Source organism: Diorhabda sublineata, chromosome 6 (assembly GCF_026230105.1).
Source record: "Diorhabda sublineata isolate icDioSubl1.1 chromosome 6, icDioSubl1.1, whole genome shotgun sequence".
Taxonomy (NCBI): domain Eukaryota; kingdom Metazoa; phylum Arthropoda; class Insecta; order Coleoptera; family Chrysomelidae; genus Diorhabda; species Diorhabda sublineata.
In genome coordinates, this window is record NC_079479.1 from 20,220,108 (window position 1) to 20,292,196 (window position 72,089).

A 72,089-nucleotide genomic window follows, 5' to 3' on the forward strand; every position below is an offset into this window, starting at 1 on the left:
AACATTTATACGATATTGTGGAAGCCAATATCCACTAGACCATACGCAGTAAGTAGATTCTTCAAACATATCTCCCCAATTTGTTTTACTTAATATAGTGTTTCTTAAATATAACGGTATTTCTTTATTATAGTCAATATATTCTATTCCAATGGATGAAGAATTTGGATTACTCTCAGCCTCTTTTATCATCGCATTCCATTTGTAAACAGGAAATTTTTTCACAATTTTTTCGGTCAATTTCCGAGGAAGAGGGGATTGCTCTGCGAAATCGGCTGCTGACTTTATCGTTTCACAAATTTTTATGATGCATAATCCCATTAATGTTGAGGAGTTCATTATCTACAAGAGAGTAAGTGTGGAATACTATAATGACCCCACGGCAGCGTATCATAACTATTGGTAATCAAATATCTTTTATCGTCATGAGGACTTAGCGCAATTTTTGTCTGTTCTATGCTATATACGTTATGAGCATATGACCTAATACAGCGTTGAGTAATATTTTTTTCTTTGAAATCATTTAAACAGTTTACATAATCTTCAAAATTTATTTTGTTCTTTACTACATTATATCGAACTCCTTTTGCCTTTTTTACTATTGCACCTGATTGAACTTTAAAGAATACATTTTAGACCTCAAGCCTGCAAAATGAGTCATAATTTGGCCTTTGTTTTCATCTTTCATAACACCCAGAACTTTTTTATTTACCTGTGGAATATTATAGTTATTATTGATGGGGTAATCTGAAGTATCGAATTTTGTTAAATCAGCTTTTAGCACCTCCTCATATGCATCATCACAGATGAGCTCATACACAAAACTGTCTGTGTCCATGTACATTAATTTACATCTGTCAATACCCAATTTCGGAATCATGTAATCATAATGGAATTGATACATACACAGCTTCGACAAATCCAAAACTGCCATACCAACATAAAGAGGCTTATTGAAAACCAATTCTGATTTAGTGAGTTCTACTGCAATTAAAAACTGTTCGACTATGAAACCTAACACTAGATATCAAATTTTTGGCGCCGTATCGACCATTCCAGGTTTTAACAAGTTTTACAATTCGGTGCTTCCGTATATTTTCCATCGTCTTTCCAAACACAGCATTATTTGCCAATTTATATAAATTTTTCTCAAAGTCATTGGTAGCTGCAGCCCTCAAACGAGTATTTAGTTCGATATAGGGCCGCAGCCATGCAGATTGATTGAATTTCAGAATCTTATGTATCTTTTTAATTTTCAAACCGTTGGCTAACATTTGTTTTAAATTACGATAGTGAACTGTGTATAATTCATATGGATACTCCAAGTCTACTTGTAATATCCTACGGAAGAATTATCTGCCACAGACATAACATCAAAATTTTCATTATCCAACCATTCAAATCCTCCGTATGGTAATGGTTCACACATAGCCCACCCGTATAAATTATTGACGTCCAGGTAGAGTAAGTACTTTGAGGGTTTTGTAGAATCATATTCAGGCATGTACTTATTGTTAGCATTCGATAATCTACTGCTACAAACCGAAATTCCTCCTCGAATTGCTTTCTCGATAAACATGATCATGTCTACGTCATGCAATAACTCTAATTTACATCCTACATATTTCAACATACAGTCCCAAGTACATATATCCAGGCATTGCATAGTACCATGCAGGGTCTAAACCATAAGTAATTGAACATTTTCTTCGAAATTGTTCGAAAACATCTGATAAAAGTAAAACATCGGTCTTTAACTACAGATCAGAATACTGACCCAAATTTTCAATATCAAATGATTTCCACACTGCATGAGCATGAGAATACTTCTCAATACTGATGTTTTTATCCTCCAATTTATTATAAAATGCCTCTATTGGTGGTAGTTCACAAGTATTTAATTTTTCCCAACTATCTATAAAATCGTAACAGAAAACCCCTTTTTTGGCTATTAATTTAAATTGTTCGACACTTAAATTACTAAATTCTCTTTTGGAAATTTTTAAATCATTATCATTCAATGTAGCAGCCAATTCTTCCAAGGAAGCACCCAAAAACCTCAGTGAATCTATGAATCGAAATTTTATATTTGTATCTGAATCGTTAAGTGTAAATGAAATGTATTTTTCTTTATTTATGGGGAGTAAACTGATGTTTCCTCTTTTACTTAATTCCGAAATGATGAAATGGCTATCGTAGTTACTTAAGTTATGGAAAACTGTAGGTACAACAAACAGTTTTTTGAAATTTAAATTGCATGCTTGATGTGCAAAATTTCTAAACTTCCCCGTAAAATGATCGTGATCTCTAACAATGATATCTGTAGAGGAAAAACCCTTTTCACATATGTGACACATTGTTGTCACACGTAAATCTGGTTTTTCTTCCATAGGTGTAATAGTTTTAATTTCTGATTTAATACTTTCGATAATTCATTTGCAAACCAATCCATGCAATCTCTACCTCTGTAGCTCTAGAAAAAACTCAAGTCTTCGTTGTAGCTACATTTTACATAGTAACCAGCACTATATGCTATATGTTTTTGATATTTATTTGTCTTATTTTGAAGCTGTGTTTTATCTGTAAATTGTTCTAGCATGCACTCAAAGTCGGCATAAACGGCATATATAATTTCTAAAACTAACAGATTCATATTTTGGAAAAGAAATTTTATAATTATTTAATTCAGAGCATAATTTCAAGTGGACATTCAATTTACTTTCACTACTGAAATAATTTATGCAGCGATTGCAAATAAATTTTTTATATGTAGTTTTACTTAACTGACTATTAATTAAACGTGACAAATCTTTGATCCAGCAGTAGTGATATGTGATTTCTGAATTGTCATTATCTATAGGAGGTGCTTCATAATCGTTTAGCTTTGGAAAATATGTATTTTGAATTAATAAAAGATTTACATGTTTCTCGTGTATTGATTTAGCAAGTCTTACTGGATATACTTTGTAAAATGGTTTTTTATTATTTATTTCAATTAAATCCAAGGCATAGACATTGACGGAAATGTTATTAGATTTTTCAAACTTTGAAATTTGATGCAGGGGCATCGGAGCTTCCAAGTCTTGTGTATTCAAGACTGTACTATAATATGGATATGAGGAAGTGAGTTCTTTATTATTTTTGGCTGGGTACAAAGCACTAACAATTGACCAATAAAAACATGCTTGGTCAGAATTTTTAATGTTTATGCATCCTTGCTTTTTTTGAGTAGGTTCTGGAAGTTTAATATGAGATGAGCCGTTTCCAATTTCAAATTTATTGATATTTACTTCTAAAGAAATAATTTTACTTAATGCAAAACCAGAGTCCCTCTCTTGAAATTCTGATAATTTAAAATTAATTTTATCTTTGACGTTCTCGAAAAACCATCGCTCTATATCGGTCGATACATCGATAATAGAATTTTTAGTCATAAAATAATGGAAACTAGAAATTTCATTTTCACCAGATTTTTTAATGAACTCTCTACAAAAACAAACATAAACTTTAACAACAGAATATTTTTTCCTAAAAATTCCCCTTATTTTATTTTTAAAAATTATTTGACAATCATTTGAAAATTGCGTCCTTATTCATTCAAATTCAAGTCCTTATGATATAAATTTACTATAAGTCCGGTTTTAATTCTTCTTGTAAATGCAGAAACTACATTTTCCCATTTAACCCTATTTTTCAGTTTATTATTCAGCCCCATACCTATATTTCTATTTGAAATAAGTTGTTTAAAATGTTTGAAATGTCCTATGTATGTTTGTAATTTCCTAATTGTACCTACATGCAGTCCACCTTTTTTAATTGTCAAATTACATACTTTAATTTGTTTTTTCAATCGATTCAACCAAATTTCCACATCTCTATCCGTTATCTTATCAAACAATATTTTTCTGACATTTTTAATGACTTGCAGTAAATTTTCAGATTTTTTTACAATATTCATGGTACTCACCTCTCTCTCTCTCTCTCTGTGTCTTAGGCACGTCTATAGTTCCTCAATTTCAAATGACGCTAGCCGTTGATTTTTTCCAACATCCACTAATCCCTTGAATATAATTCCGTATTTTTCCTTTTCAAATTCTTCAATGACTGCTTTGTAGACACTTATGACTCTTTGCGGTAAAAACACTACTCCGAATTTGGAATTGACTATTTTTGCCTTCTTTATAGCCCTCAGAGTATTCAAAGGTAGATCTTGTATTTTTGTTATTGGTTTTCTCTCTGTAATTAGAGACGTTGCGTTAATTTTTTTTAAATCCATCTGAAAAGAGAGAGAGCGCGTAACCCACAAGAAAAAAAAATACTTACATTTTTTTATAAAGGCACAATTTTAACAGATACTAGTATTTGTTCTTCAAAGCTGGTTTCTCTTGCTGGCAGTGGAAGAGACCGACTCCAACACAATGCAACATCTTATTTATACTCATGTCACTATCTCCATACGATTGTGATAGAATGTTCTAGAAAAAATATTTTATTTGCGACAATTTTGTAATTTTGTAATTTCCTGTAAATGTGGTCCATATGGTTTCCGAATATTCTAATAAATTTTCACGATTTCCTGTACATGTGGTCCATTTAGTTTAGAAATATTCTTATCAATTTCCTGCGTTATCAAAAAATTTCTTATTAATAGGTAAAAGTTATCTTAAGATTGGCGTTCGGGAATTTCCAAAAAAAAAAAAAAATTTTAATAAGAGTTTATTTAAAATATACAACATCATTGATAAAAAGAAATTATTTTTGTTAATAAAATTTTGAGATGATTTAAAAGGTCTCCATTTGGACATGGAATATCGAACACGTTTCAATTAAAGGGTCCGGCTGCAACAAGTTTTTTGGTAAACTCATTATATTTGTAGTATGTGGTGTTTTTGAAAAAGTACATGTGTCCGTCAATGTACTGGAATGCTCCTGTAACATCTGTGGGTTGTCCAGGGAAAATATAAATAATATAATTACTGTTATTATAAAATACATATATTTTCCCATGATTGCTTTGAAACATTGTGTTTATTTGAGAATTCTTAGGTATAATTAAATTATTTTCCTCAAGTATTTCTAGAGCGGGAAAATCTGCTACATAGTATTTACGGTCATTGACTGCTATTAAATTATCTGAAGAACTTTGAAAAATCTGAATTATGGGACCCACTTCTTCAGGTAAATAATCATCGAGTATGTCTGGTTGCGAGGGAATAAGTTTCGAGTTCAAATCAATTTTCCATAGGGAATTTTCATTAATAATATATAGATGGTAATTTTCAAATTCACCAGTCATGGCAATGAACATATACTCCGGTGTTTTGTCGCATAAATTTTTATCCGGTTCATTTGGTTGATGTGCAAGTGTCTTTGTAGTCGGTGGCAGCGCTGATGTGGGTTTGAAAGGATTATTTACATATGTATTGATTGGTCCATAAAGAGCTTCAGGGGCCATTTTATCATCCTCATCCAATTTAGGAGCAATGTTGAATTGATACCATGGATACATTATTGCTGTCTCAATATCACTGTGAGCAATTCCTAAAATATGCCCAATTTCATGAATTAATACCATAAGTAGGCTAGTCTGATCTTCTGAACTTGATCCATCCAAACTTAAATCCCACTTCTCATCAGCATCAATATGAAGCTCTATACAACTGTTGCCTTTTGGAAAATAAGCATGTGCCAACACCTTTCCGGGACCATCAAATGTACTGGAGCACTCACCTCTACCTTGGCAATTTGCTCGAAAATAGTGCTTTCCCTGTACAACTGTAATAGATATATCGAGAGCATAAGGCCGTATTTTGTGTATTAATTCAAATTTAAACTTTGAACTGTTACTCCACACTTCAAAAGCCTTTTTGGTTACTTTAAGATATTCTGGAGTTGCCTGAGGGAAATACCATTTCAAATCAAATTTTGACCATTTTGATTTAACTCTAAAAGAATGATCATCGTCGGAAGCTGCTTCACTCACATTACATCTTGGTCTATTTAGAAGTTGAATTGTATTTTCATCTAATTCTCCCGTTGCAGGGATATTATATCTTTCTTGAAAACTCAACAAATAATCCTCAAGTTTAGTCAAATCATTTTCATTTGCGTACCCGAACCGGTGTAAATACTTCATAGCATACTGTTGGTCGACAACGCATATTACTGGACATAGTACTGCAGCTAATATAATGATTAACATGATCTTCACTCTTCTGCTATCCTCAAAAAACTAATTTCCAATCACATTAATAACGGAATATATAATTTTTAAAAAACCCAAAGACTTTTAACCGACCTGGTATATCATCGCAACGAATCTGTCTCGATTACGTGCGTGATACCTTACATTGACAAAAATCTCTTTTTATTTATACATTATACTTTTATGTTACAAGATTAGCGAATAATAATGGTATATATAATTTTTTTAAACCCAAAGACTTTTAACCGACCTGGTATATCAGCGCTCCCGCTCATCGCAACGAAACTTTACGCATGCGCAAAAACGAAGTCTCTCTCTCTTACACATTGTCTCGCTGCTCTCTCTCTAACACACGGTTTTCCCTATTTCTATAGTCGTGCATAAGTTGTTCATCTACTACTATAACAGTATGCTGCTGAAATTGGTAAAATACCATTATCAAATGACACTGTGTCCAAAAGAATTTCAGACATTAGCAATGATCAATTTCAACAGCTTCTTATGAGGCTTAAAGACAGCTCAAAGTTTGCAATACAACTGGACGAGTCGACAGACATTTCAAAAATGGAACAGTTGTTACTTTTTGTAAGATATATTTATGAGGGAAGCATTCATGAAGATATATTGTTTTGTCGTCCTCTGGAAGGTGATACTCGTGGAAAAGATATACAGTGCGGTCGTAAAGTATGGAATAAATTCAATAATTTCTAATCCAAGAGATATTTTCAAAAACCATCGGACACGTCAATTTTGTTTTTTGACGGGGATTTTTTTGAAGAAAAAATTAATATACAGGGTGTTCTCAAAAAAGCTAGGCAGGTAGCAACTTTGGTTTTTTAAATAGACACCCCCAATTTTTTTTACATTTTCGGATTCTTTGTAAAATTCTAAGCATTTTTCATGTAACACTCCCTATACTTAAATTTAACCGTTTTGAAATTAGAGGAATGAACAATTTACTATTAAATTATAAGTAGGCTATGACGTTTTGACACAAAACAGTACTTTATTTTATTTTGCTTTTAATTCCATATTGCCTAAGTGTTTTTCGATTTCTAAATATCTATCAAAGTATCTTTTTGCATGGTCGCAATAGTTTTTTCTTTTTGAAAACACAGTATGCGAGTTATTTAACCAAAAATATCCTGATTGGACTCCAATTTCGCAATCAACAGTAAGTAAGATTGAAAAAAAATTTCGAGAAATTGGTCATGTAAGAGATGCTCCAAAGTCTGTCTCAGAAGAAACACAATTGGATGTTTTATTAAGTGTCCAAGAACGGCCGCATGTTACAACTAGAGAACTGGCCTCAGAATTAAATGTTAGTAAAACAGCAGTGATCAAAACATTACATAAAAGCAAATACCACCCTTACAAAATGCAAGTCCTTCAAGAACTTTATGAAGACGATTATGACAGACGTCTCGAGTTCTGCGAACGTATACAAGCTATGTGCCTTGAGAATGAAAACTTTGTGAAAAATATTGTGTTTTCGGACGAGCCTACGTTTAATTTAAATGGAGAAGCAAAACTACCGTTATTGGTCGGACGTAAATCCGCATTGGATGCGCGAAGGCCATACTCAGTATAGGGAAAAAATTAACGTAGCCCCGCCACATTACCATGCACAAGTTCGCGGATATTTAGATCAAATTTTGCCGAATAGGTGGATTGGAAGAAGGGGGCGATCGAATGGGCTCCAAGGTCCCCGGAATTAACCCCTTTAGACTTTTTTCTGTGGGGTTATATAAAAGGAAAAGTTTTTAAAACAAAACCTGCAGATATGGAAGAATTAAAAAATAGTATTACTCAAGAAATGCGACGTATCACACCACAAGTCATTAATAGTGTCCAGAATGAATTTATTAATCGGTTAGGTTATTGCCAGTTAACAAATGGAAGACATTTTCAACATTTCATTCTCGCATTCACTTCATCTGTTTATATTCATTGCAAATATAAACTGTGTTTAATAAAACATGAACAAATTATTTTTTTCAGAAAAATAAACAAAAAATTCCTTTCAAATATAATCAAAAAAAACTTCTTTTGCTCTTTGATTCGAACTAAAAAATATCCATCGTGATGGGAAAATAATTTCTCGCAAAAAAACTTCTTTTGCTCTTTGATTCGAACTAAAAAATATCCATCGTGATGAGAAAATAATTTCTCGCATTCACTTTACCTGTTTATATTTATTGCAAATATAAACTTTAATAACTGGCCATGGTTTATTATGGAACAGGTTTGGGTGTTGATTAGTCCATAACTTCGCCTTTTCTGGGAGGACGTTTTAATTTTATATGTTGCTTGAAGAAAGTTTCCGCCACTGTCTTTTGTTCAGTCGTCCAAACTACAAGTTTTCGTTTGGATCTATTTTCAAATTGTTGTGGAACAGGAGTAGTCTCTTGGACAGAACTTGAAGCGATAACAGGGGAAATTTCTTCTTCCCCCGCATTTATATCTCTTGGATGTTCCTCATTCTTTTCAACTATATAATCATCAATATCTATTTGATCGAGCCTCAAGCCTTTGTACCTCTCAAAGATGTTAGGTTGCTTTGAGAGCATCAATAATTTGCTGACCTTAGCAGTCTGGTAAATATCATCAGGCAATCGATACCACTCGGCATGTGTCTTTTCTGTATGTCCCATAAATGCAGCAAGTTGTTCTAAATCATTTTTTTTCCATTCGGAATATTTGAGCTACTGTGCCTAAATGTTTTCGCAATTTGGTTGAGGTCAAAAGAGAAGCCTTTTTGACATCTCCGAGAGCTAACCTGGCATGCTTTCTCATCACAGTATACGCTGATATGGTATTTTGAGATCTGGGAAGACCAAACAAATAAACATTGTTGCCTAGTTCAAAATTATTTCTCAGTTCAATCAAAGTATCAATCGCTAAGACTGTCATTTTATCAATCAGGACAGGAACTCCCCTTCCCCGTTTGCCTCGAATAACTATTCTTTTTAAACTAGAATATAAAATCCTCTCCGTATCGCTGAGAACATTTTCAAATTCTGAACAAGGAAGTAAGTCACTATTTTTTTTTGTATACTTCCAATGTCATACGTTGCAATTCCCCAACTCTTCGTTTGTTGAATAGTATGATACTACAATAAACACAATCCATAAGATTCCTATATGCGGTCTCATTGTAGGAATTTTCTTTTAGACTTGCCATGTCTTCTTTTATGTTCATTTGAAGGTAGTTTTCAAATGTCTGTAATCAAATAATATATCAGTTTCATAGCTACAACATGAAAAGATAGAGATTTGACACCAAACCTAGTTTCGTAATTAACAAGAATATTGAATATAATGAATTAAGATGAAGGTAATCAAAGGTACACGATAGCTACTTTTCATAATTTACTGGAAAATTTTATATTTAAAGACAAACATATTATTGTAATCGATTATTAAAAGTTCCCCTGTATATCCAACTGAGACGTGTCGGAATGCTGGTATAATGCAGGGTCAGATAAGATACGGGTAGGAGGTTGAATAAGGACGATAGGAAAAGGTTCAACCCGACACGGTCGAGGGACATATGGATTTTGGGGTATGTGCTGGGAGGTAATAAAAATCCAATAGCTTAGATGTTAATATTTTTAAGTAATATATAATCAGTTTATTGTATATAAATTTTATCGACTTTATTATAATAGGTATTCTGTAAACTTTCGCTAGTATTTGAAATAAGGAATAAATGTTATCGACTTTTAAATGAAACGAAGAATTTCTTAAATTCACCACTTTTATTACTAACATGCAACATTGTTTGATTTTTGAATGATTCTTATATTCCTTCTTTTCCAAATAGAACCTTCATATCTACCCTCTTCGTAACACAGAAATAATCGATAAGACTGTTTATCATTTTTCGGCGCCTGATTGGCGAGAAAGGTATTTTTTCCACATACAACATTTCTCTATTTCAACGTATTCGAAATAATATTTTCATTCTAATATAAATTGGATAAGTTTGAAGTGTGACAATAGTCGATAACGTTATCATAAAAATTTGCTGAATAAATTATGCACAGAATAAAATATGGACAGATTTAAACTGCACATTTCAAAATTGTTCTACTTCACAAAATGTTAGGTTTTTGTGATGTAAGAAATAAATCGAAAGTTTCACCTGCGAAACCGAAACGGACTCTATAGATGCCCGGGTGTTATCGTTTTTGGAGAATTTGAGAATTTTATTATCTTTGAAGGATACTTGAACACAGTTCAAAGTAAGCTTTAAACTGTGACTTGAGTTTCAGGCACAGAAATATTAAAACAGTTGTCCCTAGAAGTTCATGTTAGTATAATTATGATATGGGAATAGTTTGTAGATACTTGTATTCTAATAATTATGATAAATAGAAGGTATAACGCTTACATTTTACTAGACGATATTATTTCAAATTTAAATTAAGCTTATCCCTCCCAAGCTATCGATATGACGTTTAGTTAATATATAAGCAGATAACTATTTCTTAATTAACTGGAAAATCAATCTCTATCATGAGTTTAAATGAAGTTTTTATGAATAACCAAACTTACCTTAATATCTTGTATTGCCGGTATTAAAGAAGGTTTGTTGAATGTGTTAATCATTAAATTCTGTCCAGCTTCACTTGATATTTAGAAGTCTAGCTAAACGTCTCATTTGCCTTTTTGCAACCACTCGCAAATGTTTTTCTTTGTGACTTTTTAAATATCTCCTACCAACTTCACAGATTATGGGATCTTTCTTTGCTATAAATGATATATCATCTGCTCTAAACATATTCAATAATCCACTAACTCTTAGTGGATCATTGGGTCCGAATTGACCTACCATTATCGCTTGACCTTCAATTTGAGATTGCAATTTTTGTGATGGATTAGGATTGAAGAAACATTTCTTTGTATGTCTTCTCAAACTTTTTGGAGCATAGTACCCGCGGCAAAACTTACAACCGATGTAATTATTGGTATTATTTTGTACTCTCATAACTGGTACAACTTTCGAAGATATGAAGTCGCCTTCTCTACGTACCTTATCAATTAATTTTTTCCTTTTCTTTGATTTCTTATCCAAAGACATTATTTCTTGTACCTGTATTTCATCAAAATGACATCTTTCTATATGTCGAACAAAATTGCTAGTTTTTATGCCGCAGATTAAACAGTTATGTTTCCTTCTGATCCTCTAAGTAGTAGTTGAAACTTGGCTAGATGTATTGCAAAGTGTGTTATTTATTTCATTCAAATAACTAATATCTATTACGGAACCATCAGGGAGGTTTTCTAAATGTTGTTCTACATAACTGCCCAAAATTGCATTCAAAGATTGTTCAGACATTAATTTAGTACTTTCCGCAAGAGAATCACCAGCGATTTCATCACTTGAAACATCAATTTTCATATTATTTGAAATATTCATCTCAAGAGTTCCTAATATATTGTTTGCATCCTGTGGTTCATATTTTGTTTCAACTGGTGCTGCTTGTAGCAGCGAGGACTCAAACGTTGACATATCTGATACGGTGGACGAAGGAACATATTCGGATTCTGAAGTAAGAGATAGATCCGATATTGAAACTAAAACCAAATGTTATTTCAACAAGATTGGTAATGATAGAAATAATAATAATATTGTTGATGTACTGAGCCAATTTCTCAAAATTTTTTAGAAATACAGTCAATTCTCCAGTCCGAAACTGTTGATTGAATATTGATGCTAATTTTCAGAATGATTTGAATTTGTTTTATTAAAGTACTCATCAAGTGTGTGTAGGCAACTATTTTTTATTATTTCCAACAGCAAGGTATCTTTTTGAAAAGTGAAATTCTACATGCATCATTCGTGCTAAGTTAGTGTCGAAGTATATTTTTTACAAATGCTAAAAATTCAGCGAAAATATGTTTTCAGTCACAAGAGACGGAAACGTCAACTATCGTCTCCAGTACTTATCCCTCTTATAATATATAGTATTGACGACTTGAAATTATCAATGGAAAAGAAGGAATCGTTTTTATATTGAAAATGCATTTCTGAACTTTTATTTATTAAAAAGGAGATTACAAGTGTGGAAATACCGTGAGATTTAAAAACAATGTATTATTAGTTTGACATTACTCGTTAATCATTTAGATTTGTCTGTAAGTCATTTTGCACTTTCCTGGCTAATACCACGCCGAACATTGAATTACATCCACAACGAAGAGCGTGATGCCGATCGACCGACAATCGAGACAGACCTCTCAATGTTTCGCAATTGCAAGGAGAGAGGTATAGCCACCGACTAGTTTCGACCTTGTTATGATCTCATCAGGATGGCATAATACTCTCTCGTCTGGTACCCCTAAACCAGACTGAAAATTACGATGTTACCCTTTGCTTGGATAAAATTCCGCACGAATGTGTCGGTTTATAAACCTCTCTCCTTGCAATTGCGAAACATTGAGATGTCTGTCTCGACGGTCGGTCGCTCTTCTTTGTGGATGTAATTCAATGTTCGTGTGGTATTAGCCAGGAAAGTAGTGTAGTTGTTTTCCACTTCGAGGAACGGCCAGAGCGTTATTCCGAAAATATTTTTTCAGAATACATTGAGGTGTCACCACCAAAAACTCCCTGACATCTACATGACACCTCTGAGGAAATTTTGAAATGTTTTTCATAATAAAATAATATTTTTTTTATTTTGTACAATATAATGACGTATGTATTGTATTCACAAGATGTCACCACCAATTAGCTGGAAACTGTTTTCTTACCCTTACGCTTAATTTAACCGGTTGTAACATTTTCAGCAAATATCGCACGAAAATTTGCACAAAAGAATATATTTTACACGCATTCTCTGTGTTCTTATTAAATATATATTAAATAGAATCTAATAGACATATCAAACATATACACAAAATAAAATCCCAAATTCATGTCCATAATTAACTAGATAGAAAAATGTCCGAAGAAATATATCTATTATTGTAAAAGTCATAGTTATTTGATATCTTTATCATGATAAATAATCTACATAATATTAGGAAATTTTTGAGTACACATACCGTCTTTCTCCTGAGCTAATGCTAGGTTCATAATTAGTTCGTTTCGTTTACGTCTTGACATTTTGACTGCTTGCAACACTATTAAAAACTACGAAAAGATTTTCTGCTTGTCTCCGTGAATGATGTTACGACGCCATGCCAACCCTTTACGAAGCTTATCGAAAAAAGGGCGCCAATTATTATTAACGTAGAGATACTCTAGAGAAGTCGTCCATCCCGTTAAATGTATAAGTATGTAAATATAAATACAGTGAGTATTGGATACACGGGGCGCGAAAAGTTATTAGAAGTTTTATTAAGGTTTTTAGATCTGAGTAATTTTTCATAAATGACTAATTGATAATAAAGAACTGTCACCATATTTATTATACAGAATGGTTGGGTCAGACGTTAAAAGCAAAAAACCTGAGTTGAAGAGCAGCATTATAAAACTACAAGCATAAATTACTAACCCTTGACAGAGCAACAAAAATGATCAGAATAATTTGTAAGAGTATCAATAAAAGTAGAAGAAACAAATGTCAATGAGATATTGTTTACTGGTTTTTCGATCCTAGGTTCAGTTTATGCCAAATTTATCATCAGTTCGTAATCAGTCAATATTAAATTCTGCTTTATTTCCCAATTCTAACCATATGAACTTGATAATGGTTTACACCGGGTATTTCAAAACATATGATCAGTTTTCCGTAAAAATTTCAACGCCATTTATTTTTTGGAATACATAGTTCAAAATTATCTTTCCACAATAATGCTAGGATAAAAGTATGTGAAAAAAGAGAAAAGTTTCAATACATCAGTAACATTATAAGAGGTAGGTATATGAGACTAATGTTTGTTAATATAGGAACTGAATACTATACAGAGGAAGTTACATTTCATGTTGTACTAGCAAATAGTGAGGATACCAATATGAGAGTCCCAAAGAATCAGTTACAGCTTATTGCAATTACAAAGACACGATAAAATTATTCTGAGGAGAGAACTTCTTGCAAAAAATAGCAGCTGTGTTACTCGGTAACGAGTGGACAATTCATGAAAGTATATATGCGAACAGTCACAAATTTACATTATTTGTTCTACAAAAAATTTTCATTTCGCAGTCAGACTAGGTGGTCTGTAAACGTAGATGGGAGCGTTCCAAGTGGATTCGTAATGGGATCCTATTTTATTGAAAAATCGGCAAATGGATAGAGTTTCAAGTCGTTTACCGCTACTTCTTAAGGCTTATCAATTTCAAAGAAGGAGTTATCCTTTTTCGAAAGTGAAACTCCATTTTTCTTCCTTAAATGGCGTCGAATAGCTTGATGCATTTATATCAGCCTATTATGAAAATCAGCTAGACACAGCAAGTATCATTTAGGGCCCTAATCAAATGGTTCATAGGTGGAAGTTTCATAAACAACATTTAAATAGTACAAAAACTATACAGTTCAGAGTTTTTAGGTTTCGGTATAAGTTATGGGCCAATTCAATCTAAAAGAAGAGCCACACTCTTCAAATTTGGCAGAATGAAATACAGGATGACTCAAAAATGTGAAACTGTTGTAGAGAGTTTGTTGTTCTTCTGTACATGTATATACTTTTCAAAACGAGGTTCGAGTTTTATCAAATCTTTAAGTTGGAGTGGGCCTAAAAACCTTTATCTACGACAGAATATTTGGGTTGTGCGTTTCAAAGTACAGAAGGTGGTGACCTGCATACGACTTTCACGAGGAACTAGTGGAATACCGTATATGGAATATGAAAAAATATTTCTTGTTACGATGGCAAATTGCAACAAATTGAAATCTAAGATACAAAATGTCTCATGTGAAAAATTCAACTTTGTTCTAATAAGACGTTATTGAACAATTGTAATCAATTTCAAAACATGCTGAATTTGTATTCAAATACATTCAAAAAAATTGAAAATGAACAGCTGTTCAAAAGTTGAAGATATTGTGTGAAGAATGTGTCCTTTAGGGTAAAAAGGGGGACATGATCTAGCTATTCGCTAGAATAATGGAAGTTCAAAAATCTCTCACACGTATATTGATAACGTTACATGTCTGTACTGGACAACGATCATAGTTATAATAATAATAAGCCGTCGACCCGGATGGATCGAACCAACCAAAAATGCTTACATATTAACTTACATTTCCTATCAATATGCTGACATCTGAAGTAAGGTACCATGCACATTGAAACAGGAAATTATCTTGCAATTATAACAGGCAGTTCAATGTCCTTTGCAATTGATAGAGTTAAGAATATTTATTTAATCAGATTTTAAAAGCCGAAACAAAATTTTATGGTACAAGAGAATATATTTGCTAACTGTTGAATACCAAAAATCATAAAATCGTTTCTCATCTCTTTGAATAATGAAAATTAGATAAAGTGCTGAAATAAAAGAATAAAACAAAGGAATTCTTCAAGGGATTTAATGAAAAGGAATGTTTCAACAACAGCTAATATTCAGGTCGAGGATCATGCTCGCCAATGGTATTTTATCAAAATAAAAAAATAAAAATAAGCAATTCTGGATGCAGGTTGCTTATCATAGATCACAAAAATGGAATAGAGAAATTTCCAAAAAACAGCACCAAAATAAAACTAACGTTTATTCTGAGACATCGACAACAGAAGGGTTTCTGTGATCTACCATATTGGTGACTCTGAAATAATGTCCAGTTTTTTAGTTTTTTAATCAGCTCTTAAATGTTCGGAGAGTTTTGAATGTTGCTTCGAATAGTCAGTAAAAAATTAGATTTGAATTGGCACCTTTTGCTCATAAGCTTCAATACGGATCTCTGAATATGATCACAATTTTAAACTAAAATGGTTAATTTTTTGGTTCGTCCCAAACATACTTGCGACATGTAGCGATACGTTCGAATAAATAATAATCAAATTATGCTCAAACAACTCATAGAAATGGACATATGTAAATTAAGACCAAGAAAGCAAAATGCATTTAAATCACCATACACTTTGGCGTAACCAATACGTTGATTCTAAATATATTTTTTAAGATGCCACTTCCTCCGTTGCAAGTATAACATTCATATACGGCCATCAAATCTGCAGAATGAAAGTTATTTAATAAACTCAAATATATCTATTTCAACGTTGCCAAATTATCAATTGTAACATTGTAATGTGGGGGTCGTTTAAAATTTCCTAAGCTTGAAGGGGGTCGCTATATAAAAAAGTTTAAGAAGCCCTGGTCCAGAGAGTTAAAATTGATGGTTTCGTTGGAATCGATTCTTTGAATTTCAAGAGTGTTATTTTCACGGCTGCTCACACCTGGACCTTTTAAGAGCTATTGTCTATATAAATAAAATATTTAAATTTAAAAAGGTGTATTATTTTAATATTACTTTAGATTATAACAATGGAATATATCAATTTTTTACCATTATAATTCGTCTTTAACAATTTCGTTCGATTTTATATCTCATATATAATAATAATTTACCATTACATTTCGTTCTGATTTTTACACACACACTCTGTATAATGCCATTACGTTCTTAACCTTTGCCTCTGTTTGTACCTGTTATTATACGGATGAACAATATCACAAAAAGGAATCTGCGAAGAACGGGGCTATAAGTAAAACATACAGCTCGCCAAAAAGGCCTCATTTTTTTTTCATATTTGTCGTTGTAAAGGTACCTAACGGGGGGTGACGAACGCCATCTTCACCACCTCATTTTACCGATACCATAGAAGGTGCCAATAGCGCCCCACCGGTAGCGCCAAAACTTACTCATTTTACAGATATCTACTTCACCGGTAGCGCCCCACCGGTAACGCCATCTTACCATATCTTACCAAAACTTCATTTTACAGATACCTAGCGAGAAGGTGTGTCTGGTCACAGATACCAAATACCATATCACCAGCCAATCATATGCCAGAGAGCGTTGTCTCAAGTGTCCCAAACGTAACAAAAATTAATACAATTATTCCGGAAACACTACAAACTAACAAAGAAGATGCTCTAAAAATATTAAAAAAACTCTTGAAATAAATACCTCAAATTTATATTATATGGTTAGTTTGTCTCATCCACTCCTTGATTCGCCATTTTTACACTAATCACATGTAACAACTGTTGTCATATGTTGTTTGCAAACTGACCTATTGCACATGATCGTCGTAACTCAATTTTTCTTTCTGCCGCAAATGAAACACCTCGCGCGTATTTTTGCATGTGGCTCTTCAATGGTGTCTTCTGCTGGGGTTTTGTATTTTATCAGAAAACATTTTATGTCACTTGGCAATGACTGCTGGCTGGCACGTCATCAAACCTAAGAAAAGTACCTTCAAAAATTCTCTTCTGTGCTTGTGAGCTTTATTGACATGAATTGTATTATAGAGCAGTTGTCCATTTATTCCTGCGATGTTCATTTTTTGGAAGATTATAACCAAAGGCCATCTTCTTGTTCTTCTGCATACTGAGTATGTGCTACACATTTTATCAACAGTATCAATTCCACCTTTGGTGGTGTTATATTGTAAGATGATATCAGGCTTACTCGACACTGAATCTATATCTCCCTGCTCATCCATTGTTGAGATCAATAACGACTGCTTTATTTATTTTCGGTATTTATGTTTTTCTGGAATCCAAATAGCGATGATTTCACAGGTCTACTTTTATGAGGCAAAAATTCTTGCGGAATTTCCCTTTTTTTTTCATTATTCCAATCATAGTAATTTTATCTTCCAATAATTCTTTAGCAAGCGGATAACTGGAGTACCAGTTATCACACGTCAGATTCCGATTACTACCTTTCACTTCCTTCAACAAGCGGTGAACAACGGCAGTAGGTGTATTTGGCATGCTGTAGGGGCCTTCGGTTTGTTTACCACAATAAACTTCGAAATTCGACAAATAAAATGTTTTTGCATCACACAATACAAAAACTTTCAGCCCATACTTCGCCGGTTTGTTCGAGATATACTGAAGAAAACTACAACGTCTTCGGAAGGGTATCAACGTTTTATCGATTGTTAAAAATGCGCTCAATGAGCAGTTGTTCTTGCAATTCTCTAGGAATTTATCTATGACCCATCTTATTGCAGCCAACTTACCTATCTTTTTTCTTTCATTTCTTGAATTCTTATCTTCGAATCGAATAACAGAAAGTAAAAATAGGAATCTGTTTTTACTCATACATGCTCGAAAAATTTCAGAGCCGGTACTATCTGTTGTACAGAGCTCTAGAAAGTGGGTGTGATTTTGATTTTTTTATCCAGAAAATAGGAGCAAACCAATGAATGCTTGCATTTCTGTTTTTGATTCGTCTTTGGCATCACGTTCTCTCATAAATTGCGGCCGAACATTTGAAATGTACAGATACAGAAGGATTTTCACTAGGTTTTTAACGCCCACTATACTGAATTTGCTTTTTAGCGAATTTTTGTTCCATCGAGTCAGTTTATCTTTGGCAATAAAGTAACTACTATTTTCAACATTTTATAAATTATCGGAGTCATTACCTTCGATTTAGGATTCGGAATCATGTTCAGTACCCTCTATTTTCTCTTCAGACAAAGTATCAGCATCGTCGTCGAGTAATTATTCTTCTGAATCGGAGTCGCAAATCATTTGAGCCAGCTCCTCTAATTCCATGTGTGTTAATTTGTCAGGGTTTTTTATTTTTATCTTGTCCCTAAAATGATAAACATGTTAAAAAATTCATAGTAGTGCAACAAAGAAATTGTCAATAAAGTAACGAACGCTCCAGCTACCAAAGCACAATTGTCGGTACACGTAGTAAACATATCGGTCGAGGGTTACATGAAGGGGCAAGAGTGGGGGATGCCACATTCAGTTTTGACCGCTTTTTTAAGAGAAATGGTGTATTTTATACACCGGCGAGGGTAGTTAAAGGTTAAAATAAATATTTTTAAGTTCAGCTACAAAACTATGTGGACGAATTTGATTGGGCTCGATTGTAACTTGGCTGATAATTTCATCCAGACGTGAATGTTCAAAATCTTTGATTAACGGTGCAAAATATTTATAGAGGACAATATCGATACGATTGGATTTAAATCTCAGGAATTTCTTACATAAAGCATTGTAGGTTACATGTACTTCTTTCATTAAGTGTAACATGAAGAAACCATCAAAATAGCCGAATTAAAAGAGGAAGTTGGCTTATCGACGTTATCACCGATTTTCTTCTTAATCAATTTAAGTAAATGAGATTTGTCAGTTTTACAAATACTTCCATCTGCGTGGCACATTGATGTAGGCACTGGTGTCAGTGGAAATGTTAAAACTTTTTCAATATCAACTTTATGAGTTAACGTTATGCCTAACATTCTCGATAACTTTATTTCCGAGAGTTAATTTTTTTTGGAGCCTCAGCGAAGTTAAGTATTTTATTTTTTCTATGGGTTTGTAAAATCTACTTCCATCTATAGCTCATTCAGTAATGAACTGTTTCCTTAATTCATCACCATTTTCTTCGACGTTCAATAGGAACTCAGCTGAATGTTGAGAGACAGGCTTTCCAGTAGCCATATTGTAAAGATTATCTTCGTTTAAATTTGGATCGAACAGATTACAGTTTTTTTCAAAAATTTCGATAAAATCAGCAAGACATCATCAAATTTTGAGGTTTCTGTTGCATGAATTTTGAAAGCTATTTTAGCAATGGCCAAATCATATGTTTACTTGGACGTATTTTGGTCACATTCCACACCAACTTGTTGAGCCTGTGTCATTGTCAACTTCACTACTGATGTCTCTGTTGGTGACAAATTGATTGGAGTAAGGTAAGATACTTTTTGTTTTGGAGTATTATATTTTATAATTCTTCTATTAAATTCCGTCCGCATTGGAGTGTTTGGCACATGGGAAAAGAGTGTAATGTAATAAATCAATAGTTTGTACTAAAGACAAAGTACTCGGAATCGATTGCTCTATATTCTCAATAGGTGTTAATCGTTCTAATATTTGTAATCACGCAGAAATCAGAACAAGTTCAGGAACAATGGCTTCAAAGGTTCGTCTTCTTTTTGCTGGTGGTGGTAATATGTCGGACTGATTACTTCTAGAATCGATATCGATTTCATTAGGAGCATCATTATCAATATTTTAATATATTATACCAACGGTGTCGTGCAAATTTTCCTTTCCATTGAAGCTACCATTATACTAGGATGCTAGTATCCCACTTTGAGTGGGATTGTGTTGGGATTCTAGCATTCCGGACTGCTATTTTATTTTAATTTTTTGCCAGTCGTCAATATGGCCCCAACGAATGAAGAGATATTATTAATTAAGAAAAGAAGGCGTCGTGCAAAAAGGAAATTTGACAATGTGGGCGGGCGTAATTGCTGGTGGCGCGGGGGCGTGAAGAAATTTTATAAGAGAATAAGCGAAAAACAATTCAAATGAAATCGAGAAATATGAAAATCTTATTTTAACCTAAAGTAACCGATTATAGAAAAGAAAAAATACATTATCATATTTACGGAACAACTAAAAATACGATGGAAGTGAGATATGATCTCATTGTGGTACAAGTTACGCTTAGAAATTCCCATGAATAATTGGTGATTTACTATTAATTAATCTAAACAATAGGTGTGTTCTGATTGAGAAAAAATTAAAAAAAATTTTCTATAACTTATGTTCTTGAATGTATTAGATGCCTTAGTTCAGTTATGCCTTCAGTAGAGTATAGACGCAGACTTGAAGAATTTATTGCGAAATTCAGCAAATTAAATTTTTATGAAGACAAACGTACAGTTATAAAACATCTTGAAAACCTATGTCTTGGCAATTTACCTAAAAACCGAAACGACACAAATAAACGATAACAAAGAGAGCATGTTTGTTGCCCAAATACCTTGTAGAGACTACTGGAAAGTCCGACAATTAATGTATGATATCCTGATATTTTTGGAGGTGAGCAAGTATGAATGTTGTTGTTCGCCAGATTCTACATGTTAATCAATACCTTATTTCACATCGTCTCACCTATTTGACGTCACTCTATTTTTTAGCGTACCATAAAAATCCAATAGAAGTAATCAAAAAATATGTTGATGATAGTTATTTGTCTGCATTGGAATTACTGTTTGCAATATATGAAAGTAGTGATTGTACATTAAATTATGCTCTTAAAGAATATATTTATTATCATAAGCAAGATGTTGTTGAAGATTTAGATTATGTAATAAATGGATAAAAAAAAATGTTTTTTTGCTGGATGCAAAGTGGACATATTCTGCTGGTATAATTTTGGGCTAGCCATCAAGTGCTAGCGCTAGATGAATGTGGAGCAATGGCTTATTTTAAAACATATGGTCATATCAACTCTATTGATATAAGTGTCAGTGACTTTAAAACTACGCTGGTGTTTTTTCAAGAATAAGAACAATAAGACTATACATTTACTATTTAGACATCGTTGTATTCAAGCAGAAAACAATTACAAAGTTTCTACCAAATGGAACAAAAAACACCTTTATTGGTATTTACCCAAAGCTAATTCTACGTTGAAATAATAGATGACAAAAGCTTTCAGTATGTGGGAGAAGGTTTCCAGTTTACAATTTACACAAATTATGTCTCCAGCACAACACAAGCCTGACATTACCATTTCATTTGAACAAAAAGTACATCAAAATCGTGCTGATTATAAAGGAAGGTATGCATGTCATTTTCCATTCGATGTACCTGGACTTATACTTATACGCCTTTTTTCCAAACGATGATAAATGTATTGAGCTTCATATTGATGATGAGGAAAATTGGGATTTCAGTGAATTGAACCCTCCTCTTTATGGAAAAATCAACTTTGTTATGACAATGGTTCATGAAATTGGACATAATGAAAACATGTCGACATTACAACAGGATGATATTAGGGGTAAAGTTGTTCTGTACGGATCTAGAAAGGAAAACCTTCGGAGACAACAACAGAATTAACTACAGTAATATCCACGGTTATATATAAGGAACGCTCATTACACAAACACTCATGTAATATCGTAGTACCTAGCCTAATATTCTTGGCAACGGATTCAACGTTTCCTAACTTTCTTCTCTACGTTGGGCAACAGAATCTTTTATGGAAATTTGATTTGAACGATATGCATATACCTTCAAATCCCGATAACTTATGTGATTACCTTCCTACACAAATAAAGTCAACTCCAATTTCGCATATTTTCCAAAATTCTGATGGGAACACTATTTGACAAAAAAAATAGGGAATTTTTCACAGCATTTACATATGTTAAGAACTGTTGATTTACAGTTTCCAAACATATGCGGATCAATGCAATATTTCAAACAAATTCTGGTAGAAACTTCATTTTTTATAACACTTATAGTTATGTGGAAGTCACCCTTAACCCAACTGCTATAAGGTCAGGTGGCCGAATTGCTGACCAGTTTCCTGGACTACCACTTGATATAACATATGCTTTTAAGTTTATTGATGGACACATTTACTTCTTAAAAGGAGACACATATTATCAATATAGTGAATATACTAAAAAAGTAGTGAGGCACGAAAATTAAATTAGAATCCTTTTGGTCCCAATGCAGGATTGAAACAGCAATTGAAGAATTCACTTGAGAAAATTATATCTTTTGATGAATAATGTGAGCATTAAAAAAAGGTTCAGTTTTTCAAAATATTTATTGAATAAAAGATTTCATAATCATAATATATTGTTAATGATAAAATTGAAAATACATTGTTGTTAGTAATAAATTACAATATTGTTAGTAATTTGTTAGTAATAAAATATCTCATATAATAAAACAAGAGTAATTTATCATAAAATTATCTAATTGAAAAGAGTTAACATTTGAACAAATGTTAACTCTCGATATTTTTTTGAAATGTTAACTCTAGACATTATTTAAAATGCTAACTCATTCGACTGAGTTAGCAGGGTAGACTCCATGTGAATTATCTCTACCATTCGTAAGTTTAGTGAAGGATGCATTAGACAAATCTGTCTTACACACACTTCAATCAATTCCGTCTATGAAGAGAATCACCCACACTTCTGTCGCCCAAAAAAAACTACATTAACAAAATAATTCTACTCATTCCTCACAAACAGTTTTACAATCATAATCTGATTCTTCAGGCTCTTTAGTTAAATTATATTTGTGAATAAATGCGTTTAAAATTTTTATTGGAACATTGAGATAAACTAATGAGATAACTATACTAGGTTTTACACTTTTTAAGAATGCTTCGCAGATCCCAAAACAGTTTTCGCTTTCTTTTTACATATTGAATATATCTAATGTCTGTAGCATGTTGTTCAGTTTCTGTGGTTGAAAACATTTTTGTATTAATCTAAACTGGGAAAAAAGAAAAAAATTATGAAGGTGGTAGAGATTTGCAGCATTTTAAATCAACTGATTTTTCTTCAAATTTGATTTTATGAATTTCAAGTGAACAACTACTAAAAATAATATTTTTCATTTGTTCCAATTTGTTTGACATATCTGTAACAAATATTTTACTCAGTAATACTATAGTGCCCCCAGGGGAGCGTATCAAATGAGTTCGGAAGCAGTTTTTGCTTATCGTCGTATGGACTAAGTGCTACTTTTAATTGCTCAATACTAAAAACCTCATAGGCGTAGGACCGGATCATTCCTTGAATTGTAGTTTTTCCTTAAATTCTGTAAGGCAATTTTTATAATCATCAAACGTTAATTTATTTTTTATTACGTTATACCTGATACCCTTTGACTTTTTAACAACTTTCCCTCCCTGCACTTTATATGTATACATTTTTGATCGTAAACCTACAAAATGTGTTATTATTTTACCGTTTGCCTCATCTTTCATCAAACCCAAATTATATTTTCGATGGCTGAAAATATGTTTTTAAAAAGTTTATTAAACTCAAAATTACAATAATTTTATAGAGTTGAATGAACAAAATTAATTTCACAAGCGAATTAACTATATTTATTAAAAAATTATTTACAATATTCGTATTTATAATAAAATAAATGCTGACAAGGTGTTTATGATATTTGATCCTATCGCGTTTTATTTAAAGAATCTTCTGGAATTTTCTCCATGTAACTCCTCCATCCCTAAGAATGAAAAATGAGGGAGGTATTTTTCATATCTTGTTTTCTTCCTTCTTCTAATTTAAATTATTCTTTCTTCTTTTCTTCAAATTTCTGTTTTCTTCAAATTTTCTTTTATATTTTCGAATCAACCATAATATTATTAAAATTACACAAATTATTATTATTATTGTAAATAGTTCTATTGATACATGGCTTTGCGAATTATAAATTTCATAAATTGGTTTTATATTTCTAGCAATTTTGTTTTTTTCATATAATTTTTCAAAGTCTATTTTAGTTAAATTTGGAGATTTATAAATTTGATTATTAAAAAATTTGAAGCTTAATTTCGGTAATATTATTGATTTTTCTTCTTTAATTTGTATGTTGGTTGAGAAAATTTCACTTTCTATTTGAATACCACAGTTTTTTGGAATTTTTATAGTTCATTGTTTGTCAATTGTTCTAATGTACTTTCTTGGAGATTATCTCACTAACAACAATTGTCTTTTAACTTAAATGTTTCTTTGCAATAATATTTTTCTTCTAACGCTGGACATTCTTCTTTGATAAAATTAACTTCTTGATTTCTGGCTAAGTAAGTTTGAGGAGGGATAAATATTGTGTGATTTTGAAAGGGTATCAAAGGAAAAATTCATAGGTTTTTGATTTCAGTATTGGAACATGAGTAGCAAAAATAATTTTGGATTTGGAAAAGGTTACTTGTGAACCCAGAAAGAGATAATACGTTAAAATATTATTAAATTTTGGAATTTGTTCCTCTTTATAAATAGTGGTTAAATATTTCATCATTTATAATATTCCTCGACTCGATATTCCGGAACTGTGAATTGTATTTAATTTGGAAAATGTTATTGCGTTTTCAATATTATCAATTAATGTAATTAAACTCTGACAGTCCAGAATAATCTGTGAACTTGTACTATAAAGTAAGTAAAGTAAAAAATGTTATTATTTTATTTATTTAAATGTGAAATTTCTCTAAATTATCATAAAGTTTCTTTTGATTATTCTATAAAGTCGTAATCGATTATAAGTTATAAAGCAACCTCTCTGCATTTTTGTGCTGCAAATTTTTTTATTTGGTTATCGCACTGTAGGTTCTTTGTTAAATCGCAATTTATCGAAAGAACTGATAAATGATTTAGTCGATAGTTCGACATTGTTGTCCTTTATTTGTTTTCTATATACGACATACTGGAGAAAGAACGATCCGCTTCACAGCTAGTGATCGGCATCGTTAAAAAAATCTTTAAGATGGTATAGCAGTTTGGGAAAACATCAACAAGTTTCTTAATAAATTAGCCAAAAAATTTCACTGCAAGAGGTGTAAGACTCTGTCTTAGGCTGTAGTAAGTCAGATTTTAACTGAATGCACTCAATCGCTAAATATTCGTCTATGTCATTTGGATAATAATCGATAATATTACGTAAACTTTCCACATCTATGTGTTCTTGATTTTTGTCTTGCAAATCAATTAAAAATTTAAATTTTTTGCTACAGATCTCATAGGCTTGGCTTATACTACTTAAATCCATAATCATCTTATCCAAAACAACGTTAAGTGTGTCTCTTTTAAATTTTTCTGCGCCGTTTACTGAGACCTCATCTGTAAATTTATATGAAAATTTTGAAGTAATGCGTCTCTTATTTATGTCACTGTAGTTTGTTCTCACACTAGTACTTAATTTTTTAGCTTTCTCTTCGTATTCATTTAGCTTTTGATCTGATTATTGCCTTATGTTTTTCACGAACTCTCTTAATGACATAATTAACTTATTGCCTTCACCAATGTCTAAACCAGGGCTCTGTACTTTTTTATTAACTACATTAAATCTCTCCAAAATTTCTTCCCAAAAAACAATCAAAATTGCAGTTTCTAGTTTCGCCAGTTTATTAAATAAATTTCGGGCCTCTTTTCGGAAATCCACTTTTTCATCGTATTTTCGCCGAAACTATTGAGAATTTTCATAATGCCATCATAATTACTTTTCAAAGCTCTGACAGCATCAAAGTGACAAGACCATTTGATCTGGCTTAAACTTTTTAACGTAAATTTTAGTTTTGTTTCACGATTTAACAGTTCCCACCTATGGGTCGAAGCAGAGAAGAAAACGTATATTTTTTGCACTATTCCAAAAAAATTTACAATTTCGGTTGCAACCTTCACGGATTCTTGACCACCTAGGTTAAGGGAATGCGCAGCACATGGCACGTAATCCGCAGATTTATTTTTTTCTTTTAGTAGTGCTGTGTAGATTCCGGCCATATTAGCAGCGTTGTCATAGAATGTCCCCTGCAATTATCCAATAGTAGTCCATTTGTTTCCAAAATGGCTTGTAGAATATTAAATAAATAAAAGCCAGTATAACTACTAATTTTAATGAAACATACACATTTTTCATAAATTTTTCCCCGAAAACAGTATCGTAATACAATAACAAGTTGGTCATCGTGAGACAGATCTGGGGTTGAATCCATCATAATTGAATAATACTTCGTTATTTATTTCAGTTATAATTTGTTTAATTATCTGTTTACCCATAATCTCAATTATTTCCTCATATACTGTTTTTGATAAATATGATATTACAGGGTTTGGTCGCAGCTCTCGTTGTTCAATATGTTCACGTATGTATGGGTCGAATTCTGCCAATAGCTCCAGAGTACCCATAAAATTACCATTATGTGGAGAACCAAATACTTCCTCGGAACCTTTAAGTGCTAAGCCTCTTATACTCAAAAATTTTAGCACTGCAATAACCCGTTTTAGGACATTGTGATAATATTCTGTTTCTCTATTTAATTGCTCCTGAAGCTGCTTGTCTAAAACAGACTTATTTTCTTTTCGTGTCAACCACACTAACATTGAATTCTTATGTTCATTAGAATTTTCGTGAATTTCTAAACAAAATCCTATGTGTTTCCAATCAGAAAATCCTTGTGTATTGAAAAGGAGTTTTAGAAAAAAGTTTGCAAGTCAAACAAAAAACAGTACCAACCCTTTTTGAATAACATAACCAAGATCTTTCCAGTAATTGGCCATTTTTCATTTTTCTAGTGAAATACCTATTTGAAAAAGATCTATTTTGTTCTTTATATTTCTTTATAAAGTTTATTCAAAGTTATAGAAATTGTTTTAAATGTTTCGTTTACTATTTTAACTAAAGCATAGCCGTTTTGTGCTACTGTTAATGTTTTCGGTATATGGACTTTTCCTAATTGTGTTTTACTTACTAAAATTTCTAAATTTAATATATTTACTGATAAAGATTTCAATAATTTTTCAGTAGGTCCAATGTCAAATGAGAATTTTATATCAGTTGGTTGTCTAAATTTTATTGGAATTGACATCCTTTTACTAATTAATTGTTTATTAGTGAAATCAATGTTCAATTGCATCTTGATCATATCCTCGATTCCTAATATTCCATCAAAAAAGTCATGAAAATTATATAAAAATCTATTGTGCCGTTATAATTGAATTCTTTAAATGCGGGAATTTCTGTTTGATATCTGATTATTTTACTAGTTAATGATGCTCGAATTTCTACATTTGAATGGTATATATATATATTGTGAATAATACTTTTCAACAATTGACGGTTTTAATATTGATTTATCACTTCCTGTATCTATTAATAATTTTAATTTTGGATTTTTAATTTTAATATATGGTAATGGATTATTTGCTGCAATGTTTATTTCGACAATTTTTCTTCCGAGGCTCTTTTCGAAAATTTACGGTTTGATCGTTATTCTCTTCTAATTCAAATAAATTTTGAAAATCAATTACGTCTTCTGTTTCTTCGTCGTTATTATTGCAATTGTTATTATATAATTCTTCAGATGTGAAGTTTGGTCTTTCGTTCCTCGATTGGAAATATCTATTAATGTTATTATTATTATTATTATAATTGTTATTATGATTAATATTTACATGTATTGGGCCCGTTTGTAAAATTTCTTGAAGTCGTAGACATCGGTTCTGGTCTTGGTAATCAGTTCGCAGGTATTTGTTTTGATCGGAAAACATTTTTCCTAGTGCCAAACATCTGTGCGTTCGTTGGGTCGTTTTGCCTTCTTTGTGGAATAGAGTTTATATTATTATTATATATTTCATTATTATTAAATTTATTTCTATTATAATGATTATTATATTGCTGATATTGTTGATAAGCGGTATTATTATTATTATTATTATTATATTGATTATTTCTATTATTTTTTATTATATTCATTCATTCATTCAACTTATTATTGTTATTGTTGTAACTAACTCTAGGCTCATAAAATTGGCCGTAGAGTTTTTCAAAATTCTCAAATTCATCTTCTAACGAACCAGGCTTTTTCAAGTACATATTATTTGGTATGGTACCTGAACATCCTGCTATAAAGGTGTTCAAAGTTATTGTTTCACAATGATTAATTTGACATGTCTTGTCAATCTCACCTAAATTCAAATTGTTACTTATTCTTTGTATTGTTTGGCTTTTTAATAATTGCAGTCTATTTCCAAATGTTATTAAGCTTTCATTTTTGTATGACTTGTTCTCGTCAATTCTTGCAATATACAAGTCGCGTCTATCAGCGAAACATTGTATTAACGCTTTTTCAATTTTTGCCATGTGTTTAATTCAATCCTATTTCCTACCATCACTTCGGCTTTATCAACTAGTTTCTCTTGAATGCATTCCAATACATGGTTGTTAATGTCTTGATCGTTATAGATCGAATACGTGTCTTTTAATCTTTCACATCTGTTAATAAATTTATTCCATGTATATATATTCCCATCGTAAGGTTTTATATTTTCTAACTTTAATTTCATTAATTCCAAGTTTAGGGTTTTTGGATTTGTTGTTGCCATTTTTTTGCAATCCGAATTCTCTTGCAAGTTTAACTTACAAAATTTATTTAATAAATTGTCTAAATCGTTCATATACTTAATTGAATCAAAATTAATAAATTATCTCTTCCTTACTCAGAGTTTGATAAGGATAGATAAAAATAAGGAAACTTGTCAAACACAGCTATATGAAGTCCTGAAGTTCCTCGTTGAACACGTAGATCTAGTGCTGCTGTACTGAAGTACGTTCGTACATTTTCATGATTGGGTATGTACAATTTTGGGATAAGAATGGGTTGGCTTTCAGCTTCTATCGGGCCATTATTTATTATAGCTTCGGAATCCATGGCAATTTGACAGGATGCTGGGATAGTGGCTAGGTAGGTACCAATGTAGTTTCTTCTTGTTGATGACAGCTTAACCGGATGTTTGTGTTCTTGGGAAGGACGACGATCCACTGGTTTGATTCTTCGAATCTTTTCGATAATATTTGAGAGTTACTTAGGAGCATCTGACGGCAGCTGGAAGTGGTCTTGAGATTTAGAAGTTGAACTTCACATGGACTGTTGCAGTCAACTCGATGTAGGTTCATCTCTTGACACATATATTCTTGTCTAGCTAATTTTACGCATGGTTCGACCAAAAGTTTGTAATACAATTCATTTTTTAATAGAAATTTATTTTGAGGAATGATAACCTTCAACTGACTCTTACTCTGAATTGGCATGGGATACAAATGATAAAGTTCGAAATCAAAAGCATAGGCTACAGGTACATGTAAAATATATGTGATCTATCTACTCTATCGTCATTATTAAAATTAGAATTATTTAGGTAAAGTTGATCAGTAGTATGATCAGAATCATCATAATTATTATCCAAATATTCCCAATTTTCGGGATCATAGTTTTCTTGAATATCGACGTTATATAATTCTTCAGAAGTGTAGTTCGGCCTTTTAGATTGTCTAAAATTGTTTGTAGATGGCAGCGGCCTTTTATATATTGGGTGATTTTGAGTATTTGAAGCGGTAGCTCGTGTGCTAATGGACATGGGTGTTAGCTTAGGAGAGTTTGCGTTCGGATTTGGCCTGAAGACGTTTACATTTTGATTGGGCCTGTTGAAAACTTGCGACGCTCTAGCAAAATTTTGATATGTAGTTCTTGGATTTATTGGGATTGGTTGTGAAGGAGAGTTGTGCTGTCTTGTGAATAAATTATTCAGAGTCTGAGAATTGAATGTTTGTGAACTGGAACTGGGCGAATTAAAATTTCTATACTGATTTTGAATAGGTGATTGATAATTAGGTTTGAAATCATATATTGGTCTCGAGTTATTTTTAAAAGGTTGTGTTCTATGATTATTTCTCGATGGATTTTGTAAATAGTGCACGTTTTCCTCTTGTGAAACGAATTGCATTGCTTCGCTTAACGAGGTTGGTTTCATACAACGTATTGTAGTCCCGATGGGTTCTTTTAGTCCATAAAGAAAAGTTTTCAAAGATAAATTTTGGTATAATTGTCGTTTTAAATGTTTACCTTCTTCTGTAGATTCGTGTAAGTTTACATAACTGCAAAGTAAGTTCAAAATGTGTAAGCACAGGATATTAATTACTGTCTTAGCTTTACCCTTTATTTTTGCTATTATCGAATTCAACAAATAAACATTTTGGAAATTATTAGGATTAGTTCTATCAATGAAATTGCTTATGAGTGATTCGCTAACAGAAATAAATATATTCAAGTCATTTGAATTTCCGGCAAAATCAGGAATACAATTTGAATATTCCCTTTTGAAAGATTGTACCGCCATATCTATTTGATTATTTACTGTACTACTTGAATTTGTCGGGTTAGAGTCAGTAGTGGTTTCTAATAGTAAATTATTCAATGCTCCAGTTAGTTCGTTAATAGTTACTTACAGAACATAAAGGATGATTTCAAACATGCCTTATTAGCTATGAGAACTCACGACAGGATTCTCGCAGATTTTGGGCAATATGGGTCCCAGATCTCGTTGAATAGTTGGTAGCGGCTTGAACAGATCCTCAGTGGATGGAAGAGACCAAAGATATGGTAACTCACTGCACAAATATCCTCTACGATAATTCAGCAAATGTAGCTAAGTGTTCGATTTATTTCGGTAAATCGTTAAAACGAAATCGCACTTACGATATATTCGACCCGAAAAATCCTACTGACTGCGCCAAATAAATCACCGAACTTTATTCATTACTTTACACTAAAAATATTCCCGACAATAAAATTTACGTTTTCTTATATGACAACTGACTGACTAACTAATTAACATGTCTCTTTTATTTATACATAATGTGTATGTTATGATAAGTGAAATTTTATAATGTCGTCAGCTTCTTCTATATGGGGTTCTTGGAAATGAGTGCCATAACTCGTATCTTAGGAATAACTTCACCATTAGATTCAGTCTTTCTGTTTAGAATCAGACTTATTTTTTTATATTATTACTCATATACTTAGCTTATATCTTAAAAATAATAATTAATCTTTGGAACTTAATGGTAATTGTCTTAGAGACAGAACAACAAAACTTAAAGTAATTTTCTTTACGTAATTAACTGAAAATAGAATAAACAAAACATCAACGAATCTTAAGACTGACTTTAGGATTAAATTCAGTCTTTCTATTTAAAACTAGACTTGAATACTTAAAAATATATATTAATAAGATCTTAGCAACTTAATCATCGTTGTCACTATTGCAATTGACACAAACGAAAGTAATACCAACACCTAGAACACATTTTGTATGAGCCCATTCCCTGCAAGCTTGACACTGGATCCAAGTTTCTCCTGGTAAACTTTCAGCATAGTCTTCACAACAAATCAGACAGAAATAATCAGCATTGTCACTTTCATCACCTGACAGGAGTATTTTTTTACAGACACCCTTTTTCTTTTTCTTATCCATGTTCTTCTTTGTCTTCTTAACTTTTTTGTGGTTTTATTTTGTCGTTTTTCTAGGGCGTTCTTCTCGGGTGTGTCAGTTAGTATTGCAGCTTTCCTCTTTCTTCTGTTAGTTGTACCCTTTTCTAGGAGCAGCCTTTGGTAATGGTCTTACAATTTCCGGGGAAAATACTTGTATTAGGTTGACCGACTCAGTTTCTTTATTGCTTGGTTCGGGTTCAGCTTGGCTTGTGGAGGCAGAAGTAGTGGGATTAGATTAAGTGCTGGACATCAGAGGTTGCTCTGGATAATCTTTTTCTGGCTCGCTATTTTCTAATCCAGGACGGTCAGTTACAAATGATGGGGAAAACTCATCCCCACCAAAAATGTTTGCATTATATGGGAAGATGCCTGTCTTTCGGAAACCGTTAACAATATTTATACTTGATTGAACAAACGGCAACGAATCTGCGACTATTTTTGGTATGTCATAAATAGTAAGAGTTTTCCCGGAATTGTTACGTAGCCATGCATCTTGAGCAGCAGCGCAATACTTTTTGAACGGTCCAAAAACTGACGCATCCAACGTTTGTAACTTATGGCTACAATGCGGTGGAAAGGACAGCATTACAACTCCATTCTCTTTGGCTAAAGTTAGTGTCTTCACGTTCAAGTGAGAGGAGGGATTATCCAACACTAACAAAACCGGGTGCTCCATGGACGGTTTCATAAGTTTTATAAAATGTTGCATAAACTGATAGAGTTCTTCGTCTGTAACCCATCCACTGCATTGCCTGCTCCTATACACTCAGGGGGACCACCATTAAGAAAGTGTGTCTTAAACTGTTTTCTAGGAAATACAAACATAGCAGGTACAGCATTTCCAAGAGCAGATACAGCAGTTACCGCCGACGTTGCGCTTACCTTTGGCAGCTAAAATTTTATTTGGCTTCAACACAGTGGATACTCCTGTCTCATCTATATTCCAAATGTCTGCCGCTGTAAATCCATATCTATCCATTACTTCCGCTAATTTCTCAAAGAAAACTTCAACATTCTGCGCATTGAATTATGTTGCGCTACCAAGGCTGGTGGGTCCTGGTTTTCGTATGGATAGCTCCAGATTTCGTTTTAAAAACATCGTAAGCCATTCTTTTCCGGCCAACTTATTTGCAGTCCACTTTTACCTTCATCGTTTGCAGCCTTTGCAGCATTTTTTTAAATCTTCAGTAGTGTAAGAACATCTTGTAGTTTTTCTCTGTAAGTCCGCATCTTAACAAAAAATAAAACATTTATTAGTTTAGTTGTTTGAATCATGGGGTTAGATGAGCATAGTTGCTCAACTAACCCCAACCCAGAATTTCAAAATAAAAGTGAGGTTATAAAAAAACCGTAAGAATTGAATTGGTGAGTGCAGAAACCACTTCAGTCAAAAAAATCCGAAAACTCGTTTTCAATGAAAATGAGCGTAGAAAGGCAAGATGCGTGTTGGGTGCAAAAACTACGTTAGTCTGTTGAGTAGTTCCGTAAAAATACAGGCCGTTTGTTTCGAGTGTTGAGTGCAGAAATAACATGAGTCAGTGACTGACGTTGTTTCTGCCTGATTTCGATGTAAAATATGAGTTTTATCTTAATTATTTTCATGACAACTTTTCGTTAAGGTTTGGACGTCCGCAGGTATATACCTGCATAAAATGTGATATAAAAATCAAGAGCTCCTCCCTTGGTGATGCAGCTAAAAGGGTTGCTCGTGAAGAGCTTACTGTTCACAAAAGGAGAGACAAGAAATTTTACAATAAACTTCAAAAGGTCACAAAGTTGTGTGCGGAACATGAAGACACCGTTGCACTTTCATTTGATTTCATGCAAAATCTCCCCCTTCCAGCGATCCCAGTTCAGGATATTTTTTACTTGAGGCAACTTTGGGTGAATTGTTCTGGAATAAAAAATCTAAAAACTGGGAAATCTGAAATATTCCTGTACCATGAAGGCGTAGCCCATAAAGGAGCAAATGATATATGCAGCATGCTACTAAAATACATTGACACTAATATTCCATCAGGTGTAAAAAAAACTGTACTGTAACGTCAGCCAGTAATAGTAAATCAGTTTTCATATATAACTCGCTATATTCTCTCAAAGTTTGGACTCCAAAACAATTCCACACATTTTGAGCGTAAACATAATCATCATTTGAAATATTTGATTCGTTTCATTTATTATAAAAGTTTTCAATGGGAGGCAAATTGGAATCATTTAATTTTTCAAAGCTATCAATGTAATCGTATGGAGAAACACCTTTTCTAGTTAATAATTTTAATTGTTCCCTACTTAGATAGTGGAATTCACGTCCTACATTCAGTGTTGTATTATTTGCAGTTGTCACAGCTGACTATAAATTTATATACGTTCATACTGGTGTAAATGGGAGTGTTTTCGATTGTTTAAAAAGCCGATAATGGTTGACGTTGAAAATGTTGACGTAATAATTCTAGCATGTTGCACTCTGCATAATTTTTTAAGCAAAAAAAAACAAAAAATTACATAACAAATAACTGTGTAGACAGAGAACATTTTGAACGTGCTACACTCCAAGGAGGTCTTTGGCGGCAGGAACAAACATTGTTAGATGTAAATCAATGTAATCAATATCAATCAAATACAGAAGAAGGCAAAACCGTCAGGAACATATTTAAAGAATGTTTTAATGATGTAGGCAGTGTAGATTTCCAAGAAAGGATGATAAATGTATTGGGAGTCTAAAATTTTTAATATAATTAATTATTTTTTTTGTCTGTAGTCTTAAATTTGTACCTAATTAAGTATTTTTCACTAATCTAACATAAGATATATTTTTTATCCATGATACATAATTTTTTTACATCATATAAATTAATAATACAATATAATATAGATATTTTCAATGAATATAGATTAAGTTAATGTTACCTAGTTAAATGTATTATGTATGTAATATTGTTTTGATTTTTAATAAATAAATAAAAAAATTAAAACATTATAATAAATCATTACCTCATCCTCACTTCTGCAAATGATGTGTCAATTCCACTTATATTTGAGTTTTCTATTTCCTTTAGAAATGATAGGTATTCAAAATACCATAACGATGGCACATAAATATCTTTTAGACCAGCACCAGTTCTTTTACTATCTTGTAACCACAAGTTAAATTATAAATAATAATGTGCAATACTCTAATAGGATATTTTAGTGGTTTGTATTAAATATGAAATTGATTTGTTTACTTTTTCATATTCTCTCTTGTATGCAGCTCTCATGTTCTCAATTTTCTTTTTAACAGTGGAGATACTAGCGTCATTGTCAATTTGTTTCAACTTTTCTTTTAATACCTCAAGCGCCTGGTTTCTTGCATCCCTGCTGCTGTACTCCTTACAAGTTATATAACACAAACATGTAAAAGATTTGTACAGTTTTAAAAATCAGTCTTCACTTCACGTTCTGTTAAAACAGCTGTCATCGTTACAGGAAATGAATTAAATTTTAAAATGAAAAAACACCATTATAACGTCTTAAAACCGATTTATTAAACTGGAAGTAGGTACTAGGTACACACACGTATTATCACGTTAACCTAAATAAACCAACTAAAATCCGCCCAACAGTGCTACACACTATATGATTTGGTCGGTCGGTCGGGCGATCAGATGGTATGGTCACCTGACAAGACCCGACAGGATTAAAGTCAGACCACACGTCTACAGACGACCTGATATGACGTTTGATCTGACCAAATTATCCTGTCGGCCCAACAAAATCAGGTAGTGTGTAAAGCGCTTTGGATTCAACAAACTTTGCAATGTTTTTAAGTGGGTTGGAAAACCATGACAAACAATCTACACCTGTATAGCTTTTGAAATAGGAAAGTGAATTGTCAAAAGAACATTTCAAGTAGTAGCTTACACAGAATGCTCTATGATGTTGGTATTTAGTAGTAGATTTAGATATTCTATCATCACATTTTTCTAGAATTGCTTCAAAATCGGCATACACAATAAACGGGGCTTTTTGTTTATAAGTAAAATTTTTAAACTCGACAGCATCATATTTAGGATACGAAATCTTAAAGTCATTAATTTTCTCACATACTTTCGAATACTCACTCAGCTTTTTTTGCAATGAACAGTAATTTAAGCATCTATCACTAACATATTTTTTTCTTTCCTTTTTATTAACTTGTGAATGAATAAGACGCGATAAATCTTGTATCCAACAGTGATATTTAATCTCAACATTTTCATCATCATCCACTAGAGGAACCTCATAATCATTCATTTTTGGGAAGTATTTATTTTGAATTAATAATAAATTAATATGTTTTTCCACCTTATTTTTAGTAAGTTTTGCAGGCAAAACTGTATAGAATGTAGATTTATCAGATTTTGTTAATTCTAAAATAAATAAATTGATTGAAAAATTATTAAGTTTTTCAAATTTTGTAATATTTTTAAGTTTTTAGGTATTTCTAATCCTTGTAAATTTAAAACGGTTGAATAATGGGGGTACGAAGATGGTCGAGAAATCGTTCCCTTGGGAGTATTAAAGCACTGACCACACTTCAATAAAAGCAAGCTTGATCATTATTTTGAATATTTATACATGCATGCTTTTTCTGAATTTGATCAGGTAATCTAATGAAATATGAGCCATTTCCTACCTAATATTTGTTTATTGCAACTTCAGGTGAAATAATTTATTGCAATGCCCACCCACTTTGTTTTTCTGCAAATTCTGAAATTTTATTCATAATCTGATCTACTATATGTTCTTTATACCAATCCAAAAAATCTGTTCCAACGTCCATAGAGGCATTAGCCGTACTAAAATATTTACGATCTACAATATCGTCCTGATCTGATTACTTTATAAAATCAGCTAATAATGTTGAGTTAACTTTCATTAAAGGCATTTCTTTTAGAACAGTTTCAATTCTGTTTTCTAATAATTTGAATGTATCAATTAAAAATTTTTTTGGTTCTTTATGTGATAAATTTATAATAACACTTAATTATTCTAATTAAATATTTCAAACATTTAAGTTCTGCAATTTTTGTATGAATTTTTTTCTTGTCACAGCTGTCATTGAACAGCAAATTTTTGTATTCATGGCATAATTACACTTCCGTAGGTGAGTATCAATTAATTTAACTGTTTGTTTCGTAAGCTCGTTACAATAATTATTTTTTAATAATTTTAACGTTTGTTCAATTTTTGTAAGCGGTTGAGTAAAAGTATCCATTTGGGGCTTTCCCACGTTCACTAATCTTCTAAAAATTATCGAATATTTTTTGCTTTGAACTCTTGAATAAATGGACAATATTGTTCAGTGACCCTTTGAGGTAGATAGGTTACCTGTTCCCCTAATTATAACAGTACTACTTCTCCAAATTTGGCATTAACAAGTTTTGCATCAGTAATGGGTTGAGCCACTACAACTGGCAAATTTTCTAATTTAATTACTGATTTAGTTTCTGGAATTGAAGATGTAGCATTAAGTGTTGATAGATCCATCTAAAAACAATTAAGAACTTTTGAATAATTTTTTTCTCATAGACGGTAGTAGTAGTACTTCTTCTCAGCTACTTAAAAGCAGGTTATTTCTAAAAAAATAAATTAAAGTCATATATTTCAACCAAAAAGAATTTGTTCTTTTTTAAAATTGTTTCTTGATTACTTGAGAAAATAGTAAGTCATAGTAGTTTAAGCTCCTTGTATTTCGGGGCAGCTTTTCTTGTTCATTCTTGTTGAAGGTTATCTATGGTTATAATCAATGAAAAATACATCGTTATCTACTCCACAGTAAAAAAATATATACATACATTCATATATATTATTTTACTCTAGTTCGGTTTAATAGTTAGATACTGAGAAAATGTAACCGTTTAGTGCTACTCCGGTTTGAGCGACAAACCGTTTATAGCGACCATTTTTTACGATAATTCGTCCGTGTAAAACGACGCGCCGTGTTTTGTTTCAATTTAGTTATCGAATGACCAATACCTCGGCTCCCTCACTTTCCCCGCGCGCTTCACCGTTCAATTCTCCTTATTGACGCGCGTAAATCACAGTTAGTGTTTGTCACCTGTTATGACAAGTTCATAAAGCGCCATAAAATGAGTTCTGTAAAGAGAAAGTGTTTTACAATTGAAGAAAAGAGTGCAATATTACACAGATTAGAAGCTGGTGAATCAAACGCGACCCTCGCAAAGGAATTTGGCGTATCTCATTCTACAATATCAACAATAAAGAAGAATAAATACAAGATCGAGCCGTTATTTAATGCCAATGTTTTGAAATGCAAACGTGTAAGAACTTCTACTCATGAGCAGTTGGAAAAGGCATTGTTACAGTGGTTTAAGCTTCAGCGCGACCGGGGAATACCTCTTAATGGACCTCTGCTACAAGAGAAAGCAAATTTTTTTGCTAGACAGTTGGACATGCAAAATTTCATATGTTCCATGAGTTGGATAAACCGTTTTAAAGTAAGACACAACATCGTCAGTGGAAATATTGTTGGCGAGTCTTTGTCAGTACAACAGAGTGATGTACACGATTGGTTAGAAAAAGTTTGGCCTACTCTACGTGCTCAATTTAGTGATGATGAAATTTTTAATGCAGATGAGACCGGGTTGTTATATAAATTAACCCCAGACAAGACGTTGAAATTTGAAGGTGAAAAATGTACAGGAGGAAAATTATCAAAGGAGCGAATAACAGTGATGGTGGCAGCCAACATGAGTGGCATAGCTAAAAAAAACTTCTCGTAATCGGGAAATCTCAACGTCCCAGATATTTTAAAAATGTTACGGCATTTGCCAGTGGATTATGAGAGCAATCGAAAAGCCTGGATGACTGGTGACATTTTTACCAAATGAGTACGCGCATGGGATCGTGAACTTACGAAAAAGAATAAGAAAATCCTGCTGTTAGTTGACAATTATCCTGCACATCCCCATATTGCAGAATTGAAAAGCATAACCCTAGCATTTCTACCTCTAAACACGACATCAGTGTTGCAACCCATGGTTCAAGGGATCATTCGAGCTTTGAAAGCACATTTTCGTAAAAACCTTGTTTTAAAAATGATGTAGAATTTACCATAACCTCAGATGATTTTAATCAAAATCAAATCAAAATGAAGCTGTATACGAGTTTCTAGCTTATTATCTCAAATTCCGAGGTTCCTTTTTTGTCTAAAGTGACTGGGCTATTTACAATTTATAAAAAGTTCAACAAATAATTTATAATTATATTTATGGGTCGCAATGCATAAATGAAAATATTTAATTTTAGGTTTAGTATTAACCCGAAATTCTTAGAAAAAGAAGTGGAACAGTGGAGTAATGACGATGAGTATGAAAGAGGGAAGAAGATTGCGACAAAAATCAAAGTCACTAATGACACAGCAGAGAGAGGCATGAAGCTAATGAAGGATTATAACGGGAAGTTGAGCGCGAATGAGGACCAAAAGTATACGTTACAAGTAGTATCCAATTACCGAACTTAATAAAATTCAATAATAATACTGATTAGGTGATTACTACCCGATACGCCTGTTGAATATGTTGAATTATTAATTGCCAGTGTGAATAAGTAAATAGAATTTCGATCGAATACGTTTATTTATTCGTATTACATTAAACACATGTTAATTCTAACGAGCCACGATCACAACTCTTGATCTCAGCGTTGCCATGCTTTTTGAACATAGAAAAATAAATTGAACATAAACTTCCCTCTTTGAAGGGTACCTTCAAAATAAATACATTAATGTGTAAAGTAAATTTGAACATAAAATAACATTGCACAAACTAATTAAATGTCTATATCTTCTTCCATTGGAAGTTGGCATAAATGACGTACTGAACGGTTCACAATTCCAGCAGTGGTTTGGATTTTTGCAAGTCTGGAGACACCATCTTTTCCTTGGGACAGATGCAGGATTCTACCAAGAGGCCATTTATATGGAGGTTGGTTACAATGTTTGATTAGTACAAGAGTTCCAGTCTTTAGCAATGGTTTTGCTGGATCCTTCCATTTATATTGCGTGTGCAATTGAGAAATATATTCTCACGTTTGAAACGTGTCCAAAATTGTTGATACATCCGTTGTATATCTTGAAGTCGTGATAATCGGTTTGATGGGGTTGTTACAAGATCAGCATCAGAGAGTAAGGTTATTGGACGACCAATTAAAAAATGGGAAGGTGTGAGAGGTTCTAGATCGTTTGGATTGGTGGATTGGGAATAAAGCGGGCGTGAATTTAAAATTCCTTCAATTTGTACCAAAAATGAATAAAACTCTCCATATATAAATTGTCTGTTATACATTATGCGTTGTAAATGATGCTTAGTACTTTTGACCAAAGACCACGAAAATTCGGTGTGTATGGGGGTATAAAATGCCACCATATATTATCTTTGATTAATTGATTATTTATATGATCTTGATTATTATGTAAAAAGATACGTAACTCTTTTAGTTGGTTGTTTGCACCAATGAAGGTAGTGCCATTATCTGAAAAAATGTCGGATGGTATTCCTCGCCTGGACGTGAATCTTCTCAAGCAAGATAAAAAACATTCAGTTGTTAAATTTGATACTAATTCTAAATGAATAGATTTTGTGCGGAAACAGACAAAAATGCAAACATAACATCTCAGTGTTTTGTATACTCGTCCTTGTTTGTCCTTTAGTGGAAATGGACCTGCATAGTCAATTCCGGTAAATTGAAAGGGTAATGATGGTTTTACTCTATGATCAGGTAAATTGGACATTGGATATGTAGCAAAAGTTGGGTTGAATTTGAAACACGTTAAGCATTGCTTGGATATTTTCCTCGCTAAATTGCGTCCACCGATAGGCCAATAGAACTGTCTGATGGATGCCAATAATAATTGATGACCAGGGTGTAATAATATATGATGTTTATGTATAAATAGTAGTATAAATAATAGTTTCGAAAAAATGTGATTTGAAGGAAGTATGTTTTGTATGTTTTGTATGAATGGAGAGTGATGTAAATTTCAATCTACCTCCTACACGTAATATATTATTTTCGTCAAGAAATGGTGCAAGAGTATTAAATTTATGTTTTAATGGTAGCTGTTAGTTTGATTTTAGAATAGCTATTTCTTCAGGAAAACATTCTGATTGTACTATTTTAATTAATGTGAAATTGGCATGATTTAATTCTGATACTGTAAGAGGGCCACTTAATCTGGCCTCCATCCTTTTCTGTATGTTGGAAATGAATCTGAGACAATAGCAAGTTATACGCTTCAATTTGTTCAGACTTGAATATCTAGAAAACAATGAAAATTGTTCAATAGATGTGACCTTTAGTATTTCACTAGTTTTCTTTAAATCGGGTAAATTTATGTTTCGAATAGTGTCATTAGATAATGAGTAATCAATAGATTTATAAAGAAAGTCTGGTCCGTACCACCATAATTTTGAATTTCCTAACTTTTCTGGTAAAACCCCTCTTGACGCTAAGTCTGCAGGGTTTTCTTTGGTATTGACATAATGCCAATTGGTAATATTGGTCATAGTTTGAATTTTGGATGCACGATTTGCGACAAATTGCTGCAACTGATTGGATTTCTTTTGAAGCCAACATAGAACGATTTGTGAGTCACTCCAATAATATATAGGTACTGTCGGAAAATCGGTGCGACAGATTTCTTTCATTAATTGTGCACCTAATAATGAGGCACATAATTCGAGCCTGGGTATCGTAGTTGCTTTTAAAGGAGAAAGCTTTGTTTTTGAACATAGCAGTTGAATAGAATAGTTTCCTTGAGTATCTTGACTTCTTAGATAAATGCAACTAGCATATGCTTGCATCGAAGCGTCACAAAAACAGTGCATATCCAATAATTGCTGAGTTGATCCGATTGCCATCCGAGGAATCTCTAATTGATTCAATTGAGTTATTTGATTATAGCATTGTGTCCATAGTACTAGTAAATATTGCAGAATAGGTTTAGGTTCATCCCATGGTAATTTGATTGACCATAGTTTTTGAATGATGATTTTTGCCACTATGATTACTGGGCTAAGAAGACCAAGTGGGTCATATATTTGAGATATAATAGAAAGAATCTGTCTCTTAGTAATAGATATATGAGAAGAAGAAATGTTTATATTGTATTTTAAAATATCTTGTTTACTATCCCATTGAACTCCTAGGGTTTTGAAGCTTTCAGATTCGCCCAAATTCAAAATTTTGTTAGGAATATTTTCAGAATAAATGTTTTTTAAAATGTGAGGATGATTTGAAACCCATTTTCTTAGAATGAAGTTTGCTGACGATAAAATAGATGAAATGTTAGCACATCTGGTTTGTAATTCATTCATATCATTTGAACCTGTTAGTAAATCGTCCACATAAAAATCTAACAAAATTGTATTTGATGCAATAGGAAATAAGTTTTGATTTTCAATAGCTAATTGATTAATACATCTAATTGCTAGGTAAGGCGCTGATGTGGTACCGTATGTGACTGTATTGAGTTGGTAAGTTGAAAATTCCTCATTTGGATTTTCTCTCCAAATTATTAATATATTGATTTTTGTCGCAATCTTCTTCCCTCTTTCATACTCATCGTCATTACTCCACTGTTCCACTTCTTTTTCTAAGAATTTCGGGTTAATACTAAACCTAAAATTAAATATTTTCATTTATGCATTGCGACCCATAAATATAATTATAAATTATTTGTTGAACTTTTTATAAATTGTAAATAGCCCAGTCACTTTAGACAAAAAAGGAACCTCGGAGTTTGAGATAATAAGCTAGAAACTCGTATACAGCTTCAGTTTGGTGTTCTAAAAGTTGTCTCAAAAAAGTAGAGTCGTTTACTATTATATCTTTTCGTGATACACACACCAATATTTTATCAAAAAATTGGTACGAAAATAGAAAAAGTACTCCGGAAGAAGAAAGATTTTGGATTGTCGAAGCTGCAGCAGCTATTATAAGAGAAGACATTCGGGCCTCGAAAGTCTTACCAAGTCGTATCCACCTCCTAATAAAATGTTAGATAACATTAATGAAAAAATACCTAAATCTTTATTACATTTTCTACACGAAATTATATTAAAAAATAAAAAAGGACAGAGCATTTAAAAAAAAATGCACATCAATAAGTCATGCAATAATGTCTTCGATACGAGAACGATCATTTTTATCACAGCTACTATTAGGGCTTTCTGTATTTCATCATAGAAGATATGGATCAAAAAGACTATTAGATGTTTTATCTAGCTTGGGATTTGCAGCTTCCTATAAAAATACTGTTGAATATGAAATTTCGGCAGTTCACCATCCGCAACCTTCCGTTTTTCATCATCAGAGTCAGGTGCATTAGTACAATATGTTGGAGACAATGCGGATATAAATGTCCAAACTCTCGATGGTAATAATACTCTTCATGTTATGGGAATGATTAAGATTGTTACTTACAAAGAAGCTGTTATTTACGATGAACGCATACAAAAATGTACAAGGAAACCAATGAGTTGGCAGCAATATCACATGTATCTCTTCTAGCACGTGAAAAGCCAGTTGACCCTGGATACAGCAAGGTTCAAGTCGAAAAAGTGCGTGAAGAGGTAGCACTAACAAATAGAAAATTGAATGCAGTTGATTTTTTGTGGTTATATGGGAAGTGGAGGAATATTCCACAATTGCCAGGATGGAATGGCTATTTTGAACAGCTAACCAGAAATAATAAGAATTTTTCAACATCTCAAGTCATCTTTTTGCCTTTTATTGATCATCCCGCTAGTAATTTAGACACGATTTATACCACTTTACATTGCGCAATGAACATCGCCAAATCACATAAACAAAAAACGTGTGTGATTACTTTTGATCAACCCCTTTACTCCAAAGCACGTGAAATGGTAGCTGCATCAGATTCGAACTCAGAAATATCTAAAATAGTTATTAAACTAGGGGGGTTTCATATGCTTATGTCATTTCTTGGATGCATAGGATATGTAATGAATGGAAGTGGAATCAAGGAAGCTTTGAGTACATTATATGCTGCTAATTCTATGTTAAATGTTAAATGGACACGCATATTCAAGAAGTATCAGAGGCCATACACTATTACGACTTGCATTATCAACGATAATTTTTGAAGACATAAAGTTGGAAGATTCTGTGTTGGATGAGTTAATTGAATAAAAAACTCGTCGTGATGTTGCTTATGAAGATGTAGAAGGTTGTATAGGTAATTCGAACTCATTTATTAATAAATTTCATGATAAACTGAAAGAATTTAAAGCTCGAGGTCCTACAGCACAGTTATGGGTACAATATTTTGTACTAGACTTTATTCGCGCTGAAAGACTGGGACTCTTGGAAGAACATCTTGATGCAGTACGAAAAATGCTGCAATATTTTCACGCTTGTGGTCACTTTTTATATGCAAAATCTACTCATTTATACATGCAAAATATGATGAAATTGGAAAATACAATGGATCAACAAACTTTTCAGAAATTTAAAGATGGATTTTTTACTGTGAGACGAACAGAAAAATTCTATTGTGGTACATGGACAGACATGATAATCGAACAAAATCTTATGAAGTCTATGAAGACAGAAAGGGGAGTATCTCGAGGTCGCAGTACTCAAGAGAGTGTTTTATGTAAAGGGAAAAAAACTTTTATAAAATTACTACAAAAACTTACTAATTTCGACGAAATGGCTCAAGTTTTTCTACAAGAAAACTGCCCTGTACAGAAATTATACGAAAATGAAGTACGCATCTTACTAGCAATATATAATGCTCCGAAATCTGAAAATAATATTGATCATCACAGATTCATTCAATTCAATGAATCTACTAAACTTCATAAACCTGTCCAGTTATCTAATCTTCCACCAACAGGTGCAGCAGCTCATCAGCACATAAATCGTGTTTATTACCAAATTCAAAAATGGTTAGGACATGATTTAGAACCTCAAGAATGGGGCTGGGTACTACAAAATGAGTTTCTGCAGCCAATAACTACACTATTACCACCAGCTCCAGATGAATTACTCAGTACAATATTTTGTAATTGTAAGAATGGTTGTGGTTTACGCTGCGGGTGCAGAAAATCGGGCTTGTGGACAATGCAATGGGCAAGCTTGTCTCAATGTTGTTGTATTGCAAGACGATTCTGGGAAGAAACTGCATTTGATCCAGAAATTTTAGAAGGTTTGGAGACAGTCATGCGGATAAACGAAGATGATGAAGATGAAATTGAAATTTTCAATTTCTCTTTATCATCTATATATATATATATATATATATATATATATATATATATATATATATATATATATATATATATATATAAGTATTCAATACAATGTATTAACTAATAAATAATATAAATTATTTATTGTTGATAATATTGTAATGATTTAGTAACTATATAAAAGGTATTATCCACCGAGATTCACGGTTGACCTTCTATTACAGTATATATGCCTGAGCGCTGGGTGCTCTCCGCTATCTATCTCAAAAACGGTTGACTGTATGAAAAAATATTTCCAACAAAATTTGTCGCAAATTTTATGCTCTATAATTTTGATAGTAGGTGCTAACATCATTGGAGCAATAGAAACGGAGATAATTGCAAAAAACCGATTTTCGTGACCTTTGACCTCGAATAACTTACGACGCAGACACGAGATAATATGAGACTTTTGAGACAACTTTTAGAACACCAAAATTAAGCTGTATACGAGTTTCCAGCTTATTATCTCAAATTCCGAGGTTCACCCCTTTTTTGTCTAAAGTGACTGGGCTATTTACAATTTATAAAAAGGTCAACAAATAATTTATAATTATATTTATGGGTCGCAATGCATAAATGAAAATATTTAATTTTAGGTTTAGTATTAACCCGACATTCTTAGAAAAAGAAGTGGAACAGTGGAGTAATGACGATGAAAGAGGGAAGAAGATTGCGACAAAAATCAAAGTCACTAATGACACAGCAGAGAGAGGCGTGAAGCTAATGAAGGATTATAACGGGAAGTTGAGCGCGAATGAGGACCAAAAGTATACGTTACAAGTAGTATCCAATTACCGAACTTAATAAAATTCAATAATAATACTGATTAGGTGATTACTACCCGATACGCCTGTTGAATATGTTGAATTATTAATTGCCAGCTTATTATCTCAAATTCCGAGGTGAGCCCCTAAAGTGACTGGACTAAAATCAGATTGTGGAGCCTTTTCTGACGAAGATGACGTGAACCAACTTTCACTATAAAAATACATATTTGCGAAAGAGGTTTTTGTATAGAGGCACTCATTTTGGTCCTGAGTAGGTATATTTTTAATGAATAAATAGCTTTCGCCATCCACATGGCGTGGTGCACGACCCCGGGATAACAGAAAGTAACTTCTACTGATGATCGTCCCCCTAGAAAAATTATACATAATTGGGAAAATTCTCTGTAGTCATTTCTCGAAAATGTTGTAATGCTTTCCAAATAGTTTATTTAGTTTATTAATGAAGTCGCATCCCTTTCGAAAATTTTCTTTATCTCTGGTACCATGATTCCGGGTAAATATTTCTTCTTATCAATTTTCGGCCACGTGGTCTGGAATTTTGTGAACATTTGAATGTTGGTTCCGGAAGTTACGGGAATTTTATTCTCCAAAACCGCTCTTAATACGATTTCTAGTGTGATGACTGCAAGGTAAGTATAATGAGCTTCTTCCAAGGTGCTGTTCAAGTAGAACACAGGCACCACTACATTGCCCGGTGTTCGTTGTAGTAGTCTCAAAGCAACAGGCTTTTAACACATCCTGTAAACCCCATTCTCACAAAGCTTGAAATATGGCATCGGCTTGTGCTTTTCCAGTACCGCTTTCCAATGCTGGAACCTACAATATTTGTTCAACATCACCATCACCATTTGTTATAATGATAAGGAGATGATCGACAGTTTCTGTTCCGGTTAATGTCGGTAAAAGCTTACCATCCCAATGAACCACTGCTGCATTTAGTTTAATACCTTCGAACTCTTCTTTGAATTTTTGAGCTTTTCTTTGCGAATTTTTTCCCGACATCGTCGAATAGACGATCTATTTATTACCAAACTATTTAAATCATGGCCTAAGCAATCAACTATTGCAGAAATTATATGAACAGCTTCCCTATCGCTTATCTTGGACTTGTCTAATGCACTCACCACACGCTTACTTTCATAATATTATAGTAAATTCTTCATACTTAATTCTGTAATCTCTTGACATTTCCTTCTCTTATAGTTTTCCATTCTTTCAGCTGGTTCATACGATTTCAGCTCCCGCCTAAATAAATCATGGTCTATTCCACACATGTATCCTGGCCTCCCTCTTTCCCGCTGTTTAAAAATTCTCGATCTTCTTCTATTTTTATTAAAGACATGGCATTCTCATGGGCGAAATCAAAAAGATCGTCGAGGTGGTCAACACATTTTTGTTCTTTTTCCTTTTGGATATCGCTATTTTTACTGCAGCTTTTTTGAAGACCGCGCCATTCATCATACAATCTCTTCAATTTCGGAATACAATTTCTCTCGGCCTGGGTCGGTATTCGAGCCTTTTCCCAAAACAGAATCACCTCTATAATAGCGAATCTCGCACTATCCGTGACGTACAGCTTCACTTGCCGTAAATTAAAAAACAAAACTTTCAAAATTTGTCCTTTAGACGGTAAATTACTGCCTATAATTTGAGACGACTAACTACCAATCAGAAATATTTGACAGTCTTTGCGTAATTTCATCATCGATGATGATGAAGCGGAAGCCATAGTAGGTACTTGACTAATGTTCAAAAAAATGTAATACTTATTACCAACTCTCGAACTCGCACACTACCGAACCTAAAAGAAATTTAATACATTCACTCAATTACTCACTCACTACAAACTCTCGAAACACGCACAATATGTATTTACCACTCAACTTTAAAATAAGTTAAATAATACTTGTATAATGAAGAAGAACGCTAAAGAACAACATACTTGCTTTGAAATGGAATAATAAATGATTGTCGTTACGTCAAAGTCGACGTCCGTTGCGTCGTTTAGCGGACGAACAAGTTTCGACTTGTCAATAAGCTTCGTTCGACGCAACGTTCTGCAGGGTAGTAATACAAGTTGTTACGTGTTGCTGAGCATGCAAAACTACCGATGCACGCTGCGCTTCTCGGGACGACTAAGGCGCCTGACCCACATGCCAAGAGAGTGGCGTTATGCCGTTGGAGATGACGGTCTCGCCCCGCCATCAATCGAGACACACTTGACTCTAGCGGGTTTTTCGGTCAGCTAGCGACGCCGTATCTTTCGTTTATTTCGTTTCAATTTTCATTATTCCTACGAACGTAAAACATTAAACATGACTTCAAAGAGACGATAATAAATATTTTGAACCGAAAGAAGAAGAAAAGCGATAGTTATTAGTATGGCAAAGCAGCTGGATTGCTAAACCAGAAGAAAAGGCGCTTCTGGGTTCACCCTTACCTTGACAAAAGGGGAAAAATATTTCAAACATTCTATTCCGACATCCGCAAATATGAAGATAATTTTTTTTGCCTGCCCTGGCTCGCTAGTGAACAGAAGTGTGTTAGATCGGTCTACATAAAACTAGTGAAAAGTGAAAAATAAATTATAAAAATAGTGTACAACCTTTGAGGATTGATACATCATAACAGTAAGTCAGTTTTAATTAGTTATTTATCAGTGGATTGACCGATAAAATAATAAAAGTAAAGTAAATTTATAATCCATTAAAATTCAGCAAGTAATAATTGTTAACATCAGAAAAAAAGAAGCAAAAGATAAGCGAAAACCAGCTGCTATCGCATCTACTATTCCAATAGAAATGAAAATACAGAGGCGGGTTAAGAATTTAACGACGGTTTGGCAAACTGGGTCAGATCGCTGGCGTGTTGAAAGTTGAACCGAGTAGGCTTTTGACTAATAGCGCCTCCGGTACGCTTGATTTGTTAAAGGAAATGGAAAAAAGGAATGAAGACATGGAGGAAATAAAAGCAATGTTTATAGCTTTAAAAGAAAAAATAATGGCTATTGACAACAAATTAGATCAGAATAATCAAGAAATGGCAAAAATAAGAACAGAAAACGAACAGTTAAGACAAACGATACAGAAACAGGAAGCGAGAATGGAAATGATTGAGCGCGAAATAAAGAGAAACAATATTATAATCCATGGCATTGAAGATAATGAAAACGAGAAATTGGAAGAGGTTACAAGAAAAGTCGAACGTGCTCTAAATAAAACAGGCATAAATGTAAGCTTAAACGTAGAGGCAAGTGAAATAAGAAAAATAGGAAACTTTGCTGGAAATAAGAATAGACCTGTACTTGTAAAAATGAATAGAGGAGAAAGGAAAATGGAAATATTACAAAAGCGCAAAAAAACTTAAGGGTACGAATATATGGATCAACGAGGACTATACCAAGAATGTACAACAAAGTAGGAAAGTACTAATACCCTACCTTAAGAAGGCGAGGCAAGAAGGAAAAAGAGCGCATATCAAATACGATAAGCTGCACGTGGAAGGAAATGTTTATGATATGTATAGTTTTCAAAAAGATCAGATGGACATGGAAAGAAACCTACCAAAAAACAGTGGGAAAAGAACGACAAGTGAACGATCACCTGGAATGGAGACAGCGCACTTAAATAAAATCTCAAGAGACGAAAAAAACTAATGAACCATGGTAATATGGAAATATGCAATGAAAACAATGGCAAGATCAAGGACGTGCTAAAGGATAATGAAACAATACCGAAAATAGCAAAAAACAAGAATAAAATGGGAAATAGAACTAAAAATAAAAAAAATAAAAGAATAAATAAAAAAGTAAATAAAAAAAAGGAAATTAAAATTAGTACATGGAATGTTAGAACTATGCTGGCTCCAGGAAAAATGGAAGAAATAGCAGCTGAACTAAGAAAATATGAGGTGGATGTAGCAGCCATACAAGAAATTAGATGGAAAGAACAGGGAATTATAAACAAAAAAGAGTACACCCTTTTATACTCAGGAAACGAGAAACAAGGGCAAGGTGGGACAGGTTTTATAGTAAGCAAAAAACTAAAAGACAATATAATAGACTTTAGGGCGGTAAACGGGAGAATAGCGTATTTACGAATAAAAGCAACCCCCTTTAACCTATCAGTCTTAAACGTGTATGCACCAACAGAAAATGCTGAAGAAGAAGAAAAAGAAAAACTATATGAGAATCTGGAGAAGGAAATAGAAGGAATACCCAAGGAAGATACAACTATAGTACTGGGGGATTTTAACGCACAGATAGGTCAAGAAGATTACATAAAACAAGTTGCAGGAAAACATACAGTACACAATGTAACAAATGATAATGGAACAAGATTGTGCAATTTAGCTATAAGTACGAATATGGTCATAAGCAGCACCAAATTCCAGCATCCGTACCACCACAAAGTGACTTGGAGTGCCCCGGACAACAAAACATTCCTTCAAATAGACCATATATTAATAACAAGAAGGAAACAAAGCTCTGTAAAGGATGTCCGAACATTTAGGGGAGCTTGCGCAGATACGGACCACTTTCTAGTTACAGCAACTATAGAGCAGAAGGTTAAAAGATGTAGAAGAGATGCTAAAAAAAAGAAATGGAACATTGAAAAATTGAACCACACAAATGCAAGAAAAAAATACAGAGATACTTTAACAAAAAAATTAAGAGAACAGACAAAGTCAAATGATATACAAACGGAGTGGGTACAAATCAAAGATTGTATAAAAGAAGCAGCAGCAGAACATGTCGGAATAAAAGAAAAAACAACAAATAAAGGCTGGTATAATGAAAATTGTCATGGAATACTAAATAAAAAAACGGGGCAAGACTAAAATGGATCCAAATTGGCAAGCAACAGGACTTACAAAAATATAATGAGTTAAGAAAAGAATCAAAAAGCGTTAATACAAGAGCAAAAAGAAATTGGATAGACAGCAAAATAAAGGAAATAGAAAGGGAAAATATAAATATAAACTCGAAGAAGTTCTATAAGAGCATAAATGAACAAAATAAGGTAAATAAAGGGAAGATAAAAGGCATAAAGGATAGCAACGGAAAAGTTACGGAAGATGAACACCAGTACAAAATGACATGGACGCAATATTTTAAGGAAATACTTACAGATAAAGAAGTACTCCAAGATGAAGAATATCAACAAATAGAAGATCTAGAAAATGCAACCGAAAATACGCATGAACCAACAAGAGAGGAAATCTATGAAATAATCAATAAAAGCCGCAATGGAAAAGCACCTGGATTAGATGGCATTAATATGGAGCTAATAAAATATGGAGGCTTTGACCTACAATATCGGCTATATGAATTGATCAAAAAGATATGGATCGAAGAAAAAATGCCTGAGGATTGGGAAACTGGTGGAATTATTACTATACACAAAAAAGGGGATGAACAGATATGTAAGAATTACAGAGGACTCACGCTGCTAAACACCGCATACAAAATACTGTCAACACTCATACAAAAAAGAATTTCAAAACAAACCAAAACCATAATTGGACAGTACCAAACCGGGTTTACATCTGGAAAATCTACAATAGATGCTATCCATACGGTCAAGCAGATTATGGAGAAAGCGCATGAGTATAAAATGGAAGTGGAAATACTCTTCATAGATTTTGAACAAGCGTTTGATTCGATAAAAAGAAGTAAGCTCATGTCGGCACTAAAAGAACTGGGAATACACCCCAAACTAAGAAAACTAATACAGTGTACAATGAAGAAAACAACAGTTAGAGTAAGGACACAAGTGGGGAACACAGAAGAATTTGAAATAAATCAGGGTGTAAGACAGGGAGATGCTTTATCAACGACGCTGTTCAATTTGGCACTGGAATATGTGATGCGTAAAATAGACAAGAGAACAATAAAAACTAGAAGTGGACAAATAGTAGCATATGCAGACGACATAGCACTTATCACAAGAAGTCGAAACACAATGGAAGAAATGCTAAAGGAAATAGTACCACAAGATATAAACAGAAGAGAATGGGGACTGATCTACCCCGAAACAAAGAAAAAAAAAGATCTAGAAAGCGGCGTTACCCCATCTGGGGTGTTTAGCCACCATATATATATTCCACACATGTATCCTGGCCTCCCTCTTTCCCGCTGTTTAAAAATTCTCGATCTTCTTCTATTTTTATTAAAGACATGGCATTCTCATGGGCGAAATCAAAAAGATCGTCGAGGTGGTCAACACAAAAGAAATTTAATACATTCACTCAATTACTCACTCACTACAAACTCTCGAAACACGCAAAATATGTATTTACCACTCAACTTTAAAATAAGTTAAATAATACTTGTATAATGAAGAAGAACGCTAAAGAACAACATACTTGCTACAACACGTCCGTACACACAAAGTTCAATAGCTAAATAAGTAGTTTGGCGACCCGCTCCCGCAAGCGTTCCCGCGTACTGTTGGCGGGAAAGGCGATGCCGTTGCCGCTGATGGGCTTGTATGCCGTATCTGCTTTGATATATATATATATATATATATATATATATATATATATATATATATATATATATATATATATATAATCGCTAAAAAAGATGATACTTTGCTTGAAAAATTTTCAAGGAAATCTTTGATAATTTGTTTTTTTTTTGAAAATTAGCTTTTTATCCATGAATATTTGTTCGAGCATAATTGTTGAACAGATCTATTTTTTCGGTAATTTTTTTCCCCTAAAAGAGGTTTATCTGAGTTATTTTTAGTACTATTATTCAAAATGTAGGATGCTCAGATTACAAGCTACGTACTTTATAAGAGTTATATATTTTCATTAAATATATGGACATAGTCTATAACGAACGAAATATCGAGCGTTAGAATGAGTGGGCAATTTAATGTATAAAATTATTCTAAACCTTCGAACCAAATAAATGTCTCGTACTTCGAAGCTCTTTTTGGTAGTTGTATTCATCGATCGGTAACGTGTATCGTTATTTTTTTTATATTCCAGGTGTTGACAAGGAAACCAAGTATGGAGATATTGATCAAATCGATAAAGACGAAAATAGTGATCAGCTTTCTGAATATTTTGATAATATTGTTCTAGACAATGACAACGTCATTGGCAATTCCTGACGTCAGTGGGGGTATACCATTTTTAAGAATAGTGAAAAATTCTTCACAGAAAAGGGATCTGAAGATAATTTGTATTGCATCAAAAATGTAAATATATCTAAACAAATAATACATGATTTACAGTTATTTCCCATAGAGGGAAATATTTTTAGTCTTTTCCATAAAGGTTGCCGCATTCCAGCAACAAGTGCTAGTTGTGAAAGCTAAATCAATCGAATCAAAACTTATCTGGTAGGAAAAAAATTGCAAAATCTGTGCCTAGATACCTTTGTAGACATAATGTTAAATTATTTGAAAGGAAAACTGTCTATGCATCTGATCTAGAAGAAGCGCACAGACGAGAAGTTGAACCAAAATCAACAGAGGGAAATAACCATTTGAACAGATGAAAATTTGCAGTAAAAGCATTGACTGTCGAAATGTGTATTCCTGTTTTCACTGCCAAGATTTTGTACACAGAGAAAAATGTAAAATAGAAATTGAAAATGTCAAATTTTGTGAAAAATATAGTCAAGACAAATTAGCTGTTAAGAATGCAGCATCCAATTATTTAGAAGAATGGGGAGGGTTTGGTGAAGCTCGGGTAGTTAAGAAAAAACGGAAAAATGAAATTGCATGTGAAATCAGCAGTATAACTGGAAACAGCAGTAAGCAAATAGGTTATCAATCTAGCGAGTGCAATGATCAGAATTGATTTGGAAAATAGTCATGAGGTTGATTATACTGATGAAGGTCGCGCAGAGGCCGGAATTCAAATGAAAAGACGAAAATTGAATTCAAGTGCAAACCCAAAACAAGCAACTAGCAATGTTCACCTTCTCGAGGGTTGCTCTTATTCCATTGATGATAAAGAAGGTTATGGAGAAAAACGCTTATGCGTCGCATGTTATGAAAAATCATTTAATAACGTGCAAGCGCACATAATCTCTTCTAGAGAAAAAGATAATATTAATGATAATGAAAAAAAAACCATACATTATTTGAGTGAAGAAAGAAATAAATACAGACGTCCTGCTAAGTACCATGGCGAACGAGCTGATGACGTAAAGAACTCAATGAATTGGAACAAAAGTAGTTCAATATCAGTTATTAAAAATGGAAATAATCCCAGTTTGCAAGAAATAAAAATAGGTTTGTTCTATTGAGAAATACTTGTGCGTATGACTCTCTCGCATATCTCGCTTTGTTTGCTGCTGCAGATTTTCCTAACGTGAAAAAAACGGTAAGTATGTTTCTGTATTTTTTTATTAGATTTAGATTATATCAATTACATTTTATTCATAAAAGCGTGTGCAATACTTGCGTACTTATTCTTATTTTGTCTTGTACTATATTCTGTTCTTATCGGGACATTTTTATTGTGGTTTATTATCTTAAAATAAAGAAACATTTTGCAATCAGTGTTAAAAATCAGTCTTTAGAATGAATATATATGAATATAGCAATGTTCCCATTAAGTTGACTCTTTGATGAAAATTTTACTTTTTGTATTCTATCTCTTTTTTATCACGTAAATCGAGAATTTGAACCATATGTTCTAAAATTTTTATCACTCATCGTAGTAAAATACGCGAATATTTAAACGTCAAAGTGGCTTCAATTGGCATACTTTTATCCTTAATTATAAGCATAGAAACTTGTCCATTGTATTTTGGGAAAAACGTCTGTCTGCGTAAAATTACAGCATGTAATCAGTTGTATGGAATATCATTGACGTAAAGTGAGCCCTATATATAATTTGGTATTCTGTTTCATTCAAACCTCATGTTTATGCGAAATAGATTTGAAAATATAAAATATTTGTATACTGAATCGAAATTTTAACTTTTTCAAAGCCATTTCAGTTAAAGAGAATTTTTAAATAAAACGACACACCAAAGTTAACACGGCGGCATTTTCAATTACATTTTACAATTTACATTATAATTGCAAAGTGATTCATTTCTTAATTAACATAAATTTGTTAATGATTTGCCCGTAATCAGCCTAAAAAGATAGCTTAAGCTTAAAAATGTTGTTTTTATCTAAATATTATCTAATCGTAAGTTTTACAAAATATAGATCAAAAAACGAAAACAAATAAAAATTTTCACCAGAAACCTTTTCATTTCACCTTTATAAATTCATATTTAAATATTAATGTACAGAAGTGGAATAGAAGTTACAAAAAACTAATACAATCAAAATAATTATTTATTATGTTTAAGACTGATGACCAAGACTGTCTCAGTGAATATGAAGGTAGTACTAAAGAAAGTAGTAATGACGAACTAAGTAGAAAGACGAAGATATGAATGGAAATAAACATGATAAAAACCTTCAATTCTTGTTAGCATTTTAGAGAAAAAACAAGTGCTTGTATGACAAATTTCTATAAAAGAAAATATGATGATTTGAAAAATTCTCATGAAAATACATTTTTATTAGGTTTCTGCGAGATTGCGCTCAGCAAATGTCCAAAATGTTTTAGAAAGACTAAAATCTGGATAGATAAAATAGGTAAATAATTATTTATATTTCAGTGGCTTCCCTGCATAATGGCAAAAAATAGTAATTGCTTGATTTTAGGTGAGATAGTGATGTTTAGCGTTTACAACGAAGAGGAGCAAAATATTCAATTCCGATTGAAGAGTTTTCACAAGAAAATTCAAAATCCTTTGAACGAGACTGAGCCGCTATATCTCCCTGGAGTGATAAGATACTTTGGTCCATCGGGTCGTCCACGAGTATTAAGAACATCAAATAATGCACTTATTGATCATGGTTACGCTGAACCACTTGAACATTACATTAGTTACTTCTATCGCCAAGGAAATGGATGTTGGATGGCAGCCGATAATAATGAGAAAAACCAGAGGGCAGAATATTGTAACGACTCCCATAAAGTAGTATCAATTTTGATTATGTATGCTAAAAGAAGAGATGAAGTAAAATAAAGTTGTCAATATTCTATTGTTGACTAATTTAATGTCAGTGCTTTCTTGTCAGAACAACATTTTTAATTCATTTCGCTTGTCCCTAGTATCGTAATTAAAGATGAAATTGGTGATTACAATATTACCACAGCCTTGTTCAAACGATAAATTCCAATATTTACCAATTGATCGTAATTACAACTTTTGCTTTTTTAAATTTTTGTTGCCGAGATAGCGTTTCCGAGCTGCCGTAGCTTAATACCGGCGAGGGTTTGTCGAGTTCGAGCATTGGGGGTATTTTTCGAGATCCAAAATCTATGCCATCTTTTAGCAATTAATTACCTCGAAAAGCGCGCATCCGTAACTATTTTCGTCGACGAGATAGCGTTTCCGGACTGCCGTAGCCTAAGGCCACTAGGGGATTGTCGAGATCGAGTCTTGAAGGTGATTTTCGGGATCCAGGATACAAGCCTTCTTTTAGCAATTAATTAGCTATAAATTACCCCGAAGAGCGGGAATTCTTAACTATTAACCCTTAACTCTTAACTCATAATTTAGCAAGTTATATTTTCAATGTCCGAAAATTTATTTTTAAAAATTTATTAAACGCAAAATTAGAATATTTTCACAAAGTCGAATGAACAGAATTAATTTCACAAGCGAATTAACTACAATTCATTCACTTATTACTTACCACAATCCTATTTATATTAAACTAAATGCTGACATTTGTTTATGTTATTTGATCCTTATGCGTTTTAATTTTTCGAAGGTTCTGGAATTTTCTTCCACGTAACTCCTCCATCCCTAAGAATCAAAAATAACGGAGGTATTTTTCATGTTTTATCCTCTTTTTCCTTCAAATTCATATTCTTTTCTCTTCATTTCTTAACATCCTTGGATTCCCAAAAGTCATCCTTTAAATTTTCTTATTAAACAAAATATTAAGATAATTACACATATTATTATTAGTACTGAAAATAATTCAATCGATATATGGCTTTGCGGATTTTGAATTTTGTAAATCGATTTTATATTTAGACAATTCAGATTGATTTGCGATATTGTACTATGAAATGTGATAAAATCATTTGAAATTATAATCTTATTTTCTATTGATATAGGAAATTTCTCTAAAGTTGTAATTGACTTATTATAATGATCGATCAATTTTTTATGTAATGATATTTGTTATTTAACTTTATAAATTATCTGAGTCATTCCATCTAAAATCGTCTAATTAGCAAAGTCGACTCATTTGAGATTTTGGTGTAAATTTGAGAAACTCTTCTCTAGAGTCCCAAAGAAGAAAATTTACACGAGTTTAATTTTTACAAGCGCTTGTTTTCGCCTATTCAAATAAAGACTTTTAAAAATCGATATTTTTAAGCCTTATCAACTTTTGCTGTGAAATTTTTCTGTTTGAAGCTATTTGCATGATCAAGAAATAGTGGAAAAGATAGTCGTTTAAGGATAGATTCCTTTGAATAATAGCAGCGTGCTGAAAATGAGTGTTTTTTAATCATTTTCGTGAATTTCAATCAACTCTAGCGTCTTAACAGTTGAGAATTAAAAACTCATGCTCCGCGGGAATTTAGTATACATGTCATAGACAAAATTCAGCCACAAGTTGTCTTGAAATTTTAAAAAATCCCAATTTTCAGGTTATGAAACGATCGTGTTGACTGCGAGATAAAAATCTGATACTAACAGAATCTATTGTTCTTACCTTCAACTTTAAACGACTACATCACTTGTTTTGTTATTTTCATTTTTAGTGCATGTGCGAGCCGTTTTTTTACGGCAAAAATCAACTCAATATTTTTTTAGATTACTGATAGTTTTTATCTCAATTTTTTGTCTATATAACAATATAAGTATACTCGAGAAGTAAATTCGAGTTCATAAGTATCAATTAAATTACTGTCTTATGTCTTAATTTCTGTCATTTTCCAATTTATATATATATTTTTTTTGTAATTTGATGTCGTCGATTGGAAAAGTAAGCAAAATGGAAAAGAAACAAACTTCTTAGATTGTCGGTGTCACATTTCACGCACAGCTTAAAGCTATTGTTTCACTCACTCTTCGCTTGTCGCATGCTTTCCCCGAGCAAGTTAGGTTGCATGGTAGTAATTAATCGGGAGAGCAGCGACATTTGGCCATGGCGGATTTTTGAAGAACCTTAACTCTTTGTCTATAAAAGCTCAATTGTCATTGTTTCAGTTCGATTGTTTTAGTAAGTTGATGTGTATTGTGATTTCTCAATTCTTAAAAAAAATAATGGAGTGTTCGATTGGTTCATTGTTGAAAGAAGATTGCCATCAGAGTTGATCGATCAAAATAATGTGAATGAACATGAGAAATACTTATTAACTAATCGAATTTAAGCAATATCTTTCATAGATATCTTATAAAAAATATGTGACTTATTATTTTTCTTTGTTTGGAAAAAAATGTTGTGATCCACCAAGTGCTCATGAAAAACCTATTCTTAATTCCCTGTGAGAAATAACTGTAGAGTTTTGTGAAGCAAATGAGAAAATAATGATGATATTACCGATACATTATCGCGAAATTTTGATGATCTTGATGAATTGAAAATGAAATTTGAAGCATCTACAACGTTTGACGAGAAATATAAAATTTTAAGTTTATTACCGAAAAATTGTACAATTTCTAAAATACAGTCAGAATTTGAATGTAGTATATCTTGTAAAAAAAGCTAAAACACCGAGGGCACAATATGGAGTATTGGCGAAGGCTCCAAAAAAAGAAAGTGGACATCAGTTGAAAACAGAAATTGTTGAAGCTGTTATAAAATTTTACGAAGATGATATTAGTAGATTGATGCCAAATCAAAGAGATTGTGTAACTGTACGCGATAAGAATAACGGAAAGTCTAAAGAACAAAAATGTTTAATCTTATTTAATTTGAAAGAAGACTATGACACATTCAAGCAAATTCATCCAAACTTAGCCATAGGATTCTCGTCGTTTGCTTCACTTCGACCGAAGAGGGCAAGTGGTACACATTCAGTATGTGTTTGATCCATCAAAATATAAAGTTAATTTTAATGGCGTGTAAAACTAAACTTACCTATAAAAAATTACTGAAAAAGATAGTTTGTTATAATAGCAGTGAACAATGTATGTTATATAGCTGTAAAGAATGCCCAGGCACTGATGTTATTGATACCGATATATGTAATGAATAAGAATTGTCATCTGAAATTAATTTTAAGCAATGGGTTTGTACTGATCGTTGCAATTTAATAACTGTAGTTAAGAATGTCGATGAATTTAAAGATGATTTGAAAACACAATTGACAACTTTGGAACCTCATCATTTTATTTCAAAAAAACAATCTGAGAATTTGAGAAACCTGATTGAAAATTTAAAAGACAATTCAGAGTGTATAGCATTAGTTGATTTCTCAGAAAATTATGCATCCCTTTGTAATTTATTTTGAAGAAGACGGTTTACTTAAGACAAAAACTTTATGTGTGATTAGTGATTATCTTACTCACAATACAGTATCGTTTTTTGCATTTAAAAAATTTTTTCTCGATTATTAATTTATTACTTCAGTGATGGAGCAGCCGCTCAATATAATTTTATAAATATATGTCATCATGAAGCGGATTTTGGATTAAAGGCGAGTTCATGCGATGGAGCAGGTGGTACGATCAAAAGGACCGTAAGAAGAGCAAGCTTGCAACGAACTACCGATGATCATATTTTAACTCTAATCGCAATACACGACTTTTGTTCTAATCAAATTTCTGGTATAGAATTTTTTTTCTATCAAGCCAGGATGTAAAAGCTGCTGAAACAATTTTATCTGAAAGATTTATAAATATAAATACAATAAAAAATACGAGATCATATCATAGCTTTATACTAATTTCTCAAAATCAATTACAAGCGCGTATTCAGCTTCCGATAATTTTGATATTGTCAATATTGTCAAATCAAACCGTAAACTGTTAAATAGAAAATAATTTTCTAGTTGAAAAATTGTTTACAGTTACTGTCATTTTCGATAATAATTACTTCTAAAGACAATTTTACAAAAAACTCAGATAAAAACAACCAGTTATTTAAAAAAAATTGAGTTGATTTTTGCTGTAAAAAAAGTGATGTAGACGTTTAAAGTTGAAGGTAAGAACAATAGATTCTTTGAGTATCAGATTTTTATCTCGCAGTAAACACGATCGTTTCATAACCTGAAAATTGGAATTTTTTAAAATTTCAAAACTTCGAGCAAAGTTTTCTTCTTTGAAGAGTGGGCAGCTCAAGTCAACTTCTGGCTGAATTTTGTCCATGACATGTATACTAAATTCCCACGGAGCATGAGTTTTTAATTCTCAACTGTTAAGACGCTAGAGTTGATGGAAATTCACGAAAAATAACTAAAAAACACTCATTTTCAGCTCGCTGCTATTATTCAAAGGAATCGTCTGAGCCAATTATCTTCATTTACCCTTAAACTACTATCTTTTCCACTTTTCCACTATTTCTTGATCATGCAGATAGCTTCAAACAAAAAAATTTCACAGCAAAAGTTGATAATGCTTAAAAATATCAATTTTTAAAAGTCTTTATTTGAATAGGCGAAAACAAGCGCTTGTAAAAATTAAACTCGTGTAAATTTTGTTTTTTGGGACCCTAGAGAAGAGTTTCTCAAAGTTACACCAAAATCTTAAATGAGATGGCAACAATTTTTTTTCTTCAGACGATTTCATATGGAATGACTCCAATATAACTCGCCTAAAGGACACAAGACAACAACAGACCAAAGATATAACAATAATGTCAGAATATGTGAGGTAAAGAGTGAAAGCGTAAATGAACATCAACAGTTGGGGTTTTGAAGGGTAGAACAAATGATAAATCCACGATTTTAGATATTTATTCAATTTATACGTGTTAGAAATGACGTGCTTTGCGCATACATGTGGCACCATCTATTAGATGAGAAAAACAATATCTGGGCCTCTGGGTTATGCTCGTGCGCATAGACACACTCACTCTGAAAGAGAACTTTGTACGATAAACACGTGTTTCTATATACACTCGGTTTATTTTAAATAAAGCAGTTACTACACATAGTACATATATATATATATATATATATATATATATATATATATATATATATATATATATATATATTATATATATATATATATATATATATATATATATATACAGTGCTTTTCAGATAAAAGTATCCACCTTTAATAACTTTTATAATACTGGTATTTAGAAAAAATCCAAAAACACGTCAATTTATGTTGGAAAGGGCAAGCATTATGGCTTATTTAAACTTACTGGAAAAGCCACCCCCTCACCCCTAGCAGCATCCCCTTTATTTTTTAAATTACTTTTCATATTTTTTATGTAAAATGTGGATACTCCTCTTTGAGCTGATTTCAAAAATGTATAATACTTGTAGGTTAAAGTGGTTAGTTTATGAGATAAACAATTTTTCTTTTAAGAGCACAAATTTTACTTATTATTTACTTTCACCTTATTTGCTTGTACTAAAATGGGTTGTACAACAATTCAAACTCTTTAATCTTTTTAACTGTGCTATTTATTCTACTTAAAAAATCCAAACAACAAAAAACTCTACTTTTTATTAAAGTTTGACATTGTCAACTAGAATTTGTAGTCACTATTGATAGTGTAATTTGATACATTATTTATTTTGTTTCTCTGAAATGGTTTACTCTTTGCAAGAAAGAATTGAAATTGTAGTTTTATACTACCAAAATAATAATTGTGCAAGAGCTGCTGCTAGAATATTTAACGAATTACATGACGGAAGACATGCAACTCATAAGTATGTAATTCAACTGATGTAGAAATTTACCACAACAGGGTCTGTTTGCAATAAAGTGCATAAGCGAGAGGGACTCGTAAATAACGAAGCAATCCAAGTGGCAATTTTAGGGCAAGTCAGCTTAGAGGCTCAACAACCCCAGTCGTTGTCAACAATAAGTAGAGCGATCGGTGTTTCATCTTCTACAGTTTTCCGAGTTCTACATAAATTCAAGTACCACCCATACAAAGTTAAGTTGGTGCACGAGTTGAATGAAGATGATTTTGATCGTCGTCTAGAGTTTTGCGAATCAATGACGCAAATTATCAATAACAATCCACAATTGTTAAACAATATTTGCTTTTCTGATGAATGCTCATGGTCATTAAATGGCTTAGTAAGTAGGCATAATTGTAGATATTGGGCTGAAAGTGATCCACATATTATGCGTGAATTCCATACACAACATCCCCAAAAGTTAAACGTTTGGTGTGGTATCCTAGGTGACCACATTGTCGGACCTTTCTTCATCAACGGAAATTTAAATGGTGAATCATATCTTGAGTTACTCAGGGAAGGGGTTGACCCACGTATTACAACAATAATAGAAAATGATGATAACCTTTCCGAAGATTTACTGGTATTTCAACAAGACGGAGCTCCCCCACACTATGCTATGCCTGTCCGACAATTTTTAAGGGAAACATTCCCCGCTCTTTGGATAGGTAGAAGGGGGCAGATGAAGGAGTGGCCACCTAAGTCACCGGATTTAACACCCCTAGACTTCTTTTTATGGGGGTATTTAAAAACAAAAGTTTATGCTACCCAACCAGAATCTCTGGATGATTTACGAGAGAGGATAGAAAATGAATGTCGACAATTAAATCCAGCCGTATTAAGCAATGTCAGAGAGGCATTTCAAAATAGATTATACCATTTTGAACACTTATTGTAACTTCATAATAAATAGCACAGTTAAAAAGATTAAAGAGTTTAAACTGTTGTACAACCCATTTTAGTACAGGCAAATAAGGTGAAAGTAAATAATAAGTAACCTTTAACCTACAAGTATTATACATTTTTGAAATTAGCTCAAAGAGGAGTATCCAAATTTTACATAAAAAATATGACAAGTAATTTAAAAAAATAAAGGGGATGCTGCTAGGGGTGAGGGGGTGGCTTTTCCAGTAAGTTTAAATAAGCCATAATGCTTGCCCCTTCCAACATAAATTGACGTGTTTTTGGATTTTTTCTAAATACCAGTATTACAAAAGTTATTAAAGGTGGATACTTTTATCTGAAAAGCACTGTATATATATATATATATATCGAACTCCAATAATTCGAACTGCAAGGGACCGTAGCAAAAGTTCGAATTATCGAGGTGTACGAATTATCGGAGTTGTGCACATTTACATACATATATGTATGCATTTCGATGCATCTTTCCATTTTATAAATAAATAAATAAATAAATATGTTATGGGTATATAACATGTTTATTTATTTATTTAAAATAATAATTTGTATACGTTTGAAGAATTTTTGGTCCTAAAAAGGACCGATTATTTATCTTAAAATAAAAAAAAATACATATATTTATTTTTTTTGTAAAGAAATCAGCTATGCTAGATTGCTTCATGCTGACGATTTTTTCCTTTGAAGCAAATCGAGTGATTCGACAAAATATCGTCGTCTTACCTAGAATCTGAAGATTCGAATTTTTCAATTTTTTTCAACACTAACAGTTCGAATTTTTTAATACATATGTACATACATAATTTATACAAGAAAAATTCGAATTTTTCAATTATTCGAACATCAAAAATTCGAACTTTTCAATTATTTAAACGCCAAAAATTCGAATTTTTCGGTAATTTTAACACAGAAAATACGAATTTTTTTGATAATTCGAACTTCAAAAGTTTGAATTATATATATATATATATATATATATATATATATATATATATATATATATATATATATATTCAATATACAGCCATCCTTCCTAACTTCAATTATATATATTTAAACCTTTACTCCTTCAGGTTATGGGCACGCCCAGCACGTGTTTTCTTATCTCGAAAGGGATTAGATAAAGGATTGGCTTTGTGTAGTGAAAAGAATCGTGCTTAAAGAGTTCTTTTGAAAAGGCTTAACTGCCTTCAAGTCGAAGAAAATCAAAATTTTTGATTTTTTATTGTAAAGAAGTGCATTTTGAATGCAAAATTCAAATTAAAAGTTTAGAAGAAATTTAATTTGAGAAGAAAATTGTTTTTTTTTGAGGTTTTTTTTGGTTCTTTTCTTGTAATTTTTTACATTAAAAGAAATTTAAATTAAAGTTAAATTTAAGAAAAATTGTAATTTTTCACTGAAAAGAGAAAAATTATAAAAATATTTTTGACTGTTGGCCTGGTTCGAGTAATATCATATTACTATATACAATGTGCTAGTCGTAAATATAGAACAAAAGCGCTCTTGTCGCATATACGTTAGACAGTTTATGGCTCTCAGATTATGAAAATTGGATATTGATGTAAATGTTTAGATGAAAAATAATATTACTCTCAAACAACAAATAGAGTAAAATAATTGAAGTAGTTGACTTGTTTAAGATATAGTTTGATTTTGAAGAAGTGATAATAATTATAGTTTAAAAATTATAATTATTTTACGATGAGAAGGGAATTTTAGAAGTTTAGACGCTAAATAAATATTTATTTGAAGAAATATTTATAAAAACTATATCTCGAAATTAAATTAAGTTATAAAGTGTTGTTTTGTTTTTTACATATTAATATATATATATATATATATATATATATATATATATATATATTTATAATAACTAATTTAATTATTGTCTCAGGGTAAAGTCTGTAGTACAGTACTAAGCTTTGTTACAATTAAATTGGTTGCTGCTCTGGTGTGCGATTTGTGTGCTACATGTGTACGTACGGCCATCCCCGAACGTGTGGCATGCTGTTGCATTCAGGGGTTGCAACTGATCTCACTTTTCTCGTTTGCAACTTGCAGTGCAGTTGTAAATGTGATGGTGAAATATATCAGTCTCTGATAAGTTTGGTATGTTTCAGATTGCTCATAATTAGAAGTTTGTTGACAATTATTAGATCTGAGCAAAGAAACAATGAGTGAGCAGAAAGATAAACAAATGCTCGATGATCCAGAGACTGGAGATACTCCACTTGACGCATCAGACAAAGATAAAAATAAAGGTAAATTTTTATTTATTTTAGATGTGGATCCAAATTAATTAGAAGTTAATAATAGATGCTATTTTAGAAGTTTAGAAGCTTAAAAAGTTACGTTTATTAAAGTAAGCGTAAAATATAATCCAAACTAAAATATTTTTTCATTAATAAAGGGCCTGGAGTATCTGTTAGCCCAACAATATCAACAACTACACCTCCAGCTACATTGCAATCAAGTATGAGTGCAATTGCGACAAGTACACCAGTTGGTCAGTCAAAAGCTCTTGCAAACACCTCAACAAGTCAAAGTACTAACACACCAACTCTGTCGACTGGTGGTGGTATTCCAAGTACTCACCATCAAGATCAACAGCAACATACTTCACAAGCTAACCAAGAATTGCAACAGTTCTTGAGTAAGCAAAGTGAAAATATTGAACTTCAAAACAAAGGTTTTGAGTCAATGAAAATTTTGATGGATCACATCAGAAAGCTTCCGAAAACTTTTTAGCTGTAGAACGGCTACGAATCCAAAGCGCTCGAGGTAATTTGATTAGCTCAACTGCCTTTTTAGATGAAACAGCAACGCAAACAGGTGCTGGGGCAAGTGCTCAATCAAGTCCACAAGACTTTAATATAGAAGTATTAAGGCTCTTAATGATACTATTACTGCTTTAAGAACTACTTTAGAGTCAAATAATAAAAAAGCTAACTTTCCAGTACTGAGAAAGTATACTCTTAATCCAGATGCTGACATCAACATTTGGATGGATAAGCTTAAATCGGAATTGGAAACTAAAGATTTATTAGATGTGATTGACTCTACAGTAAAGGCTCCTAGTAATTTAGATGAAGAAGCTATTATTAAAAGGAAGCAAGCAGTAAGAGAAATCATTACTAGCCATTTAGATGATAAATACTATAAAAAAGTTCTTTCAATTAAAGATCCTGAAACTGTTATTAGAAAATTGAGAGAAGCTAAAAGGGTTGAAAACAATGTTACTCACACTTCAGTGAGAACGAAGTTGTATGGCATGAGACTGCAACCCAAGGAGAGTATTGATCATTTTTGGAACAGATTTGAAAATACTATCGTTCAATATGAAAACTGTGATAACGCAGTGCCTTTGACAGATGAAGAGAAAAGGTCAGCCTTTTACCAAGCTGTCTGCGGTGTCATACCAGAAGTCAGGACTGCAGATTTAATTCACAGAAGAGTAACCAAAAAATCAATGACTCTGGATGAGTTGAAGTCTCATTTGCTGGAAATGGAGGCTGAGAAAAAATCAGGGAATTCTCAGGAGCAGGCTGCGAGTGCAAACCAAGCAAAGAGCTTTAAAAGGTACCATGACAACTGTCATAGATGTAACAAGCCGGGTCATTATATAAAACAGTTTCCGCTAGAAGCTACAGGTGAATGGCATTGTTATATTTGCCAAGTGATAACTGATCAAATGCAAATACCTGTACCAAATATGATGCTGCTAGTCAAAGTTCAAGAAACTCCGACTACATACGCGATCGTGGTCGTGGTAGAGCTAGAGGTAGAGGAACGTCGAGAGGAAGATCGACTTGGAGAGCTGGTTTCAGAGGTAAATCCAGAGGATTTGCTAAAACCAACCGAAAGGCGTCTGGGAAACAAGCTGTTCCACCAAAGGATGGGGAAAACCAGAAGCCACAAGCCAGACAAGCAGGTATGAAGCTTGATTATATTAATAATGTAGATAATATTACGTTTATTGCAGACTCAGGTGCTACTGAGCATATTATAAATAAAAGTTTGTTTTTAAGTAATTTTAAACAGTACACAGGAGGTGTTATTAAAAGTGCAAATAAAAACTAGTCAGCTGACATAGAAATACATGGAGTCGGAGACCTTTACTTAAAATCAAAACTAAATAAAAATAAATTAACAAACGTATTATTTGCAGAAAATATATCAAACAATTTAAGTTCCCTTAGACGTTTTGCAGATGCAGGTTTAGGTATTTTTCTAGATGAAAAAAAATTAGAGATATTTGATAAAGAAACAGGTGAGACATATTTGACGGGAATCTATGTCAAACCTAACTGGCCATTAACGTTTGAAGTAAAATCTGTTAATGAAAGTACTGAGTCAGATTATACAACGTATTCTTGTACTGCTGAAATCATTTCTCCAATTGAATTCTCCGAACAATCTCAGACGGTACCTGTTGATTTAAATTTACAAAGGATGGAGGGAATAGTAGATGTTCTTCCTCAAAACTCAATACCATCTGAGCTTGGGAGGGAGACTCAGAAGAATGGTCATTTGGAGAAAGATGAAAGTAATTTAGATGCTAATATTACAGATTTCATATTAGATGAACAAACAAACAAACATTAAAGTTTTCTGAAATAGCAATAAGAACCATACTAGTGGGTTAATCACGTACGGGATACGTCTTGTGGGAGCCAATCTCTGGTAAATTCTTAAATTCTAGACATGTCAGGTGTAATGAAAAACTAGTTTATAAGGATATTTACAAAACTAAAGATTTAGAAGTTGAAGATTCTCCGACAGTTGAAAAACAAAAAGAAGTTGAAGTAGATGATGATTTAATTGATGGAAAAATCGATTCTGAATCTTCTGATGTAAATATTCCAGTGACAAAAGATTCAGGTAAACAACTAATTAAACCAGACAAATCTAGAAAGCGTAAATTAGATGAAAATGTATCAAATGATACAAAATCTAAGAAGCTTAGAACTTCTAAGAGAAATTACACAGAGTGTTTACGGCGTGAAGATAGTGCTGAGTGAATCAAAGCAATTAAAGAAGAACTCAAATCAATAGAAGATAATCAAGTCTATGAACTTGTAGATAGACCTGTAGATGCAAATGTATTAGATTCTAGATGGGTTCTGAAAACTAAAATTGGCAAAACAGGTGAAACCATAGAAGCTAGAGTGGTTGTTAGAGGGTTTTTAGATGAAAATGAGTACGAGTCGAAAGAAACTTATGCTCCAGTATCAAGACTTCCAGTAATTAGATCAGCACTAGCAATCATAAATAAACTTGATTTAGATGCTAGACAAATGGATGTAAAAACAGCTTTTCTGTACGGTACTTTAGAAAAAGCTATTTTTATGGAAATCCCAGAAGGTTATGATTGTAATGATGAGATTAGAAAGACGAAAGTCTGGAAGCTTAAGAAATCTTTATATGGATTGAAGATCAGTCCTAAAAGATGGAATAAAAGATTCACTGAAGAAGCACTGAAGCTGGGTTTAGAGAATGATTTAAATGAGCCAAGCTTATTTACTTGGAGGAAAGATGGAAAAATTGCTGTTGTAATCCTATATGTAGATGATATAATTGCAGCTAGCAATGATCCAGAAAAATTAGATGAAATCATCAATCATTTCAGCAAGGTTTTTGAGATGAAAATCTTGGGAGAACCAGAGAATTTTCTTGGAATGAAAATTCATCGTGTTAGAAACAAACGTGAAATGTCTATTACTCAGCCTGAGTACACCGAAAAGATCCTAGAAAGATTAACATGAAAATATGCAATACTCATGACACTCCGATGATAACTAGACAAGTTAAAAATAGAAACAATAAAAATAAAACAAAATTAGATGATTCTGATGATCCAACTGATGCACCTTATAGGGAGTTTGTTGTATCTGGCTGGTGCAACCAGACCAGACATAGCTTACGCTGTGAATTTATTGTCTAGAAGACAAAATAATCCAACAAAAGGAGATTGGAACGAAGTCAAAAGAATTTTCCGATATCTTAGAGGAACAACTGACTTGGGTTTGTACTATAGAGGTAAAACCGAAGTCATGGAAGCTTTGACTGATTCTAGCTTCAGAGATCGAGAAAAGTTGACTTCAACGAGTGGCTATGTAATTCAACTGTATGGTGATACAGTAGCTTGGAGAAGCCACAAACAGTCCTCTCCTGTTACATCAACGTGTCAAGCAGAATATCTTGCTATGAGTGAATCCTGTAAGGAAGTAATTTCCTTAGACAAAGCGACTAGAGATATAATAGGTAAAACTATGTATCCAGTCACTATTAGATGTGACAATAAAGCAGCTTGTGACTGTACTCAAATGGAAGGTAGTCACAAATTAAAAGATTTTGATGATGATGTCGATCTCATCAAATCTAATTTGGCTGAAAGAGAAAAGACGGGTATAAAACCTCAAATGGCTGAAACTCATGGTGATTTTATTAAATCTTGTGTCTTAGCGGGTAAAATAAAAGTTAAATGGATATCTACTAAATTAAATGTCGCGGATAATATGACCAAACCCTTCTACTTTGCATATTAACCTTAGAAATAGAATGATGAACATAGATGATATGGATGTTGAATATAGATGTTATTTAAAATACTTTAATTAATCAATTAAATCGTATACTTATTATTCATTCTTTTACAGAAACTAATAACCAGTCATAGCAGTGTGCGCAGTGGAGAGTACAATGGAGTTCAAAGGCAACTTTTAATTTAATATTTGATTGATACTTTTATATTCATTATTATCTGCCATTAATATTTGATTAAGACTTTTATATTCGTTATTATATGCCATTGATATTTTATATTAGATGTGTTCACGATCGTAAGTCGATCTTAGATGTAATTTTAAAATTATTGTAAAAGATGTATGTGCAAAGGGAGGGAGTGTTAGAAATGACGTGCTTTGCGCATACATGAGGCACCATCTATTAGATATCTGGGCCTCTGGGTTATGCTCGTGCGCATAGACACACTCACTCTGAAAGAGAACTTGTACGATAAACACGTGCTTCTATATATAGGTGTATTTTAAATAAAGCAGTTACTACACATTGTACATATATATATATATATATATATATATATATATATATATATATATATATATATATATATATATATATATATATTAAATCGTTGTGTTATATTTTCAATATACAGCCATCCTTCCTAACTTCCATTATACAGTGCTTTTCAGATAAAAGTATCCACCTTTAATAACTTTTGTAATACTGGTATTTAGAAAAAATCCAAAAACACGTCAATTTATGTTGGAAGGGGCAAGCATTATGGCTTATTTAAACTTACTGGAAAAGCCACCCCCTCACCCCTAGCAGCATCCCCTTTATTTTTTTAAATTACTTTTCATATTTTTTATGTAAAATTTGGATACTCCTCTTTGAGCTGATTTCAAAAATGTATAATACTTGTAGGTTAAAGTGGTTAGTTTATGAGATAAACAATTTTTCTTTTAAGAGCACAAATTTTACTTATTATTTACTTTCACCTTATTTGCCTGTACTAAAATGGGTTGTACAACAGTTCAAACTCTTTAATCTTTTTAACTGTGCTATTTATTATGAAGTTACAATAAGTGTTAAAAATGAGTACCATTCACTTCCATACAATGGTATAATCTATTTTGAAATGCCTCTCTGACATTGCTTAATACGGCTGGATTTAATTGTCGACATTCATTTTCTATCCTCTCTCGTAAATCATCCAGAGATTCTGGTTGGGTAGCATAAACTTTTGTTTTTAAATACCCCCATAAAAAGAAGTCTAGGGGTGTTAAATCCGGTGACCTAGGTGGCCACTCCATCATCTGCCCCCTTCTACCTATCCAACGAGCGGGGAATGTTTCGTTTAAAAATTGTCGGACAGGCATAGCATAGTGTGGGGGAGCTCCGTCTTGTTGAAATACCAGTAAATCTTCGGAAAGGTTATCAGCATTTTCTATTATTGTTGTAATACGTGGGTCAACCCTTTCCCTGAGTAACTCAAGATATGATTCACCATTTAAATTTCCGTTGATGAAGAAAGGTCCGACAATATGGTCACCTAGGATACCACACCAAACGTTTAACTTTTGGGGATGTTGTGTATGGAATTCACGCATAATATGTGGATCACTTTCAGCCCAATATCTACAATTATGCCTACTTACTAAGCCATTTAATGACCATGAGCATTCATCAGAAAAGCAAATATTGTTTAACAATTGTGGATTGTTATTGATAATTTGCGTCATTGATTCGCAAAACTCTAGACGACGATCAAAATCATCTTCATTCAACTCGTGCACCAACTTAACTTTGTATGGGTGGTACTTGAATTTATGTAGAACTCGGAAAACTGTAGAAGATGAAACACCGATCGCTCTACTTATTGTTGACAACGATTGGGGTTGTTGAGCCTCTAAGCTGACTTGCCCTAAAATTGCCACTTGGATTGCTTCGTTATTTACGAGTCCCTCTCGCTTATGCACTTTATTTCAAACAGACCATGTTGTGGTAAATTTCTCCATCAGTTGAATTACATACTTATGAGTTGCATGTCTTCCGTCATGTAATTCGTTAAATATTCTAGCAGCAGCTCTTGCACAATTATTATTTTGGTAGTATAAACCTACAATTTCAATTCTTTCGGGCAAAGAGTAAACCATTTCAGAGTAACAAAATAAATAATGTATCAAATTACACTATCAATAGTGACTACAAATTCTAGTTGACAATGTCAAACTTTAATAAAAAGTAGAGTTTTTTGTTGTTTGGATTTTTTAAGTAGAATAAATAGCACAGTTAAAAAGATTAAAGAGTTTGAACTGTTGTACAACCCATTTTAGTATAGGCAAATAAGGTGAAAGTAAATAATAAGTAAAATTTGTGCTCTTAAAAGAAAAATTGTTTATCTCATAAACTAACCACTTTAACCTACAAGTATTATACATTTTTGAAATCA

General features: G+C 32.6%; 1 protein-coding gene across 1 annotated transcript; it reads left to right on the top strand.

The window, feature by feature from the left end:
• The first annotated feature begins 38,282 nt into the window (after positions 1-38,282).
• LOC130445831 (tigger transposable element-derived protein 4-like) lies at positions 38,283-39,676 on the top strand. Its single transcript, XM_056781716.1, has 2 exons — positions 38,283-38,932; positions 39,463-39,676. Exons 1-2 carry the CDS (start codon positions 38,283-38,285, stop codon positions 39,674-39,676), a joined length of 864 nt encoding a protein of 287 aa, XP_056637694.1.
• The last annotated feature ends 32,413 nt before the right edge of the window (positions 39,677-72,089 follow it).

Excerpts from the sequence above, each read along its gene's own strand:
- LOC130445831 (XM_056781716.1), top strand. The coding sequence starts at position 38,283 with ATGAGTTCTGTAAAGAGAAAGTGTTTTACAATTGAAGAAAAGAGTGCA. Across the intron at positions 38,933-39,462 it reads ATAGCTAAAAAAAACTTCTC|GTTTAGTATTAACCCGAAAT; the intron begins GTAATCGGGAAA and ends ATTTAATTTTAG.